Below are 72,089 nucleotides of genomic sequence, written 5' to 3'. Positions count from 1 at the left end.
AACGTTAAGGTAGTATTTATAGATAGTCTAGAAACTGTGATTCTTAGCATTTCTGTCCCATTTTCTTCCACTCTGCTACTATCACTGCAGAAGCTAAAAGAGACCTCCCTAGGACTGAGGAACATTTTGTAATTTTCTTTGTTTCATGGGTTGTCATGGTCAAAGATTTCATCACTAACTAACCAGCCCGCTGGGTATGAGGTCTTATACCTGATTAGGCCGCCATTTGGAAAGCTGACAGAGCATGCCGTAGGAACTTTACTCAGAACCTGCCAATGCTGGAGCTTAGCCCTCAAGAAACCAAGGCACTGTGGAAGGAGGGAGGAAGGAAGGAAGGAAGGAAGGAAGGAAGGAAGGAAGGAAGGAAGGAAGGAAGAAAGGAAGGAAGAAGGAAGGAAGGAAGGAAGGAGATGAGTTAGGAGAGAAGAAAGGAAATGAACATTTATTAACTGCCTACTATGTATCAGGCACTGTGCTAAGTGCTTTATAAATATTGTTTCATTTGATCCTTAAATAGAGGTGGATAGAAATTAAGTGACTTGCGCAGGATCACACAACTAGTAAGTGTCTGAGGCCAGTTTTGAACTGGGTTTTTCCTGGCTCCAGGCCTTGTTAAAATCCCAGCTCTACTTCTTATTACCTACAGAACTTTGGACAAACCACATCACCTCTCTAGGATTTAATTTCACCATTTATAAAATGAAGGGTTTGAACTATATAAAGGCTATACTTTCCTTGAGCTCTAAATCTTAATACTGGTCCATAGGCCCTAATTATGCCTTTTGGGCTCCAGCAGAATAAATCTATGTTTCTTCTATGTAAGACTAGACGTGTGATTTCGCTATCTATAGAGAACTCCAGCAAACATTTTTTTTACTCACCATAAATCCAATTAAGACCATATTCCGGACCATAATCCAATAAAAACAGTAAACAGTTCAGGAAACACAAACAGAAGCCACAGACCTAAATAGGACAACAATAAAATCCTAAATTATGTGTGAGTCAAAGGAGATAAAAACAACGAATAATTATGTGAAAGAAAATTATAACAATGAAACAACATGCTAAAATATTGGGGATATGGCTAAAGCAGTTCTTAGGGGGAAATTATATCCACTAAAAACATCATATATTAACAAAATAGAAAAGGAGATTAATGCACTGTACATACACACCTTTAAAAAATTAGAAAGCCAACTAATCAACAAACTTAAAATAAGCACAAAAGGGGAGATACTAAAAATTAGAAGAGAAATGTGTAAAGAAATGGAAACCTTCCTCTCTTCCCCTCTCCTCAAACCCTCCCAACTATAGAAATGGTGTACAGAACTCTAGGTGAGAAAGGTCCCTCTTCCAATGCAGCTCAACCTACCTGGCAATATATTGTCTTACAGAGTTCCCTGGGTCACTGAGAGCTGAAGTGCCTTGTCCAGAATCACAAAGGCAGATGTTGACTCCAGATCTTCTTGACTTCAAGGCAGACTCTATTTACTTATTATATTATTTTGTCTCTTATCACAGTCCTTCAAATCTTGAGGAATGGGGGATAAGATAAGCCTTGTTAAAGTTCTCCAGGATAAACATCCCAGTTCCTTCAACAGATTCTCACATGATGCCTCTCACATTTTCACTTCATCTTCAGTCCTACCATTCAGGCAGCCTTCCTATAGATGTGTTCCTACTTGCCAAAGTCCTCCCTAACATGTGCTGCCCAGAACTGAAAATGATGCACTAGGTGTGATCTGACCAGAGAGTGCAATGATCACCTCCTTTATTTGTGTGACATTCATAGAAATACTACATCTAAGCCACTGTTTCCCCAGGATCTTCCCAATCAAATCAAGAAATAATAAAAATTGCCCAAATAATAATTAAAGCTGACTTTGCTGTAGTATTTTAATATTTGCAAAGGGATTTACATACATTGAAACATTATTTTTATTTGAACATTCACTGTGTGCCTGAAGCTATCCCAGGTATTACCTAACTTACATTCTCATATTTTCTTGATTACTAATTTCAGAATATTATATGAAGGGGGAGGTTTAAACAAATTAATGAATTTTTAAAGCCTATTAATATCTCAGGATACATGAACTGGGCTGTTCAATCACTTGTAAAGTTTTACAATATAGAAAACACTCCAGGAAAGCCATAGGGAATGTGAATGCTGCCTGGGATGGGGGTGGAAGTGAACAGGCAGGTTGTTTTGAGACAGTAGAAGAGTTTTCCAACTGAAGGGTCTTACCAGGGAACATATTAGACTTGCTTTTCCTGAGAAAAGCTAGAAAGTGTGAGCTTCTGAGAAGCTCTTGAATCAGGGCCTCTGGTGGCGCCCAAAGTTTCAGGCTTATTGGATTCACCCATGCCCTCTGCAGAACCTGAAATGGTAGCAGACTTAAATGAAAATTATATCACCTAGGGCTACAATCCCCTAGCCAGGGGAAGAGTACTATTAGCTTGGGAGCCTGGAGTTCCAGGTGCAAGTCCCACTTCTGATATGAAGCAGTGTGACCTTGATCAAGTCATTTATCTTCTTGAGCATCAGTCCCCCAATCTATAAAAATGGAGATAATACTTGCTCAACCTAGACCAGGAGTTTGTTATAAAGAAAATGCTTCATATCTTACAACTAATGGTTAAAATTGTTATTATTATTATTCACCATTTGGGGTTTTTTCCTCATTTACAAAATGGGTGGGGGGGCTGGACTAGATATTGGAGGCAATATAGTGTAGTTAGAAGAACATCAGCTTAGAGGCAAAAGACCGTGGGTGAATCACTTCACCTCTTCCTCTGTAAAAGTAGGGGATTAGATTAATTGATAATTAAAGCCCCTTCTAACTTGAGCTCTTATCACTTCTGAGGTAACTTCCAGCTCTGACATTCTATGATCCTGTGACTAGATAAGTGGCACGTGATTGACCAATCAATCACAATTCACCTCTTGGGGACCCCTGACCTACAGGGTTTCCAGACATCATGACAATGATTCTGCCTTCTGTTGACAACCCCTTCCCGTGTCCCATTATTAGAATGTAATCTCCTTCAAGGCAGGGGCTGTTTCCTTTTTGTTTTTCTGACCTTAGCACCTTAGAAGAAGGACAGCACAATGTAGGTACTTAACAAATGTTTGTCGATTGATTATTTGGTGTTGTAGAAGTGACCCTGGGATCTTGACGGTTATATTAGGCTCTGGCAGTCCCACACAGTAGAAAGGACTTTTAGTCCTGTTAGGAGACTATGTTCCTGTCTCCCAAGGACCAACTTAGAGAACTGCAGAGGATCTCATCATGAGGGTTGATCCAGGTTTTGACCATGGAAGTTCATAAAAACCATTTACTAATATGAAGATGGAATGTGAGCAGCATTATTAAAAGCTGCACCATCACCTATGAAATCGGGATTATTTTTCAGCATGATTCCATCTCACCTGTTGGGATCATTTCTTTCCTGAGCTAAATTGTAATTGCCAAGCAGAGTAAGCTTATATTTTCCTATCATTTTGTTTGGGCCTCAAGGCCTCTGGATTTGATCGATGTAGATGATTTGGGAATACTCATTGGGTACGACCTGCGGTTGGTTCTTAGCCATCAACTCCACTGGGCTAGGAAGGTTCCTCAGTTAAACTAGAATTTTTTAGTATTGCCCATAGATGTCAACCATCAGCTGGACCTCAGAATTTTTTGCTATATGGAGTTTTTTTTTAATACCAGTCTTTGTTATAGCCAAATTTGGCTCTAGCTAAAGCAATCTCTGGCCAGGACAAAAGTGCCAGGTGATGGGACTAGTTGAGGGAAAGGAATTTTAGCTAATGTTTGAAACCCTTTGAAGGGTTGTCATTTTTTATTAAAACTAGAATAGAAAATGCTGATTTAAAATTTTTAAAAATAGTTCTTGTCACAAAATGCGTAAAGACCCTGAGTTGTACATGGCAAAGTACATCAGACTCCACCCGTATCAGAACATCTTGCTCTTGAGGTCTACTGGTTGATGCAAATGATAAGTCTGAGAATTTTAATTTCAGATACCAGCGTCACTCCACCGGCACCCCTCACCAGTCACCAAATGTACTGGCAAAAGCCCAAGCCTGGGAGCCGGGAGACCTGGGTTCTAGTCCTGAATCTGCCACAAAAATCCCATGTGACTTTGTCCAAATCATTTGCCTTTGCTGGTACTCAGTCTCCTCACCTACACAAAGTGAAGGCAATGGATGAAACTCTCTGTAAGGTGCCCTCTAAGTCTAGAATTCAACAGCCTGGTGTAGTGACTCTTTGGGGGCTACAGAGTGGGATTCGAAAGAAAACCCTCTGTAAATTCTCTTTTTCCCCAAGGCCTGGGAAAGTTGAGCTGTATCTTTCTGAGACATTTCAGAAGCCAATCGATGGGCTCGTTCCACACCCACCCGGAAGGAAGCTGCAGTGACGGACTGTGAAGTGGGGCTAGGATTGCTTGCAGGGCAGGGTTTTTTGTATACCCCAACTTTATGTACAACAAGCTGTCATTATCCTGCTGCCCTTTGCCTCTCATACCTGGTCAGTGACTTCCCTGAACCTTATCAAGGTCACGGGTAATCTCTGAGTCCCAAATTTTGCTTTAAGGAACGAAGAAGAATGTTGTCCTTGTAAAGCATAATCCATTGGACTTAAGACTTGAACTTCCATCTATTTTCCCAAGATCAAGTGAGACTGGACTCAACACATCGGAGAGGTAGGAAAGTAAGGGACTTTTTCAGATCCTCATATAATTCCAGGGCCAGATTAAGATTTTTGGCACTCCTGCTTCCTAGGGTCTTTAGTGGGTACCTTCTGTGGTAGATGGGTGATCAGAATTTATTGAATGATTTTATTTCACTTTAACAAAAATATAAGTGTGACATTATGACATGTTAATGATAAAAGCTAGCTTTTATATGGTGCTTTAAGGTATACAAAGCACTTTACATATATCTCACTTTTGCCTCACAACAACCCTGAGAAGTTGGTGCTATTATCTCCATTTTAGAGATGAAGAAACTGAGGCTAAGAGAGGGTAAGTGAATTATCCAGGGTCACACAGCTAGTAAGTGTCTGAGGCAGAATTTTAACTCAGGTCTTCCTGACTCCAAGTCTAGCACTCTACTATGTCTCCTAGCTCTTTTATTAGTGAACACTGTGATATATTAGTCACTCACACATTTAATGATGATTTCAGAGTCCAAGACCTACTGTGCCTATAGGATAATATAGCCCCAGTGAGACCCCTTTCCATCTCAGATGTTCCCTTGTCTTTGCAGACCTGACTCTGCCTCTGGCATGACGTACAGGGTGTCCCTAAAGTCTGGACACATAGGCAAAAATTTTCAATGACATTTTATTTATTTAATTGGAATATTAACAGACCTTAGCCCCCTTGACTTCTTTTTCTGGAATACACTAAAGGAGAAGGTATACTCAATGAAAATCACAGATGCAACACACTTGATTGAACACATAAAGAGTGAATATGCTAAAATTGGTGGCAATGTGGAGTTATTGCATCGAGTTCATGTGAATCTTGCAAAGCACATCAACCTTTGCATCACAAATGATGGAAATCATATTCAAGATGTTATTTGTTAATATTCCAATTAAATAAAATGTTGAAAATTTCATTCATTTCTTGAAAATATGCGTTTTTGCCTATGTGTCTAGATTTTAGGAATACCCTGTAGAACTCATGCACAACAATCCAGAATTCTCTTCTCTGTCCTCTGACGCCCTTTGCCTGTCACATCTGATTCCCTGAATCTTATGAGGGTCAAAGATAATCTTTAAGCCCCAAATTTGGCCTTGAGTAATGAAGTATGTTGTCCTTGTACTGCACTAATTAAGCTCTGGGTAGATATACCCCTTATTCTTGAAAATGATGGGAAATGCTATGTTTCAGCATTATTCAGGATATGTTTAGTTTTTTGAAACTTGCCTGTGACCCTGATGCTGCTATCTGGATGTACCTTCCATACTTCAGCCGATGTTTTTAGCTTCTTTGTAGTGCCTAAGTATCAAGTCCACTGGAATACAAAGATGAAGAAGCCTTCAGCATAAGAAATATGCAGCCAAATAGTCATGATGGCACTAAGATGGTGTAAAGACTTGGAATCCATCCTACTGGTCCCAGATAGAATGATTCTAGTCTCTCACACATAGTCTTCTAATACCAAGGACATCAGAATGGCAGCTAATTTGAGTCTGTTAGAGCAAGAGACAGAAGAAACTTCAGGGGTTCCTGGTCTGACTATCTCAGATACCCAGGGAAATATGCAAAATTTGAATAGACCTAGCATGCCCCAAATTCTTGTGTCCCAAATACAGGACTGTATATCTAGTAAGTAGAAATTCAATCCATCCATCCCTATCCCCAAAAGGATGGTTTAAAACCTGGTGGGCCTCTGGTGTTCCCTTATTCCTAGCTCAGAGCAGTACCAGGTGGTCTATACCATTCCAAACAATGGAGTCCATTCCAAGGCTATCATATACATGTGCTATCATAATAGTTCCTCATTTGCTCTTTAGATGCCTCAGGAGATTGGCACAGGTAAGTGCTAAGGGAGAAATACTATTCTGACTTTTAAGCAGTTATGCTGGACTGTTTCTAGACCAGACTTAGGTGATCAGTTATTCCAGCCCTTGGAGTATTCTAGTCTGGAGATGGTTTATGTTTAAAAAGTGCTTTACTATTCCAAATTATTTCATATTATCTCTTTTGAGTCTCACAAGCATCCTTCAAGGTAGGGGAAAAGAGTATTATCTCCACCCATGCACCTTCAATTTTCCAGCTGAGAAAAATGAGGTATAGGCAGGGAAAGTGACTGGCCCAAGGAAATACAAATAAGAAGTGATACAGACAACATTTGAATCCCGGTTTCCTAACTCCTAATTTAGGCTCTTTGGAAATGACCTCTAGGATTAAGACAGTAATAACTGCTTCCTAGATTTGTTCATCATCTAAATATTGGGCCTCAAAATTCCTTAAAAGGAAATGATGGTTCCCCAATTGATAAATGTCAAAGGATATGAACAGGCAGTTTTCAGAAGAAGAAATTAAAACTATCTATAGTCATATAAAAAATGCTTTAAATCACTATTTATTAGAGAGATGCAAATCAAAACAACTGTGAGGTACCACATCACACCTATCAGATTGGCTAGCATGACAAAATAGGAAAATAATAAGAGTTGGAGAGTTTGTGGGAAAGTTGGAACACTAATTCATTGTTGGTGGAGCTGTTAGCTGATCCAGCCACTCCGGAGAGCAATTTGGAGCTATGCTCAAAGGGCTATGAAAATGTGCATACCCCAAAGATATCATAAAAATGGGAATAGGACCTACATGTACAAAAATATTTATAGCAGCTCTTTTTGTGGTGGCCAAGAACTGAAAATCGAGGGGATGCCCATCAATAGGGGAATGGCTGAACAAGTTGTGGTATATGAATGTAACAGAATACTACTATGTTATAAGAAATGATGAACAGGCATACTTCAGTAAAACGTGGAAAGACTTATATAAACTGATGCTGAGTGAAGTAAGAGAACCAGGAGAACATTATGAACAGTAATAGCCACAGTGTGCAAGGACTGATTTTGATAGACTTAGCCCTTCTCAGCAATGCAAGGGCCTAAAACATTTCCAAAGGACTCATGATGGAAAATGCCATCCACATCCAGAGAAGTGGAGTCAGAATGCAGAGCAAAGCAGACTCTTTTCTCTTTTGTTTTGTTTTCTTTCTCATGGTTTCTCCCATTCATTATAATTCTTCTATGCAACAGGACTAATGTGAAAATGTGTTTAATAGGAATGTATGTATAGAGCTGATTGCATGCCGTCTTGGGGAGGGACGGGGGGAGGGAAGGGGAGAAAATTTAAAACTAATGGAAGTGAATGTTGAAAATTAAAAATAAATTAATATTAAAAAAACAAAAAAGGAAATGATGGATATACTTGATTTATATATGAGGGGGAAATCTGCAAATGTTGAGTTTTCTGGACTGACGTAGTCATTAGTCCTAGATCATCCAAATATAAACAACCTCTTCCTGTGTCCCTACAAACATACAAAATGAGTACAAATAAATTTCTAACCTCTGTCCCCTCAGCAAAAGTTCAAAGGAGCAAGATTTATATCTGTATTTATAGCTATATAATTGTCCCAGAAATGTCAGGGGTCTGTTATCATTTTCTTTTTCTGTCTTTGCCATTTTAAAAACTTGGTGTGGTTCAAAAGGCAAAGTAGAGTTAATGTTTTCCGCCCAAATTTCCATCTGGGTTCCTCGAACTTAATATAGGTCACTAAATATCTCAGAATCTATCTTTCCTTTTATGAACTCTGCCTGTAGGAAGCATAAAATAATCAATAGATAGATAGTCTGAAAGATCTCATGAGTGATGGCATATTTAGGGGGAATAAATTCAAGGCCCATTCAGGAGTTTTATTTGCAAAGCAAGGAGGTGATATTCATGATGATATTGCCACATATTCCCCACAATTGTATGCAGAAGAATATGCACATATAATGAATGCATCACACAGTGCAAAGAAATGTCAGTTAATCCAGATGCAGATGAATCACAGTCAAATCTAAAAGAATGATTTATTAGCTATTCACATGAAAACACACAAAAGGTGATACACAGTTATGCATTTTTAGCTGCTTATAGGCTTAGAGAATTGCATTCATAAGAGATGTTAGCTCTCCAGAATCAATGGCTCAGTGGGGTAAGGATTAGGAGTATTGTGCAGTGGAAAAGATGCTGGGTGATCTTATTACTGGGCATATACATCCAAGGAGGTCAAAGACTTCATATACACACACATGCACACACACACACATATATATACATATGTATGTATGTATAGGAATATATACACATACATACATGCATACACACACATATATCACATATAGCAAAATGTCTATAGCATCAGAGCAGCAAATTAGTGGAAACAAAGTAGATACCAATTGATTCACTAATGGCTAAATGGCATAATGGAATGTAAAGGAATATTATGTGCCATAAGAAACAATAGATATGAGGAATTCAGGAAAACATCAAAGGCTCATAAAAACTAATGTGGAGTGAAATAATATGTGCCATAATATAATAACAATACACACATATATAATAGTATATGAAATGAATACAGTAATATAAATTAGAAGAATGCTAAAAGGAAGTTGAAGGCTGAGTAACTATAATAACCACTTTTGATCTTAGAGAAAAGGTGATAAAATTCACCTCCTTCCTTTCAGTGGAGAGGCAGAGGACTTGGGGTAGAGAATATTGCAAACATTTTCTGATGAAGTCGCTATGTTGCTTAATTTTGCATAATTTTTTCTTTGTTACAAGGGTGCATTCAATATGAATATGAAGTGGGGGTGGAGCAGTAGCTGAAATTACAGTTAAACTCTGATGAGAATGAGGATTCAGAGAAAAAGGTGAAGTAATCTAGTCAATTGCATGTCCAAATATAGGCCAGGAGATACAGGTTGTAATCCCAACTCCTATACCTCTTAATTTAAAACAACAACAACAAAAATGACCACCTAATTCAGTCACAACACCTCAGTTTTCCCATTGGTGAAATAAATATAACAATGTCTACCTTAAGAATGCATCAAAGAGTTCAGTTGGTACAGTAGAGAGATCATCGGTTCTGGAATCAGGGAACTTAAGTTCAAATTCTTCCTCTGATAATTAGATTACTACCTGTGTAACCTTATACAAGTCAATTAAACTTCCTGAGCTTTTGTTTACTCATCTGCAAGATGAATAGAACAAGATGGCCTTTGAGGTACTTTCTAGCTCTGGACCTATGGTTCATGTGGACCTGTGGTTCACATAGCTAGGAAATATCTTGAAGCCATATTTGGAGTCAGGTCTTCCTAACTACAGTTGTAGAGATGCTATCCACTAGCCATTCAGTTGCCAAGGTAATAATATTTGTTTAGAATGTCTGCTCACTGAAAAGTCCGACAGAAGATAGTAAAAATTATGAGCAGTATCATCTTATAAAACACCAAAAATATATAGGGGAAAAAACAAGTTTATAGAAAAGTTGGTGGATGAAACTGGGAGCAAGACAGCAAAGAGATAAAAATGGAAAAGATTTTCCTAGATTTTTATAGAACTCATGGTCCTATTTGTGAATGGCATCATGTTTATAGCATCACAGAGCCTCCTAAATGAGATCTATTGTCACTTAAGGGTTTGGCCACAAAAAACCCCAAGGAAATGAAGAATCCTTATTATCAGGATGATGATGTCTAGTTACACGAATATCCCATAGAGCTGGTCTATCAGAGCATAGATCTAAGACAAACATTGCTAATGGTCAATGAACTGAGCTCAGAACTAAATAGGAGGAAGAAAGGAGACTAAATAATATTTGTGAAATTGTTCTGGATATCCAGTGACCCCAAACATCTTCTTGAAACAAACAAAAATAGTTTTTTAACACTAATATACTTTTTATGATATAATATAGCTGCAAATCATAGACTATCATGATTTCCTTGGAACCAAAATTATAGGTTACTCAAAGAGCAGTATGGAGATCCTTTGTAGACATAAATAAGCTATACTACTACTGACAGACTAAATGCAAAAAAAAAGTTGTAAAAAAGATAACAGCAAAGAGATGTATGACCAGAAAAGGAGGTGGGTTGTTTATGAAATAAAAACAAGCATTAATATTTGATATTTGGAATACCACCATCATGAGACCATTATCTCTCCCAAGACCCTGAAACAAAGAGCCCCAGAAATAGCAGTGTCCCCCAGATCACTGGCCAGTACAACTTCTAAAACCATCTTCCAGGGAGATACAGCCTCACAACTGGTAATTTTCAGAGAAAGAAATCCAAGTTATACATAGTCATAACTTGGGGAGGGGGGGAAGGAATGCTCCAAGTCGTTAGTAATCAGAGAAGCATAAATTAAAGCAACTGAGTTTCTGTCTCATGCTCATCAAATTAACAGTTGACCAAAAAAAAAAAAAAGGAAAACGACAAATGTAGGTAGGGCACATTAATGTATTGTTGATGGAGCTGTGAAATGATCCAACCGTTCTGGGAAGGAATTTTCAGTTATGCCTAAAAAGTTACTAAACTGTTTTTATCTTTTGACCAGTGATCTTAGACCCAAAGAAAGAGGAAAAACACCCATACGCACGAAACATTGACGTCTCTTTTTGTAGTAGCACAGGACTATAAACTAAGGGATTGTGTATGAATTGGGTAATGGCTGAACAAATTATGGTTTATAAATGTAATGAATACCATCATGTTACACGCATTGATGAAACAGGTAGTTTTAGAGAAACCTAAGAAGACTTGTATAAAGTGATGTAGAGTGAAATAAACAGAACCAGGAAAAGTTTCTACAATAGCAACAACCTCGTAAAGACAAACATCTCTGAGGCACTTTAGAATTCTGATCAATGCAATGACCAATCACCATTCCGTAAGACCAATGGTAAAGAGTGCCTCCTACTGCCTGGCAGAGAGGTGACTATTATTGAGTCATGGTGCAAAATGAGATCTGTGTTGTAGGACGTGGTCAATGCGGTGATTTGTTTTCTTGACTATTCATGTTTTTCACAAGGGTTTTTTTTTTCTTTTTTTCTCCCAATGAGGTGGGGAGGGAGAAGAAAATAAATGCTTATTAACTGAATAGAATACATGGTATATTTATGAAAAGAAGGAAAAAGACAAAAAGGGACCAGGCAGGTAGTCTCCCGATGATCTATATCATCAAATTTATACTTGGCATAGTTCAGTGGGGTCAAATTCAAATAGAAACAAGGCCACTAACTATACATAAGGATCCCTGTGGGCTGCATAGTGACTTAGTTTTAAAATGTAATGTTATCTATGTTTCATTGCATTTTTTATTTATTCCATTAAATATTTCCCAATTAATTTTTAAAAAAATGTTGTTGATGTTTTATTTTTCTTACATCACCATAGTATCCCCAATTTCCTTCCCCTCCCTTCTCCCTAAGAGCCATTCCAATTACATTTTAATCTGATTTGGCCTCAGGGGTATCGTGGAGGCACACAACTCATGGGTTGGGTGTTTGATACCTCTGGCATAAGTTAGATAGAGCACTTTGATTCAAACCTCATTATAAAATTTAATGACTACTTGCAGAGTGGACTGAGAATTTGAAAGAATGGAATTGGTTCAGTTCAGTTCCATAGGCAGTGATTATGCATGGGCAGTATGCAGGGAGGGTCCTATGGTGGGCACAAAGAGAAATGGAGCTCACAGTCTAGCAGAGAGTGAGGCATTCTTACAGCTCTTTAGCTGTTTGGGCAAATTCTCACCTGCATCAACAGCAAGGAATCTAGTCTGAATGGTAGGAGACATAAAGTACATAGTGTAGAGGAAAAGAGATATCCTTGCAGGTTCATTAGCTAGGTAATGACCAAGTTTTCTGACCTTATTGATGATATCTCTTCAATTCAAACCTTCATTTGACTATACATTATTCCTGGGGCTACGTACCAAACTTAAATACCTCTGCCAAGTAGCCTTGGCCCTAGGAATAGACTTGGAATAGTCGTGAGGAAGGCCACTTGCCTAATTTAACAAATTCAACATGTTTTCTCCCTTGATTTTAGCTGAGCTTGAATTTTCTCAATGCAACATAATTCTTTAAGGAACAAAATTCACTAATTTGCTGTGCGAATCTCAAACTCAGTTTCCTCCTCTATAAAAAGAGGTATCATAGATTAGATCTAAAAGTGACATTGGAGGCCATCTAAGGGAGAACCTTTATTTTACATATGAGAACACTGAAATCTAGAGCCCACCATCACACAGTTAATAAGTGCCAGAGGCAGACTTGGACCCAACGTCCTCCTGCTTCTAAACCAGTGACCTTCCCACTCTATCATGCAGTTTCTACTAAAGAGTTTGAACTCAATGAACTCTAAGGTTCCTACCAGCTCAAAAACTCCACCACAGGGACAGATTTCAAAATTCACACAGTGCTTACGTGCCTAATGGTGCGTCTGAGGAACAACCCACTAATGCTTTGGTTACTGTGTTTTCATGCAACCAAGCGTAATGTTTTCCAACGGGGCCCCAAGCTACTGATTGACTTTTCTGTTGTTGTCTGAGAGAACAGGAACCTCCGAAATTTAAGAGTAGTCTTGGCATGTGGTCAGTAATCTTTCACTGTCTTTGCTGTATCCTTCACAATGGATAGGGTAGAACCATGAGCAGCAGGTAAAAATGGAAAAATGCAAGTTTAGTCTTGATGTTAAAAATAGACAATTGGACAATTGAGAGTTATTCAAAAGAAAATGGGCTGCTTCAAGTGGTGGGAGGTTCCCCCTCATTGGAGGTCTCCAGGCAGAAGCTAGATAACCACTGGTGAGGTATGTAATCATAGGGATTCTTTTAGGGATATTAGTTAGACTAGATAACCACTGAGGTGTCTTGTAACCCTGAACAGTCTGTGATTCTGCAGGCAGTCCAAAAAGTAGTGCTTCTCTAACCACAGGTCCCCAAGGTGCTCTGCAGTATAGTGGAGAATATTTCAAGCATTGAGGCCCATTCGGCTTCACATTTTAGAGTAAACAACATATACATTCCCCATTATTCCTGGTTCTTATCCATTCAAAGCTTGCCATTAAACAAAGAGAATAAGAACAGAGCAAGAAATTACGTTTACAAAATAAACAAAATTAGGGTTCATAAAATTGTGCCTTTATCATACCATATCTTCTCCCATTCTTTGTGGAAAATATAAGACGGATCAGAATTTCTTTTCTCTAAGCACAGAACCAGGTGGGAATGGGATGAGGGGTAGGGAAGGATCGTATGATCATAGGATGCAGGATCATGGATTTGGGGGGTCATCAAATAGATCCTCATAGATTATAGAGCTGTGAATAGATTACGAGTCACCAAATCTAACATCTCCATTTTATAAATGAGGAAACTGAGACTCAGATATATTAAGTGACTTGTCAAGGGCCACAGAGCTAATAAGTATCTGAGAAGGGTATAATCAAAGGACCTCATTTTATAAATGTAGTTTTTAAAAAGTTTAATGACACTTTTTGGTTTTTATATCATAGTCATTTGTGAGTTTACCACCACCCTTGCCCCTTAGTCTGCCAAAGCCACCATATCTGACAGCATATATGGGATTCTACACCTGAGTCCCTTAACTCTCCAAGGAAGGACAGAAGGAATGTACATTTTTAATGTTAAAACTTCTGTTCTCTATGGTCCTTGGCACTTTGTTTTGGTTTATAATCCGAGTCTCTTCTGATACAATTAAGGCCAGTGGGCCGTAGAGTAGGGACTGTAATTTCTAAATCTTATCTAAGACACACGAAGGCCTAAGCGTTCCTAGTGACTCTGACAAGGTCTGACCCAACTTCTTCCTCCATTTCAGAAGGTAAAACTAAGGTTTGCTTCCTTTCTTAGCCCAGAGCCAGCTTCCTCACCTAACTCTCAGGTAACATGAAATTGTAAAAAGGATGTTTGCCTTGGAGTTTGGAAACAAAGGTTCTAGTCTCAGTTCTGCCATATTGGTAGTATGTCCCTGGGTAAATAAATCATTTAACCTTTTTAAAATCTTGCGTTAAATGAGAGAGTTGAACGAGATTTTTCCCTAAGCCCTCTTCTAATACTAATATTCTTTGAATCTTGAAACCTGATTTTCTCTTAGGGCCCTACTCATAAATAACTCCCTCCCTCCCTTTCAAACATCTCTCCAGTACTCACTTCTACCTGTTTTCTCTGTCACCATTCTTCATTTTACACCATGTAGTTGTTGCCTTCAGAGGCATTTTTTGGTTCTTAGTACTAGAAAGAATGAGAATGGGAGGCTGGAACTGAAGGGAACTGACCAGGGATTTCTAGCCAATCTAAGGAGAGATTGTTCAAATTATGATTCTTCCTCCTGTCCACTTCATCTATACTACACACACACACACACACACACACACACACACACACATACACACACACAAACACTGTTCTAGTGTTTTCTTTCCAGTGGGTCTTGTTGAATTTACTATCAAAATGAGAGGTTTTACCTACGGGATAAGAATGAGAGCCATGTGAAAAATTGCTCTCTTTTCCTATCCGTAGAATGGCCACCCTGTTTCCTTATTTCTGCCTATTGAAATTGTGCCCATCATTCAAGCTTTATCACCTCCTTGAAGTCTTCTCTCAACCCCCACCCCCTCCAGAGATCTGACCTGGAGAACCACAGAACAGAATAATCCTTAGCTATAGGCCAAGATAGACATCTGTGAATACGTCCTTTGAATGTCACCCTTTCTTCCTTAGATTTGTCAAAGCACTTGGAATATGCAATCTTGTATCAGAATGATACGTATCTCAGTTGTGTCTCCCTGCTAAATTGTAAAGTACTTGAGAACAGGATGCTGCTGGGCAGTTCTGCTCTAGGACAGGGAGCTCAGCCCCTTCTACCAAGATGGGCATCTCTAGGCTGGCACCGACTGTAGCTCTGTCATCACTTGTTTCTCCTCTACTAGTGCACCTCATGTTCTAGCTCTGAACCAGCTCTGAACCTTAACCCTGGGCCCAACAGAGAAACCTGTGGGTCCCCCACCCCGTTCATTATGCAAGGAGAGAAAGGTCCACAGTTGTTCTTGCTTCCCATCCTCACTGGGCCTTCTCTGCCTACATTCATGACACATTTTCTAACTACAGGCTCCACTCCCTGCCATAACTGCACTGGCCCATGTGGTGATACATCTGCCCTATCCCTACTGCCTGGCACCCCTAAAAACTCTAATGAACATGCTAGTACCATCATTCTTCATTCCCTGAGGCTATGGGGATAACCTCAAAGGACTGGGAACATCCAGGAGGAAACTCCAGTGGACTCTCTAAGGCATCTTTGGCACCCCTTTCCATTTCTGTCCTCTATTCTCCCAACTAAATTGGCACGGGTCATTGCTATTTTACAGCTCCCATTTTACAGATAAGTGATGAAGGTATAATCTCCCCCAGAGGGTTGGAGTGATGATCAAGTGAGATAATGTAAAGAAACTTGTAAACCACAAAGTATTATAGAAATATCAGTTGCTAAAAAGGGATACAGAGCTTCAAGAAGCATACTGGTTGGTGACTTATGTGTTTCCTAGTAGCTGCACCTTTCCCTGCTTCTCATCCCAAATACCTTTTTTCTGGCTCTTCATCTAGTACCTGGACTAATGCTGATCCTACTACTCCCAGTGAAGGCTAGGATGGGGGCTCAAAATAGCTGTCTCTCATATTCTCCATTACATCATGCTAAGCAGATGCTAATTATGGTCTGGAAGTTAAGGGTAGAAGAGCTGCTGTGTGTGTCGTGGGGGTTGGGAGCTGGTGGGCTAGGGTTTATGATTGAGGAGGATGCTATAGAGACAACAACTAAGTTATCAAAGCCAAAAGTATTGGATTTGGGTTATTTGAGTTACTAACTGGTATATTGGACAAGTCATTCGCCTGTCTGAGTTCCAGTTCAGTCATCTGTCGGATAGAGATAATTATATTGTACTCCCTGCTCCCACAAGACAGTCATGAGGATCAGTCAGTCAACGAGCATTTATTAAGCACTGCTATGTTTCAGGCACCATACTAAATGCTAGAGATACAAATGAAGGCCAAAAAGAACTGTCCCTGCCCTCAAAGGAGCTCATTTTTTAATGGGGAAGGCAACATGTAAAAAAACTACGTGCAAACAACTACTACTATTGTGTACGTACAGGATACATATCTCCAAGGAGAGTGGGGAGCAGAAGCAGAGAATACACTGAGAGAAGTGTAAGAAGACTATAAAGGCAGGAAGGGGTCAGGTTGTAGTTTTAAATGATGAAGGGAAGATTTTATATTTTATCTTGCAAGTATTAGGGAGAAACCGGAGTTTATTGAATAAGGAAAGGGTGATGTGGTCAGACATGCTCTTCAGGAAAATCACTGGCAGCCAAGTAGGAGATGGAGTAAAGTGGGGCTGCTTGGGGCAGGGAGGCTAACCAGAAGGCTACTGCAGTAGTCTAGATAGGAAGTGATGAAAACCTATACGAGACTGATGGTTATGTGAGTGGAATGAAGGAGAAATAAATTGAAGTCTCTATGAAGAGAGAAACAATAAGATTTTTTTGTTCTTAGGTATTTTATTTTATTTTAAAATTTTTTATTTTTAGTTTACAACACTCAGTTCCACAAGTTTTTGAGTTCCAAATTTTCTCCCTCTCCCCGCCACAAGACAGCATGGAATCCAATCTATGTTCTACATATACCTTAGCATGAAACTTATTTACGCAATAGTCAAGTTGTAAAGAAGAATTATGACCAATGTAATGAATCATGAGAAAGAAGAAACAAAACCAAAAGAGAAGAGGAAAAAAAAAATAGAGAGCAAATAGTTTGCCTCAATCTGCATTCAGACTCTGTAATTCTTTCTCCGGATGTAGATAGATTTTTCCATCATAAGACCTTTGGAGCTATCTTTGAACCTTGTATTGCTAAGAAGAGCCAAGTCTGTCAAAGTTAGTCATCACAGAAGCAATATGTCTGTGGTTGTGTACAATGTTCTCCTGGTTCTGCTCTGTTCACTCAGCATCATATCATGTAGGTCTTTCTAGGTTATTATGAAGTCCATATCTTCCCCATTTCTCATAGCACAATAATATTCCATTACATTCATATACCACAACTTGTTTAGTCATTCCCCAATTTAAGGGCATCCACTTGATTTCCAATTCTTTGCTACCACAAAAAGAGTTGCTATAAATATTTTTGTACATACGGGTCCCCTTCCCATTTGTGTGATCTCTTTGGGAGCCAGCCCTAGAAGTGGTATTGCTGGGTCAAAGGGTAACAGTAAGATTTTACAATGAATTGGATATAGGGGATGAGTGGGAATGAGGAGTTGATGATGACACTGAGGTTTCAAGCGTGGGTAACTGGAAGCATGATTTTACATACACACATATCACACATATATATAACACATATATTTACATATATATGTATATACAGCACATAAATACATATATACAGTATGTGTATATGCACATATACACACACAGATATATACATATATATGTATGTATACATATCTGCATTATATATACGTATATGTATATACGGGTATAAAATCCTCTCTCTGTCTCTCAATACATATTCTATATTAATTATAAGACATAATATAATTATAATTACTTATATAATATATTAATATATATCAAGAAAGATTGAAAGTAAAAGAAAAGATAATTAGACACATGGGAGCTGATGAATTTACCAAATGAAACAGAAAAGAGAATAGGATAGAGGACAGAGCCTTGGGGAACACCCACTGTGAGTGGGACCAAATGAGTTAATGCATTTTGATGCATATAAAATGTGATTATTACTGTGAGAAGTTATTATTAACTTCTGGATACAGCCGTGGTTAAAACTATGAAAATTTTAAAAATTTGGGAGGCAACCTTGTTGCTGTTTTTTCCATCTATTTTTATGCTTCCTGGTCCCACCCAGTCTGAAACTGATAAAGTATAAAGAAGCAGGGTAGCTAGAGCTGGTATGACTGCTCAGTAACTGCTTTTTTTTTTTCCATCATGAGACATACTCAGTAAAAAAAAAAAAATTCTGTATGAAGCAAAGGGGCGTCATTCATTCCACAGCCATTTTTAAACTGCCTATTATACGCAGTGCACTACGCTTATACAAAAAAGACAAAATCCATGCCTTTACTGAGCTCCAGTCATCAGCATGTTGATGATGACCATGGTATTAGAATGTAAGTTTCTTTAGAGTTAAGAACTGTCTCATTCTTTGCATTTGTATCTTCATTACCTAGGACACATAGGCATGCCTAGGACACATAGTAAGTGTTGGATAAATACTTTTTGGTCTGATTGATTTTTCATATTTTATTCTGAATTTAAATTTTAAAATACATTTCTATATACACAGAAGGATACAAAAAGGATTCTATATGAAACCATGAATCTCTATTTCATCCCACTTACTAATAGACATTGTTGGTGTATTAGTCAGTAGTATTGATGGCAGCAACGTGGATGAGGAAGACAGTGACCTACATTCTAAGGACCTGCCTAATCAAGTGACTCCTCTCACCAATCCTGGCTATCTCTGCTGAGAATTCCTTATGAGTGAAACAGACTTCGACTGACCCTTCTGAACTTCACTAAGGTTCAGGGAATCTGAATTATCACCTTGATGGCAGCACTTAATGAACACAGGGCTGGGAATGATGAGTGTTCAATCCTGGTTCTAGTGTCTATTTCACTCATAGTTCCCCGTGGCCCTAGGCACATCCCTCATCTTATCTTTATGCTATCCTGCTTCCCAGAAACTTGATCCCACTCTCTCTGCCAATCAGAATTCTCATCATCATCTTTGAGGTCTTCTTCATGACCTGGTTGGGGGCAGGGGTGGGGTGGGGCAGTGAGGGTGGATTCCCTGACTATTCCAGCCTTTAATTATTACTTTCTTAGAATTTCAATATCACTTACAGACAAGAACAATAAAATACATTATCTATGCCATACAACATGACAATATTAGGTCTTTAATTCATTGTCTATGCAATTAAACAATCCCACTGTAAGTACTAGCGGATAGAGTGCTGGGCCTGGAGTCAGGAAGACTCATCTTCCTGAGTTCACATCCGGCCTCAGATACTTAGTAGCTGTGTGACCCTGAGCCAGTCACTTAACCCTGTTTGCCTCAGTTTCCTCATCTGTAAAATGAGCTAGAGAAGGAAATGGAGAGTCAGACACAACTGAAAACAATTGAACAGAGATAGATATTATTTATTTTAGGGGCAGCTAGGTGTCACTCACCTCCTTTTAAGGGCTGGAAGCCTGGTATAGTCATAATACCAATAACACTTGTCTGTACGACTTTTTGGTTACAAAGCACCTTCCTACACCAACTCTGTGAGGTGAGCAGTACCAAGCAGTGTTATCCTCATTCTAAGATGTGGATGATATGCAAAGATGCCACATAATGCGTCCTAGGTCACATCACTACTTTGTGGCAGAGCACTGAACCTGGTGTTTTAAAAAGCCTAGATTCTCCCGGCTTATTAGCCCTAGTTATGGAGTGTGCTTCAATGGAAAGAACAAAGAACTTGAAGTGAGAAAGTCAAGTCCCAATTAATCACCTATGTGCCCGTGGGCAAGTCACCTAATTTCTCTAGACCTCACTTTCTTGATCTGTAAAATGAAAGGATTAGACTAGATCTGGGCTTCCTTCTGGCTCCAAACATATGAGCTAAGGGACTATGAACCGGGAATTCAGGACAGGAGGCAGAGGGTGAAGGGGAAATGGATAATGAAGAAATGCCTCTTGGCGGGTTCTGCTATTTGGCTGTTTCTCTAAAGTTCTGTACCCAAGCCTTCCTATTATTGAAGAACATGCCCACTTCAGAACTCTTGGCCTGTGAAATGGAATGGGCTGCTTTTGTGAGGAAGTGAGTCTCCTGTTCACCAGAGGCAGACAAGCATAAGTTTAAAGAATGCTGGTCCTGGAGCTAGAAGAGACCTGGGTTTGAATTCTGCCTCTGACACATACTAGCTGAATAACCTTGAACAAGTCATTTAATGCATCAGTTTTCTCATCTGAAAAATGGCGATAATAGTAGCACCTACCTCCTAAGGTTGTTGTGAAAATGAAATGTGCTTTGAAAAACCTTGAAGCCTTATAGAAATGAGGGATAATAGTCACATGAAGAGATTATGGGTGGTGGTGGTACACTAGTGGTGAAAGTAGTTAGTGGTGGTGGTGGTGGTGGTGGTGGTGGTAGTATTTACAAATGTAAGAAATATAAACTTTCAGACATTATATTCCTCTTCCCACAGTATTATGCTCAATTAGTGCTTTCTGACTAACTCTTTGTGTCTCCATTACCCAATCTGTGAAGTAAGGAAAATAATCCTTGGCCTTTTGATCTAACTTCAAGGTCGTGGTTTGAGAATAGATGAGATTATATTGACATTTATTCCAAGGTTTTCAAAGAGTAAACATATGTTCAAAGGGATTTGCTACCGACCATATTATTCTGTCCAGTATACACAATCATCCTATTCTTAAATGAACATGTGTAATCCTGGTGAAGTGTGCTTCGACCACCCTTACCCTGAAAAAAAGAGCATACTGAAAAGCATGAATAACAGAAGTGATTCCAAAATAAACGAGCTTAGGCTGAACTTTGTGGTTCATAGGATAAGAGATTTAGAAGAGTAAGAATCTTTGCTAGATATCAGATCCAACCTTCTCAATTCACAGAAGAGGAAATTGACGTCCAGAGATAGTGGCTTGTCCACTGTCTCATAGCCATTAGTGGAAGGGTCAGGAACTAAAACCCTGTTCTCCTGACTCCCAGTTCAGTATTAAATACTCTTCCCATAAATTATGGAGTCTCCTTCCAAAGGAGACTTTTTATATTTATATTTATATTCTCATATTTTATATTGGAAAGCATTTGGTCAATCTCAGAAACAATGTGACTCTGTGGTTTCCAAGTAAATTCCTGATTCTTCTTTCTAGCTTTTCTGTCACATCAGACAAGTCATTTTCCTTCTGTGGACTTCAGTTCTCCCTGCCCTTGAAAGAGATGGAGCCAGGATTTGAGTCTTGGCCTACAGAATCCCTCCCAGCTCAGTGATACATCTTAAATGGATAATCTTTGGGGGAGGTTAGTACATGTGGACAGAAATACTGAGCACCCACCCCAGTGGACTAACATTCTTGTTATCTGCCCTTCTACTGTAATAGGATGGGAGTAGTGAGCAGCAGAAAACTGGCTAAGGAGAAAGGAAAGAATTGGTGGAGTTTTGAGAAGGAGCCTCAGATCGCCTTCCCAAACAAGCCTCCTCCACCTCTGCCTCCATTGGTGAGTGAGCTACTTATCTCCTGACTTCCAAGCTGAAGGCAGAGTCTGAGAGATGGAGGAAGAGAAGCTATCTCCAACCCTGTGGTGATACTCACTGAAATTTCTTAGTACGACCAAGGATCTTTCTCCCTCCTTTTAGGGGTATCCCCAGGAGCAGTTATATTTATATGTGAATGTACACATGTATGTATATATAGGATGTATAGATATTTGTGGGTCTTTGGAAGCAATGTGTGGAAACAATGGCAGATATATAGGTATATATGGAGAAAGTTTAGATATATGCATGCATATACACATATACTTATATATTTGTGGATCTTTAGAAGCATAGTATGGAAGAAATGGCAAAAATGTATGTATATATATGCATATACACATAGTTGCCATTACATATATATTATGTATACATCCATATATATATTTTATATATATACCTACCATTACTTCCATACTATGCCTTCAAAAATCCATAAATATATGTGTATATATACATATGCATACATACACATATGTATGTCTCTATATACATGCGTACATGCATATGTATCTGCCATTACTTCCATACTGTGCTTCCAAAGATCTGTGATTGCTTTGGTGTGATTTCTCTCTCTATTGATGCAGAGCAAAAACCTTCTGTGCCTTAATAGACAGTCCACATGAATTTCTGTGGCCAAAAAATTCACCTGCTGTTGTAGTAGAGAATCTCCTCACATTGAGCTAGGATGGTCTTCAGTTGACAGACATGAAAGATGTCACCCATTCCTTACTTAAAGCCTTTTTAGCTTAGTAGGAACTGCTAGAGCCTGTGAATAGAAGACCCTTGACAATCCCAGGATCATCTCCATATGACCCTGAGGATTAATGGGTGACATCAGGGCAGGAGATGCAATATAAATGGCAACTATTTATTCTCATTGTTTGCTATTTCATGTCTCTCATTTCCACTTTTGTAGTTTCATAGATCTAGGGCTGGAAGGGTTGTCTAGTCTAGCCTGCTTGTTTTAGAAAGCTCAGGCTCAGGTAGGCTAAATGATTTGCCCAAGGTCCCAGAAGTGAATAAGAGTTAGAGGCAAAATTTGAATCCTGGTCCTCTGACTACAGAGTTGATTTCTTTCTACTGTACTACTGTTGGTGTCATTTATCTCTGTGAAGTGTGTTTCTTATTCCCAGGATGTAACTGAGGCATAGAGAAAATCTAACTCATAGTCATTGGACTTTACTTGCTGTTCCTCACGAAAACAAAGCAAAATGAAATTCTATCTCCAACCTCCACGCCTTTGTATTGGCTGTGTTCCAAGTCTAGAATGTTCTCCCTCCCTCACCTTTACTACCTCTTAGATTCTGTGGCTTCCTGCAAGACCCAGCTCCAAATCTAGCTTCTGCAGGAAGCTGATTTTCCCAGTAGCTGGTGCCCTCCCCTATCAGATCACTGTCCATCTACTCTGTATATATCTTGTATGTACCATGTACATGTTCTTTTATCCATTAGAATGTGAGATCCTTGAGGGGATGGAACTGTTTTTGCCTTGTTTGTATCCTCAGTGCTTAACACAGTGTCTGAAACATGGTAAGTGCCTAATAAATGCTTGCTCAAGCTGCTGAACAGTGAATTAACTGTTGGGTTTTGTGTTTCTGTCAAAGGTTGTTTTCAATCACGTTACTACGCCAACCCCTGTTCTAAGTCCTGATCAAGGTAAGAATCTTGGTTTTGGTAGCGTGGTTGCTGTGTTGCCCTGCTGTTTTTTGGTTGTTTTTTTTTTTTTTTGGCAGTCAGCACAGAGGAAGATATCAACCTGAGTCTCAGTACTTGATTTGACCCAAATCCCCCACATTTCCTAAGGTTCCTTTCGTGACCAAGGCACAAATTCTCATTGTGGGATTTCTCATTTATTTTAAGAAGAGACAATATTCTAAGGCCAAGGAAAATCAGTTCTCCAGGACTTTCTGGGCCTCATAGGGGAAGGTCAGAGTGGGTATTCCAGCTCCGACAGTGGGAAATTTGTATTCCGAAAAGGTTTGGTTTCTCCAGAAGAGGGCAGCACACAACAGGCTGAGAGTACATTAGGGAAAAACATCCATCATCAGGTGCCAAAAGGCATGGAGTTGACCAAATTTGTGCCAGTCCAAATCAGAGACTGGTATAAGTCAGGTGCAGAAAATTCCTAATAGGTCAGGTAGAATAGGTAGCACAGGACACAAAAGAAGGTGGAAGTTTTAGGCGAACTAGGAAGTTCAATGGACAGAGAGCCTTTGGACACAGCAAGGCCAATTCTGAAGCAGGGTACAAAGAAGGGGGCAAGAGGAGGCCATACCAGGGAGGAACTCAGCTGATGTGTCTCAGGGGTAGGAAAGGCAGCAAGCCATTTGGTAACTTCCTGTTTGTATTTTTTGCTTTCTTGGGCGGGGGGCGGGGGGGGGGAGAGTTAGTGGGGAGGAGGGGAGGGAGGCCAGGCCTAAGAATAGCCTAAGAATATAGGCTAGAATAGGCTAAGAATATAGGCTAGATTCTTAGCTTTTTTTCTGTTGAAAGAATGCAAGTTATTTCATCAACTTGTAAATTCAGCACCCTGGGAAAAGCTCTCATCACCCCAGTCTAGTTGCAGACTCTTTGCATCTTTATCACAACTCTGAAGGAGTTCTCCTGAAGCCTAATCCTGACCATGACTCTGCTTATAAGCCCCCTTTTCTGATTTTTCCCTTATCAGTTGGCTCACTCTCTCTTCCTGCCGTAGCACCAGAAACCCTAGAGAGATGCCATTTTTTCTTCTTTATTGCAGAGGAGCACTATGTGGTTGCCTTGTGGGATTATGAAGCTGTGAATGATCGGGACCTGAAGGTGGTGAGGGGAGAGAAGCTGCAAATCTTGATGAAGTATGTTTCCCAGAAAGCCATTCTACACAGGGAGTCTCCTACTGGCCTACCCTACCTTTGCAGGGGGTGAGGGGTGGGGGATACTCCTCCAATGTTGTCCAAATCTTCCATCATTTGTCCTCCAGAGTCTTGCTGGGGGATTGGTTTTCATTCACTCGTTTCTACCTCCTGTAGTTTGAATTTTCTCCTTGTTCCACATCCACTTTTTTTTGGAATTTTTAAAAATTTTAAACTTAAATACAAAATGAGAAAAGAAAAAAAAACCGTTGCCATGCACATCACAGACCATAAGAGAAGATTCAATATAAAACAATAAATTTCCATTTCAAGAAAACCTATATAATAAATACTACACAAAGCTGCCCAGCTTTTCTTTGCCTTCTTGTTGGTTTTCTTTTGCTCCCTGCTGTGTTTTTTACTTTTTTTCCTTTCCCTCCCCTACCCGACCCTAAAGAACGACACAACTAAGTGGATAAATATACATATACTTAGATATCTATAGACTTAAAAATATATGCACCTATACACTCATACACATATATATGTGCTCATACACATATTCACACCTACACACACACACGCATATATGACAATACTATGCTTATTTCTACCTGTCATCTGTTTCTCTGAAGGTGAATAGCATCTTCCTTCATAAGTCCAAGTCTTTCCATGCTTTTCTATATCAACCAGCTCAACATTTCCTACACCACAGCACTATTCCAACCCAATTGCATCCTATCTAAGAGACTGTCTATATAGGTTTTCCCCCAATTTTCTGCATTCCTTCTATTTTTGGCTACATAGGTTTTATTTATATAAAAATTTTAAGATAATCAAAATTATCTTTTTTACGCTTCAGCAATGCTCTCCCTTATAACATGGTTTAATGTCTGATACTGCTACTTCCTTTACATCCTTTTTCCTGGTATCTTTGAAGCTCCTGACTTTTTGTTCGTCCAAATGAGCTTTGTTAGTATTTTTTCTCCCCATCCACTTTAGGTAAGAATAAACAGCCTGGATGTTATAGAGGCAACATCCATGTTATCTTAAGGTCAGCTCCAGAGTGCTTAATCATTTTCCACTGTACTACGTTCCATATACCACAGGACTCACTTAGCCTGGCATGCTTATGAAAATTAAGCTGAGAGGGGAAGACCCTCAGGGTTGCTGTTGCCAGCATATATATGTGGCATGAACTCCTGAGACAGCTCTCCCCCATTCCCCATGGTTTTGCTCTAATTATCTGGAATCAGGCCAGAAGTTTCTGACTCACATATATTCATGAATGATTTCACAAAAATGTGTCACAAACACGTCTGGTTTGTACAAAATCTCTTTTTTTTTAAAAAACAATTTGACCTAAAAATTAAAAGTAAAGTTGTAAAGGATTGCATGTTTTATCATATGTCAATAAATTTAATTTAAAAAAATAAAAGAATCTGAACTTTTGCTCATTTATCCTTTTCAAATTTTGCTTTTACTTTTTACCAATGCAAAAGTCAACCTCTATAGTAAAAAATAGGACTCAAGATTTAGAACTAGAAGGAACCTCAGAGATCATCTGGTACAACCCCAGCATTATATAAATGAGGAAACTGGGGCAAGGAGTGGTCCAGTGACCCACCCCAGATCATACACATAGTGAGGGGCAGGGTGAGCGTTCAAACCCAGATTTTGTGGTTCAGTCATGTCTGACTCTTCATGACCCCATTTGGGGTTTTCTTGGCAAAATACTAGAATGGTTTGCCATTTCCTTCTCCAGCTCACTTCACAGATGTGTTTGCTCTTGAAGAGGACCATGACATCAGGGAAATGATGACATGACTTGTAGTTGACTTTGATTTGAGGGAGGGAGGGCTGTGCAAAGTCACCAGCCACACTTTCTCCTCCAGAGCCATCTGGGTCCAGTGACCAGATATTCATTAGGATGACTGGAGATGACCCAGGATGCAATGGGAGACCCTGGCCCTTTTAGGCTAAGGCCTTTTCATGTACTCACTTAGAGTGAGGTAATGCCCATTCAGTGAATAAGCCTCTTTAAGATATGAGTCAAGGGATGGTCCCTCTAATTAGAAAAAAAAATTAAGCTGAGAGGGGAAGACCCTCAGGGTTGCTGTTGCCAAGAGAAACAGTTACCATTGACATTCGCTCTAAGCCAGGAGGGCCCAAAATACAGCCATTAAGTGGAGCTTGGGCAGGGTCCTATTGTGGCCCAATCTATGAGCTTCAGAGTGAACTGCATTTAAGGTTTTGTGAAGGAAGGAAGGAAGGAAGAAAGAAAGGAAGGAAGGAAGGAAGGAAGGAAGGAAGGAAGGAAGGAAGGAAGGATGTAAGTAAGAAAGAAAGAAAGAAAGAAAGAAAGAAAGAAAGAAAGAAAGAAAAAGGAAGAAAGAAGAAAAGGAGGAGAGGAGGAAAGGAGGAGAGGAGGAAGAGGAAAGAAAGAAAGAAAGAAATCTTGAGGTTTACTGGCTAGATTTCTTTCTTTCCTTCTTTCCTCATTAACAGGTGAAGAGACAAGTACCAAACATACATGTAATTGTCAGGATGTCCCCCCCCTTCCCCCAGTAAATCAGAAATAATAGGAATATACAAAGTCAGCTCATGATTCTGTCATTTCTCTTCTATCTATTTCTCACTGTCTCTTAGGGTTGAGATTATGTTCGTGAAGTGCTTTGAGCTCCGTCATAGGAAAGCCCTGAATGTAGGACTTTTATTATATTTGTGTTTTTCCTTTTTCTCCTCTCAGAAATGGAGACTGGTGGATGGCCAAATCACTTGTCACTGGAAGGGAAGGCTATGTCCCTAGCAACTTTGTTGCTCGAGTAGAGACTCTGGAAATTGAAAAGTAGGTGCACTTTAATACTAATACTAGCACAGTCTGACATTTGTGGGGTGGCAGGGGTGCTAGATGGAAGAAGTGGGAGTTATTGCTTGACCATTTGGATTTTGGATCTTTTTTTTACCATCTTGATTGCAACAATGATTCACTGCGACCTTCAACAAGTCACCTCACTCTGCCCAGCCATAGGGAATGAGAATTGTCTCTGCCCTTCCTGAAAAGGATAGATCTTGTGAAATTCAGGACCTAACTTAGGGTGTGAGGCTATAGCATGGACTGTCTTGTCATAGTAAAGCTTCCCTGGAACTTCATAAGGGAGTTCTTATTGGAATAGTCATTTCCATGGAATTCGAACTCTTATCCCTACCTAGAAAAGCAGTAGAAAAGTCATGTATGACTCTTTGTGGTGCTATTTGGGCTTTTTTAGCAAAGATACCAGAGTGGTTTGCTATTTCCTTCTCCAGATCATTTTGCAGATGAAGAAATGAGGCAAAGAGGGTTAAGTGGCTTGCTCAAGGGTTACACAGCTAGTTACACAAATCTGAACTCAGGTCTTCCTCCCTCCAGGCCCAGCACTCTATCCCCTGCACCATCTAGCTGCCCTTAGAGTACTAGGATGTAATAGATAGAGGAACAGATTTAAACTTAGGAAGACCTGAGTTCAAGCTGGGGCCCTAGTTTCCTCTTGTCAGCCTTTTCTAGTTCAAAATACTACTGGATTGGTGTGGTATACACTAGAATGTTCAGGTGGCATATGTGCAGATGTGGGAGAAGTTGGATCAACAACCAGCATATATTAAGTACTCACTTGTTCCAATTACAGTACTAAATACCAATGTTGGCAGAACTTTAAATCTAGGCAATAAAGGTTTAGTTTAATTCAATTCAATGATGATTTACTGAATGCCTGACATGTGATGTAGTAGATAGAGTTGTGGCTTGGCATCCAGAAGATCTGTGTTCAAGTCTGTCTACTGGCTATGTCATCCTGGGCAAACACTTAACCTCTTGTCCCAGGCAACTCAAGGAGCTTACAATCTACTAGGAGTGTTAGTATACATATCTGTGCCCTGCCAACATATATAGCGACACACACACACACACACACACACACACACACACACACGCAGAGCTCAGAGGGCAGGCATATAGCTCTGGCCCAACACATTCCCTGTCTTCATGTGCCTTTAAGTTGGCAAAGTTCCTGTACATGGAATGTCCATCTCAAATCAAGCTGTGACTATGTTTTAGCTAATTTCAAGGACTGATATTATCCTAGGAGGCAGGAAAGTATTACACAGACTCATGAGCGGTAGGGTTTTATGGGGTTTTTCCTCCTTTGCCTATGGATATATAGGACATGGCCCTGGAGGATTGTGCTACCATTTGATGGTGCCTCTCCTCCCCCCCCTTCTCTTTCTCTTCCAGGTGGTTCTTCAAAACGATCAGCCGGAGAGATGCTGAAAGGGCACTCCTGGCTCCTGTCAACAGGGCTGGTGCATTCCTTATTAGAGAGAGTGAAACAAACAAAGGTAAGGACACAGCAGCCCTTCTGAGCAAGGCTGGGCAAAGAGCATGGCACTGGAAGCCAAGAGGCCTGCAGAGGCCGGGGCATGGCTCAGTCCTTAACTCTGTGAGAGCTTGTTCAAATCACTTCTCTGTTTCCTTCTCTGAAAGAGAGGGAAGCTGAACTAGGTGATGTTAAGATCCCTCCCAGATTTGGCACTCCATGATCCTGGATGTCATTTGTCAACCTGGAGGCACATGAAACCAGGGAATGGGTTGGGCCAGAGTAAAAGCCATGTGTCAGTCAGCCCTCTAAAATTATCTTTCCCTTCTCTGTGTGTGTGTGTACCTATATATATTGGCAGAACATATATAATACGTACTTGTTTGCATATTGACATTCTTATTGGATTGTAAACTCCTTGACGTCAGAGACCATGTTTTTGCCTTTTTCTGTGCCCCCAGTACTTAGCACTGCGCACGATACATGGTGGGCACTTAACAAATGCTTCTTGACTGACACAAGCATTTCCTGAATACAGATGGGGCCACTGCATTCCCTTCTCCCTCTAGTGGAAGAGGAGGACTCTGGTTGGTAAGGGAAGAGGGGAGAGGGAGTGTGAATGTGGTTAAGAGTGAGACTAGTGGTGAGGGCTCCGATTAGGAGAGCCTGGGATGGAGACGACGGGGAGAAAGTCGAAGACCTGCTTCTAGCCAGCAGCCTGGCTGTGATGATGTCTTGAGTAGCAGACACTGAAGTCTAAACATATTCCTCACACCCATGCCTGGGCTGTCAACAATACCTGGAGCAACCCTTTAAAAGTAGGAGACTGCTCACTATCAGAGGAAGCCCTGGGTTCAAATCCCAGCTCTGCCACCAGTTGTGGGACTCCAGGCAAGGCATCTGTTCTCTCTGGGCCTCTGTCAAAAGAGGAAAGTTAGACCAGATGATCTTGAATGTCCCTTCCATATCTAAATCTATAATCCTTCTAGGATAAGGGCTCAGAAGATATGGATATCAGCACTTGGTGATTTGTCAGACAGGAAAATCTTGCTAGGGTCTTGAGCTGAATTTTGGGGAATTGACAGAACTGGGGAAACTCTAGGCAGAGCTCAGGTAGGCAGGGGAAATATTTGGAAAACTCCACTATTTTGAGGGGGAGAGGCAAGGCAATTGGGGTTAAGTGACTTGCCCAGGATCACATAGCTAGTAAGTGTCAAGTGTCTGAGGCTGGATCTGAACTCAGGTCCTCCTGACTGCAGAACTGGTGCTCTAACCACTGTGGCATCTAACTGCCACTCCCCCTACCACCCAAGTAATTTAAAAGAAACCCAAATCCCATTTCATTTGCCTAGATATTTAATTTCCTTCAGTTGATGACTTATTTCTCTCATATGTTTGTTTGTTATTAATTCTCTAGGTGCCTTTTCCCTGTCTGTGAAGGACACCACCTCTGCTGGGGATGTGATCAAACACTATAAGATCCGGTCCTTAGATGAAGGAGGATATTATATTTCTCCCAGGATTACCTTCCCTTCGCTACAAGATTTGGTCCAACATTATTCTAGTAAGAGCTGGGTATTGAATTTGGTTCTAGGGAAATCACTTGTGCTTATGTAGAAGGATATATTAAATAAGATTGGGTTTTTTAATTGGTGGCTGTGAGCCCTGTGCTACGATCGAGGAGAATTGGATCCTAGTCCCAGTTCTGGTGCTCACTAGCTCTCCCTTTCTCTGGGCTCAGCTGCATGTATTCTGCTCATTGGGTACAAGTCTGTGAGAAACAAATCATCTAAATCCAAGCAACTCTTAGAGAAAGAGAACCAAAAAAGTCAACTTTCCCCCTCCCACCACATCCCCATTAACTGAAAATTTGTCCCAACCATTCTTACTTAACAACTGTATAGCAATCATGAAACGAAAACGAGAATCCGCAGTCAACATTTTAAAGAGATACAAAGTTTAGCTTAGAGGTTTTTTTCATTTATTTAAAGAGAAAAATAACTCTAAATATCAGCATGACGTGAAGAATAATTTTCCTGTTATGTCAATGATGGCCCAAGGCAGAGCAAGAGATACTGCTCTTGCTTAGATTAATCAAAGGATATTCCCCCTACAAGTGTGGTTACCACACGATCCATTTTCCTGGAGTTTAAGAGTTTCCCATTTGCAACCAGTTGGGCCTTCAATAGGGATGAAACAAAGGATTTTAGCCTAGCACAGTCTCCTTGGAATGTGATTAAGTACTGACAAGGTTTATTTCATTCTGCTAATTCCCAAAGGACTTCAGACAAACATAATATTATTTATTAATATTTCCCTTAAAGAAAGAATTGGGCTAGGAAGGAAGCCCTTAGTGTGCTTTCACGGTTGTATCATATTATCTGGGACATGATGGATTTGGATTTGATGATCTCTGAGATACATCCTACCTCTGACATTGTATAGTTCTATAGTTCGTGACATTAATGATATAGCATTAATAGGAACATAGGCATTACCCAATTTGACATTGTACTTAAGCAATACTTAGACGCTTGGATAGATTTATAATCTCTTCTATTCTGGTACATGTACATCATAGATTCACCATAGATTCATCATCATAGATTCTCCATCCCCATTTTTCTCCTTGTTTTCCCATAGAGGATCTATCCATTGTGGTGGAAGTCGTCCTTGAAGACAGGGATTCTTAACTTTTTGTGCTGTTGACCCCCTTGACAAAACAAGATCCTAATATGATTAACCATATAAGACCTCTTCTCAGAATATTTTAAATGCATAAGACTACAAAAGAAACAATTGTATTGAAATACGACTATCAAAAAACAAGTTCATGGACAATGATAAAGAATTCCTGTTCTTTTCATATTTTGTGGGCACCAGTGCAAAACTAGGGTTGCCCATCTGCCCATCTCTCACTATTACTGCCCAATTGGCCCACCTCCTCCGCCATCATTACATTTCACCATGGATATCCTTTACACCACTTCTTGCTTACAAAGCATTACTGATAATACGCTGAGTGCTTCCTGGCACCCACTATGCACACTGCCTTTTACAATTCCTCTGTGATCATATGACAGTTATTTCACAATAGCATCATCAATACGTTGTAACCGAATCTGAGTTATATTTAGGGTTATGCTGTGGTAAATGTTTAACAGGTGGCTCTTTAGAAGAAAAAAGTGTATGCAGGACATTTAATCTACATTACTACCCTTATTCTCCATCACTTTCTTAAGTCTAAACAATCAACAAAGCAATAACTCAAGCTTTGATTTGATGCATTTGTGGATTTGAGGCTCACACAGAACATTTAACAATCAGCTTTTGTGAGCCAATTAGAGCTGACTCCAGCATACCCCTGCAAAGTCCCCCTATAGAGACGATTAGGCTGGTTATTCTATTATAACGTTGTCTCCATAGAAGTGTCCATTTCTATGGAAATTACCAATTCACCAAAGTGTTTCCCCATGGCAATTAGTGACATTAGGTGGCCATGCCTTCACCAATCCCAAGCCTGCCACCTACAGGCTCATTGTATGACAGCTTTAAAAGGAGCAAAATTTAATCTAAATACATTTGAAGAGTACAGATGAATGCACACTTTATGCTGGTCTAATGCAGAGTGGCATAGTAGACAGAAGGCCAGTCTTGGAGTCAGAATGACCTTGGTATAAGTCCAGTCTCTAGAATATACTGGCTATAGGGCACGTCATCAGCCTCTCAGTGCCTTGGGCAACTATCTAAGTTGAGGTTGCAGTCTATCTATCTGCTTATCTGCCTTAGTAGAGGGTGATTTCCTCACCAGAAAGCTTTCTACATTCATAAAATTGCAAGGAAAAAAGTATATGTTAAGCACCTACTATAGGAAAAACAAGATGTTAGCTTCTTTATTCAAATAAAGCAGAAATAGCAGAAGAAGGGAGAAGAGAACATAGCAAATAGTTCTCCCCATCCTCTCATTTCTGTATCTTTTGGGAATGTTAATGAGCAAAGATTAGCAATACCAGGTTGGGGGGCAGGGGCGGAGACTAGGATGTTCCAAATAGAAGAGAACAGCACGGTTCCTTTGCTGCCCCCGTAATGACCCATCCACATCTTTTTGTCACCATAACGCAGAGAAAAGGGACGGTTTATGCCAGAAGCTGACTTTGCCCTGTGTGATTCTGGATCCTCAGACCCACTGGGCCCAGGACGAATGGGAAGTGCCCCGGCAGTCACTGAAACTGGTGAGGAAACTTGGTGCTGGACAGTTTGGAGAAGTCTGGATGGGTAAGTACACGCTGCTCAGGGTCTCCTGGGAGTACAGTATGGGGAGGGGGAAATGAAGCAGAGACAAGGAAGAAGGGGACTCTCTGGGGGGCCATCCCCTGCACATGCTGTTATACGTGCTTTCTTTGGGGCCTCAAAACAATACTGAGGCAAGTAGAGTAGCATTTAGATTATAAGCTCCTTGAGGGCAGGGGCTGTCTTTGCTTCCTTTCACACACCCAGAATAGTGCCTGGCACGCAGCAGATGCTTAATAAATGTTTATTGATTGATTGACTTCTTATCTCCATCCAATGAAGAGGAAGCTGAGATACAGAGGAAAGTGATGTGACTATAGGAACATAGCAAGGCTAACTAGAGGATCCTGATCCCTAGTCTGGTACTTTGTCCCTTACGTTATCTGAAGGCATTCCTTCTGAACCTTTCTGGATGATTCCTATGCTGGTACTTTCTCCCTTGAATTATTTGGAGACCTTCTTCCTGAACCTTTTTGGATGGGTGCTTGAGGAGAGGCACTTTGTGACTTTGTAAACCCAGTGCCTCTGTATGTGCTTGGAAGCTTAAATTTGCCCTCTTCCCAACTTCTATCTGTTGCCTTTCGTTCTGTCAACTGAGACCAAATGAAATAGGCTTAATCCCTCTTCCACATGACAAACTTTCAAGTAATTAACTTTCTGAATCTCAATTTATTCATATGTAAAATGGGGATAGTTAGTGACAGAGTTAGGATTAGAAACCAAGTCTTTTGATTCCTATCCAAATGCTGTTTCCCCCTACCTCATGTTGCCTCATGGTGAAAGGGACTTGCTTCCAAGTAGAAAATCTGTATCCTTAACAGACTCCTTGATCCTCCCCTTGGCACAGGTTATTATAAAAACAACATAAAGGTGGCCATCAAGACCCTGAAGGAGGGCAGCATGTCTCCTGAGGCCTTCCTTGCTGAGGCCAATATGATGAAAACCCTCCAGCATGACAAACTGGTCCGTCTCTATGCAGTGGTTACCCAGGAACCCATCTATATTGTCACAGAGTACATGGCCAAAGGTGACAAGACTTAGACCCTGTGATTGAGGCTGGGGGTGGGAAAGGGCTGGAGGTGATATAGATATGGAGGATGCAGGCTGGTAAGAGTTTAGAGTCAATGGACTTCACTGAGTATTGATTGAGTGCTTGCTAGGCAGGTCTCTAAGAAGCAAAGCCTAAACAATGAGCTAAAGCAAGCAGTCAATCTATGGCCTCTCTGGCAGGTGAAAGGGGCAGGAAGACAAGGAGTAAGTGCTGTCTATGAAGGCTGCTCTCCCCATGAGTTTAGGAAGACAAACTTTATAGCCCATTGGTCCTCATGGGGGAAGAGGAGATAGAAGAGAGAGAAGAAAAGAGAAGAAAGGGATGGAAGGGGAGAAAAGGAGGAGAAAGAAAATGAGGGCAGGGAAAGGGAGGAAAAAGAGAGAATGAGAGGAGGTGGGGCCAGGAGTGGAAAGAATAGAAGAAGAAAGGGGATGAAAAAAGAAGGGAGAAAGAGTAAGACAAAGAGAAAATGAGGGAAGAGCAGAAGAGAAGAATGGAGAGGAGCAGGAAAAGGAGAGAAAGGGAAAGGGGGAAAAACATGGAAGAAGAGCAGATAAGAGTGGAGGGAAGGAGAGAAGAGGGGAGAGAAAAGTAGAGATGAAGATGGAGGGAAAGAAGGGATAAGGGAGTAGGAAATGGGAAAAGAAAAGAAAGGAGAAGGAAGGAGAGAGATGGGGAGAGAAAAGATGAAATAAAGAAGCAAGACTGGGAGGAAAGGGAAAAGGAAAGATGGGATAGGGGAGAGGAGATGAGAAGAAAGAGGAAGGGAGGAGAGAAGGGTAGGACAGATGGGAGAAGGAAGGAGAGAAGAGGAGAGAGGACCATTCTTGTCTCCATTGTACCTGTGCTCCAGGGATGCTGCTCTCCCCACTATTCATGAGACATCAACATGCCATGAATTCTATTCTAAAGCACCAGGTCCTTAGAATGGAATGCTTCAGATTAGGTGAACTCGAGCAAGAAAAGAAGACTAACAAAGAGACTTATTTTAAAACCTATTTCATGCAGCCAGCCTGCTTCTAAACAAATCTTAAGAGCAAGAAACAATTCTTTGGGCATACAACATACTGCCAGGGCATGTTAGATATGTTGGGAGACTATACTGATTATCACTTAACAAATTATTCTCTCTTTGCCCTGAATGATCTGGAAGAGTTTATTTGGCTGGTTTACTTTCAGGAGCAGCTTGCTTTGGGAGAATCTAGTTGAGAAAAGTTGACAAGAGCAGGTGCCAGATCATTTTTTTCTGAAACAATGCTTTAATTTCTTTCTTATTAGGGTGCTTATTGGATTTCCTAAAGACAGAAGAAGGTTGTAAGCTGCCGTTATCAAGACTGATTGACATAATGGCCCAGGTTTGTGAGCCAGGGATAACCAGTAATAATAACAATGATCCCATCTGTCATTTGCTCAATGCTTACCATTCTCAGAATACTTTAACACAAATCTTCTTGTTTTAAAATAATAATTTTAATTATTTTTTTCCAATTACATGTAAAGACAATTTTTGATATTCATTTTTTTAAAAATTTGAGTTCCAAATTTTTCTCCTTCCCTTTCCTCCCCCTCTCTAAAATAGAAAGCAATTTGATATAGGTCATATAACATCCTCTCATTTGATCTTGACCACAGAGAGGATAAATAATGCTTTACTAAGGACCCATGATTAGATACAGTGATGAATCCATTATGTTACATGGCCACTCAGTACAGACAAAATCTGAGAGGTCAAAGATTGATATGGATTCAGTAGAATAGTCATTGGACCAGTTATCTTGAGAGAATTGTACCAATCAACAAGAGTAGCAGTACTGGCCTTGTTTTCTTGGAGTAGAATGCTGATGGGTATTAATCAATCTGCCAATAAGCCTTTATTAATAGTCTACTATGTACCAGGAGCTGTTCTAGGTACTAAGGATACAAAAACAAAAAGAAAATAATTTCTACCTTCAAGGAGCTTACATTTTGCTAGAGGGTTCACCTATAATCAAATAGGCAGACAGACATGGTAAATACACAGTGAATTGATGAGAGGCCAGATAGTAACATCTAAAGAAACCATAAAAAGTGGAACCTGAACTGAATCTTTGGGAGATTTATGTGTTCCCTGAAGTAGAGGTCAGGAAGGAGACAATTCCAGGCAGGGCCAGAGGAAGGAAATGGAATTTTACATACAAGAAGAAACAGCACCTGAGGGTGAGTAAGACCAGCTCATTCCTCATGCAGGACATTCCTGTCTTCATGACTTTGTGTTAACTGTCTCTTATATTTGGAATAGATCTCTTAGAATCCATTGTTTCCTTCAAAATTGCTCAAATACCACTTCTTACATAAACCCTTTCTTGCTCCCTCCAATTTCTAGTGTCCCACATCATTACCTTGTATTTTTCTTGAATACATTTTGTGTACACCTATTTCTGTACATGCTATCTCCTTCCTAAGGTATCTCCTTGAAATCGGAGACTATATCATTTTTATCTCTCTATCTCCATCTTTTAGCATGTGCCTAACACATTGTAGGCATTCAATGAGTACTTACTGATTGATACAATAACGTCAGTCAGTTTGGAAGGATCAGCTGGAGTCAGATCAAGAAGAGATTTAAATGCCCAACAGAAGAGATTCTATTTTAATCTGAAGGCAATGGGGAGCCATAGCATCCTCTTGATCAGAAGAGCAACATGGTTGTAACTATGCACTAAACATATAGGGTTAAAGAGCTTCCATGTAAGGTAATTCTTTTTCATTGGGTCTAATTAAGCAGTCATTCTCTCCACCAGTGTCTCATAAGGCACCTACAACCCTTTTATTCTGTGTGACTACTGTCCTTGTGCTCCTCTAACCCTCCAAAGGAAGGTTGGTCCACCCAACATGCTATAGATGTACATGGATACCTTTCTAACATACAAGCTATCCATCTATTATCCTTCTACTCCCTACCTTCTTTGCCCACCTCTTTTCCCAGTATTCTTCTACCTTCTTCACCCACCTCTTTTCCCAGTATCCTTCTACCTTCTTCACCCACCTCTTTTCCCAGTGTCCTTCTACCTTCTTCACCCCCCTCTTTTCCCAGTATCCTTCTACTTTCTTCGCCCACCTTTTTTCCCAGTTGTAAATCTTTCTGATAACATCTTTAGTCATTGTCTACAAGGAAGTTCTTCACTGGTAATATGGCTCCCTCAGATCTCACCTTCCATGCACCTCTCCATAAGATAGATGCTGTGGCTACTAGGCCTCCAATTTCCCTGGTATAGAGAGCTCCCAGGGAAAAAACTCCTTCTACCAAAACAGGTCAGCAAACTGTTCTGTAATTTGTAGTCTCAGAGACTGCCTGGGGAACTGAAAGGCTATGTTACTTTCCCAGAGTTACACAACCAGCATGTGTCAAATGCAAACCTGGCTCTTTCTGTACCAGGGTCAGATGTATCCATTGTGCCACTATCTTATGACAGTTCTTAAAATGAAAAAGTTATTCAATTTCTATGAACTCCAATGGTGATTCAGTGTTCGGGACTCTTAAAACATTTGGGCAGGAATGAATTCCAACAGCCATGAAGCATTCAGACTCCATCCTCAGACAGGAAATAAGCCAGCTTTAAATATCTATATACAATTTGAAGAGATCGAGCCCACTTTGCCCTGGACATTGCAATACCAAAACTCATGGAGGTAGAACTTGATGTTCTTTGGAGTCTTATTCAGAATTTACCCATCCCAGGTAGGGGAAGAGAGTCAGATTAGGAGAGGAAAATTTATTCCATTGGGATTACTAAATGGGAACTCAAAGAAAGCTTGACAAACTAAAATCCCCTTCCTGTGACTGTCAGGAAAACACATTTGACAGCCATGAAGTGTGGGTGTTTGGTTTGTGGTCAGCCTGTGATACACACAAAAACACAGCCACTCATCCATTTATGGAAGCCCTCTTTCATCTCCCCCCACCCCCAACTTACCACATGACCCACACCCCCACGTTCATGGCATGGAATATTATCTTTTATTAGTATCAGGACAGGAACTGACGTCATGCCTTCTCTATTTTCCACTGAAGTGAGCACAGAGCAGAGAGTGGAGTTAGAGCTGATAAAACTAATTTCAGAAAATTAATGCTAGGATCAAGCTTGTCCAAACCACACTCTCTTGGAAAATTATAGGGCTACCTAGAGGCAAAAAGCATGAAAATGCACCCACATTCAAGACCAGGATATGGTTGTGTAGTCAATGTTGTGTTTGTCCTTGGTTTTTGAAGAGGACCATGACATCAGGGAAATGGTGCCATGATTTGTAGTTGACTTTGATTTGAGTGAGGGAGGGCTGTGCAAGGCCACCAGCCTCACTTTCTCCTCCAGAGCCATCTGGTGACTGGAGATGACCTAGGATGCAGTAGGAGACCCTGGCCCTTTTAGGCTAAGGCCTTTTCATGTACTCACTTAGTACTCTTTAAGAAGTGAGTCAAGGGATTAATTTCTAATTAATTAGAAAAAAGAAAAAAATCAAGATAGTCAACATAGTTGTTGAATGAATGGATAAAATGATTGGACAGGAAACAAATTTTTAAAAATCCAACAAACTTATTGAATGAAGGTAATCTGTACTAGTGGTCACGACCAAAGATTCTAATCCTGGCTTATTGGTGCAACAGGTTTGGTGGTAAAATGACTCACTGACTTTTTGCCTCCCTCACTTTCTCTAATAAGTAATTTCCTATGTGAAATAGAAAATAGAAGATTCTGAGAGTTGAAAAGGACTCCCAAGGTCATCCAATGCAAGCTAGACCACAAGATTAAAAGATAATATCAGAGCAGGGACACAATTTAGAGATTTTTAACCACCTGCATAATATTGAACAAGTAACTTCCTCCCTCTGAACCTCAGTTTTCTTATCAGTAGAACAGTGGGACTGGACTAAATTATCTCCCAGATGACCATCACTATCACAAAGTCACCACCTAATAGTCAGATTCAATGGTTTTTTGCACTGCCCTCATCCTTTTCAACTTCTCCATAGCATTTGACACCATTGACCTTCATCTCTTTGAAACTCTTTCCTTCACTCATTTCTGTGGAATTATACTCTCCTCCTACCTCTATGACTACTCATTTGAAAATTTCTTTCGTTAATTTCTCTGGATCATCCTACTCATCAAATTTAAGCTTTCCCTAAAGCTCTGCCCTCAAGATATGAGCTTCAGAGTTTGGACAAACACAAACTGTGAGTAGTCCAAGTCGCCTGAATGGAGACCCAACTAGTTGGGTAACTCAGCTCATCCTCTCCCTCTCCTTCTCTTCTCTAAAGGAAGGTAAATTTTGATGGCCAGAAGCTGCCCTCTTAACTTGGGGTTCACTGGCTTGATTTTTCTTTCTTTCTTTCTTCTTTCCTTCCTTCCTTCTTTTCTTTTCTTTTCTTTCTTTCCTTCCTTCTTTTCTTTTCTTTTCTTTTCTTTTCTTTCTTTTCTTTCTCTTCCTTCCTTCCTTTCTTCTTTCTTTCTTTCCTTCTCTCTCTCTCTCTCTCTCTCTGTCTCTCTCTCCCTACCTCCCTCCCTCTCTCTCCTTCCATCTTTCCCTCCCTCCCTCCCCCTTCTTTATCCCTCTCTTTCTTGTGTTCTTTCCCTCTTTCTTTCTCTCCCTCCCTCTCTCTTTCTCTCTCCCCACTTAGTTGCTTCTTCCCAACACTACTGTCAATAAGTACAACCCCTACTGACAACAGCTGGTAATTACCCTTATGTATAAAGACAAACTGAAAATTATAAACAAAAAAAAGTAAATGAATACCATTCTCCTCCAGCAAAAGGAAAAGTTTTCAGCCTATCATTAAGGCTTAAGGTGTGGGAGAGGAGGAGCAGGAAGGGGATGTGGGAGCATCAACAGCACAGGTTCTTTTCTATCATCTCCATTCCTCTTACCTGGATCCTAGAGTCCCCTTTCTTTGTGGTGGCTGCCTCTACCTGTGGTTCTAATCTCTGATTTCCTTCCTATAATTTCCCTTTCTCCAGCTCCTGAAAGGAGAAAAAAAAAGCTTTAAAATATTTTATGTCAAAGGAGTAACCCTTAATTTTAAAATTAATTTTAGATTGACCTTAATTTTTCAAAAGGTCATAACGAGCAACTGATTTTAACTTGCCCATAGTATTATTTCAGGTCTAGAGGAATCATTTTAAAGGAGATAAAAACTAAAAGTGCTTAAGTTTTTATTAATTGTGAACTGACATAGTTTATATTAAAAATGGAAATAGAAACTCTTCTAAATAGTACTTCTGAACTATAGGCAACTCTTAATTTAGATAAAAACTTTTTGTAGCATAACCAAGTTTCTAAGTCAGCTATCTGAAACTTAGGACATGTTTTTCTATAAAAATAGTAGTTGGCGAACAATAGTTGCTCTGGTAGCTAGAATAAAAACACACCCCAAACACACTGAAGGCAAGCAGTTAGATGGGCAGAGAGACCTCAGATATTGGGAAAGTGCCCTCTGGTGAAATGAGTCCCCAGATTGTAAAGGATTGAAGAGTAAAATGGGTAGTGGAGACAAAGGAACAGTAGAAAAATCAAATGCTTTTCCAAGAATTTGGACAGTGAAAGAGAAGAATATATGAAAAATGAGAAACAAGTAGCTTCAAGGGATTCACCTCTGCACTCTAAATGTTTCTCTATCTTTGCCTTCCTTCTGTCTCAGAGCTGGGAATGGAAGAGAAATATTTCTCCTCCTTGTTAAGGTTGACTCCTCCACCTGTGTCCATCATTCCTGTCCCATCCAGCAGCCAACCCCTCTTCCCCATATATCTTTACACTCTCATCCACTGGTTCATTCCTTTTTGCCTAAAAATATAGTCAGTGCTTCCCAGTCTTTAAAAAAAAAGGCCCTGTCTTTGACTTTCCTATTCCACTCAGCTACCATCTTACTTCTCTCTTCTCTTTCACTGCCCAAATTCTTGAAAAAGCACTTGATGCCTCATCGACCAATTTTAACCAAGTGTGACGCATGTTTGATGACTGAGGAAACAAAGGTTCAAACTTCTGAGCATATCAATTTATTAAGCAATGCATGCCAATTGCATAACAAATCAAGGCTAGGCTTCTTCAGCTTTGGCACTGGACTCCAAATACAAGGGAAGACAATTTCTTATGCATTTATAGTTAACCAAACAAGACCAATTAATTAAAAGAAAACAATCAGGATGCAAAATTAGGCAATCGGATTTCTAATTGGAGGAAAGATTAGGGACTTTCCAAGTTGGGAGGGGGAGAGCAAACAAGTACAATTCTTCGAAATCAGGAAAAGAGGTGTCCCACTACTCCCCCCAATTGTCTGTATTCAATCAAAGGAACATGGCAACAATGAGTGTTTAACCAGTACAGCTCCGGTTTTCAGATAAGACATATGGATTGCTTGAGGTTTCTAATTATGACAAAACTCTGCATCAATCTTCGGATCTGACTAGGTTTCTGGTCAGCACAACCTAGTCCCTTAGTTAAGAATCAGTTAGCAGCAGTTAGCGTTGGTCCAGTTTCTCAGCCACACAGGGCTATGTTCAAGCACAATACAATTTTCTCACAATTCCCATAATTGGATAAAGTTTTCACACAAGACAGGAATTGGACTAGACTCATAACTGAATAGAAAAGGAGCTGAGCTAGATCCAGAATTGAGTCACAAGATGGAGTCAGCATGACTCACTCAATTCATATACTAGGAAGCCAGGAGGGATTCCAGGCATAGGGAACTTCCAGGGAAAATGCCCAGCATCTTGAGATAGAGTTAGTAGACCAACCTTTATCAAACACCTAATATGTACCCGGTACTGGAATGTTGGCTTTTTTTTACAACAACAAGGAAGGAGGCCAGTGTCACTGGATTGCAGAGTACATGCTGGAGGGAGAACAGTGGGATATAAGGAAGAGGAAGGTATAAGAAGACTGGAAAGTTAGGATGGGACCAGGTCACAGAGAGCTACAGAGGATTTTTTTAAATCATATCTATGCCTTAGAAAAATTATTTGACCAATGAACAGCGGATCACTGGAGTGGGGGGAGACATGAGACAAGGAGACCAACTCACAGACTGTTACAGTAGTCCAGGTGTGAGATGATGAGGAACTGTACCAGGATGGTGGCCATGTCAGAGGAGAGAAGAAGGTGATTATAAGAATGTTACAAAGGCAAAAACAGACAAGATTTGGCAACAGATTGGATGTGGGGGTGAAAGATAGTAAGGAGTTAAGTATGACATGTGAGTGGTAAGTCCAGGTGACTGGGAGGATGATGGTGTTCTCAGTACTATTCAGGAAGTTGCTATGAGGTCACTCCTAAAATGAGTGTTTTTAAGTAGGGTGCTGCTCAAATTCCCATTCCCTTTCCCCCCCTACATCAAATTTTCCAGAGGCCTATCGAGGATGAGTCATGTATCAAACTATGATAAAGGTCTTTAGCAAACCATTCCCTGGAAGTTGGCTGGTATTTAAATCCCACAATACACCTAGCAGAGAAGTTACTACAGAATTGGTATTACATAGTGGTAACAGTGTGGCACTTAGAGTCAGGAGGACCTGGGTTAGAATCTTGCCTCAGACCTTTGGCAGGTCATTTAATGTCTCTGTGTCTCAGTTTCCACATCTATAAAAAGGAGGGAATGACAGCACTAGTTTCACAGGGTTATTGAAGGGTTCAAATGAGAAAATAAATGCAAAAGCATTTTGTAAACCCTAAAGAGCTGTATAGATGTTAGCCATTTATTAAAATGAGGTAGTAAAATCCAAAGAGAGTCCTCCCTCCATCTCTGAGAGCTTTACAGAAACCCTGATCATTCTTTTTGCCAGGCCTTTCATTGCTGCTGGAGCAATTATTTTGTGTCAAGAAGGTAGTGAGCTATAAGAAAACATACTGTGAACACTGAGTGTGTGTATGCGTGTGTGTGTGTGTGTGTGTGTGTGTGTGTGTGTGTGTGTGTTGCAGGGAGATAGGGAAGGCAAGAAACAGAGAAGGAGACAGACAGAGATAAAGAGGCAGAATAAGACAAAAGCAGATGGAGAAAGAGAAAAGGAGAGAGAGAGAGGGACAGATAGAAGGACAGTCAGAGACAGAGACAGAAAGAGACCAAGACAAAGACAGAAAAGGAAAGAGAGAGTAGCAGAGACACGCAGAGAGAGACCAAGAGAGAAACAGAGAAAAAGAGAAAGACAGAGAGAATGAGAGAGAAAGAGAGACAGAGACAGAGACAATAAAGACAGAGAGGGAAAGAGAGAGACAGACAGAGAGAGAGAGAGAGTCAGAAAGAGCTCAGGCTCCTACCTATGGAAAGGAATGAAGTTGGAAAGTTGCTGCTAGGTTCTCTTGCAGGTGAGATTCAGAGCCAAGGGATGCTCTGATCCACTGGGGTATGTGGCAGGGGGAGGGAGGGAGCTAGAGCTAACAGTGTTCCATCTTGTCCTCTTAGATTGCAGAAGGGATGGCCTATATTGAGCAAAGAAATTCCATCCACCGAGACTTGAGGGCAGCCAACGTGCTGGTGTCCGAGAGTCTGTGCTGCAAAATTGCGGACTTTGGCTTGGCCAGGATTGTAGATAGTGAATATACAGCCCATGAAGGTGAGTTGAGTTAATTTCTCCATAGGCTTCAATGTACAAGGAAGATGTGCAAAACAACCTTGTGGATAACTCGAAGCTTCCTCTGCCTGCTGTCTCTTCCCTATGCTTCCTATACATACCCACTTTCATTTCTCTAGGACACTGCATGACAGAAGACAAAGATTACTCTGTCCTGGCCTCAGTTGTTATGTATCTAGCAGTAGTGGGGCAGGGTGGTAAGTAGGCTTGTTCAGCCACACCTTTTTGCCTCACCCTCACCCTCCTACTGACTCATTGCTTAGATAGACTTCCCAGTATGAATACATAGGCAGCTAGGTGGCAAAGGGGATAGAGTACATGTCGCTGAGTCAGGAAGACCTGATTTCAAATCCAGCCTCAGATACCTACTAGGTGTGAACCCCTGGGAAAGTCACTTAACCTCTATTTACCTCAGTTTCCTCACCTGTAAAATGAGCTGGAGAAGGAAATGGCAAGCCACTCCCATATCTTTGCTGAGAAAACCCCAAAAGGAATCACAAAGAGTCAGATACAACTAAACAAAAGTGTAAATCCTCTATTGCTTTGAGAAGTCATGTCAAAGGATCTGAAGTTCTCTGTCAATCAATCAATCAATAAGCTTTTAATTGTCCTTAAAAAAAAACAAACAACTCCAAACCTCCAGCCAGAAACAATTCTCTGGAAAACCATCTCAGTGTTAGATCTCCTTCCTTGATTGTGTCCTCTCAGTGGCATTCCCAATAAGTACACCCAGACTAGCAAACGCTGTTAATAAACACAAAATAAATGTTTTTTTTAAGTCAAATTCACTAGCAACCAAGCAACTGATCTAACATTCCTCACACCCTGGCTCCCACAACCTCAGTCCCAGAGTTCTGGTCCCTTTCTTTGTGGCAGCTGCCTCTGACCATGCTTCCATAACTTAGCAGTGTGTGATTTGTCAGGGCTTCATCATAGCCAGGTCTGTGAGTTGTCTACAGGTCTTGTCAGGAGCTGCTTCTCTCTTGGTCTAATTTTAGCCTGTACTGACTGACCTGACTTTTAAAGGTCACCCAGGGAATTGTGGTCAAATCATTGCTCCTCCTGTCAGGTTTCTCCCTTTGCAGTTCACTCAAAGTACTTGTCCTGCCTCATAAGGGATTACCTGGCATGGCCACATTTGTACAAAGTTCTCTATAATTAGGTCCTGGACTTTCAAGGACCAACTCCTTTATACTTTTTCCTCAGACATTTACTCTCCCCAGAAAGTCAACCAAGCAATTAGGGCAGCTAGGTGGCACAGTGGATGGAGCACCAAGCTTGGTATCAGGAAGACTCATCTTTATGCATTCAAATCTAGCCTCAGACACTTACTAGCTGTGTGACCCTGGGCAAGTCACTTAATCCTGTTTGACTCAGTTTCCTCATCTGTAAAATGAATAGAGAAGAAAATGGAAAATCACTTCAATATTTTTGCCAAGAAAACCTCAAATGGAGTCACAAACAGTTGGACACAATTAAAAATGACAGCTTCAAAAGGTTAGAGAGGAGCTGGAGCAGTGGCAGAAGGCAGCCTCAGAGTATGGGAAGGAAACTGTCAGTCTGCAATCCAGTTTTCAGCTCTGGTGTCAGCAATGTGAAGACCACCAGAAAGAGGAATCCTCAAGGTTGCAAGAGGAACTAGAGAAGTTGAGGAAAGACTGGAGTATATTAGAAGCAGAATGCCATTCTCTAAGAAAAGGAAAATATTTCTCTTTCATCAGAACTTCAGCGACAAGAGAAAGAATTGCATAGCTCTCAGAAGCAGAGCTTAGAACTTACCAGTGATCTGAGCATCCTTGAAATAACCAAAAAGAGCTAGAGAATCAGGTGGGATCCTTGAAGGAGCAGCATCTTTGGGATTGAGCAAGTTGGAAGACCCTTCTCAATAAAGCTGAAAATGAAGCAAATATGAAAGGACACAGACTCAACTCTCAAAACTGAAGTTTGAAAGGACTGAGCAGGAAAAACAATCCATCACCAATGATCTCAGACAATGTCAAGACAACCTGAAGCAGCTACAAGAAAAAGGAAACGACCCGTCCATATTCCAACCCAGACGTCCCAGACATTTTCATTGGCCTATTCCTGGCTTTCCTGTTTTGGTGTTACAGTCCATTGTGGTAGAGAAAGAGACGCTGACTGGCCTTGGATGCCCATGTTGCCAGCCCTGGTAGATGTGACAGCCATAATGTTGTATGTACCAGTCCTAACCAGAGCTTCACCATGAGAACTTTGGTGGTTCCACACTCTGCCCTCCTCTTAGAAGCTGGCAGGGAGAACAGATCCATTTTCTTTCTTTTTACCTCTTAATACAGCAAAAATGCAAGAAAAGAACAGTTGGGTCATTCCTTTAAATTGTATAAAATGTATCTGTCTCTAAAGAGGGAATAAAATTGTGACTTTATTAGACTGTAAGCAATAATTTACTTGCAATTTTTCATGTAATTTTTTAATTAGTATGTTGAGATTCTAAATATTATGGTGGCCTAAAGTAGGCTTCTTGGTACCAAATTATTTATAACATTTAGGTTTATGGATATTTGACTCCAGATGCTGATTGCCAGATAATTCATTTTCTGATTGGACACCTACTCAAACCAAACCACTGATAAATGCATGGGAAAAGAGGCACTGTGTGCTCAGTGCCTATCATTTTGAAATAAATACATGCACATATATTTTTTTACATATTGACACCATTTTTACTTTCTATAAACCACTGAGCTATTGGGAACAAGACTTAGAAGACAACTACTACTTGATTAGATTTTTCAAGGAAAAGACACATTTGGAAAAGTTTCTATTTCAGCAGTGATTCGAGAAATACACATGCTTTTGTATAACCTTAATGTGACTTGAAGATGTGGATGGCATCAACCTTGAAAAACTTTGTAAGAGTGTGTATATTTTCTTGAGTGAATTGAAGTATTTCTGGGAGCAAAAAGTTAATCATTTTACAACTGCAGCAACAGTAAACCCAACTATTCAGTTGGAATGTAATTTATTCAATTTTGTGCATTCAAAGTAGAGAGACCATTTCTTTACTTTCTCGTCTATAACATTTTAGGAAGCATGACTTTTTTTCTCCTCACTTATTCTTCCAAACATTGCTTTAAAGAAGGAAAATGTGTCTTCTTTAGATAAACTTTTTTTGACTTAACTTTGTTATGAGAGTTTGAAGTGCATCAATAGCTAATTGATCTCCTGGACGGGGTGAATTTCTGTAAACCCAAGGAATCTTATGGTTAGGGATGCAAATGGTTTTTTCGTTTTTGTTTTTGTCATTTTTAAAAACTGAGTAGTTTTATTCATGAGAAGCACTTCTTCAGTTGGAATCTTATCAGTTAAACACCCAAGTGAAAAAGTGAGCTACAGTTTTTTGTAGTTTAGCAGTTATGTCAGTAAAGTTTACTGAAATCTCTATAATGTACTGAAGTATTAATGGAGTGAAGGTTTTTTAGAAAACGGAGATGAGGAAAATCTCAATGAATTAGCTTGGATTCTCCATGGCAATCTACAGATCTCGCCAAATACTTCAACAGCAGTTTAGTATATAATTTGCCTTGTGAGGTTTTGGGGGCCATTGTTTATATGTTAAAGGTTATATTTTAAGCTATTGGGGATTTGCTGTTGAGAGAACCATTAGATTTATGGAAGAATTAGTCCACAAATGACTTGTAGAAAATATCATCTTGTTCATTTCAACATTTTTCTGTTGCAAGAAGCTCTTCCCCCACAGAATGCTCATATGCCAGTGGCTCTGTATCTCTTGTATATAGGTCATTGCAAATATTGTTCTGAAATGCTTAACTTCAGAATTAGATTTTTAAAGTAAATAATTGTTTTAAATCTCTTTTGTAAAGATGTAAAGTACAACAGAATTTCTGGAATACAGATTAAACTATTTGCACCAAAAAAAAAGAAAGAAAGAAAAAAAGAAAAATGACTGAACTGGGTATATTTGTCCACAGTCCCAAATTCTATATTGCTCTTTAGTGATTTCAGCTCCAAATTACATGCAGGTCATGCATATCCAAGAAAGCATATATAATCAACAAAATAAAGCAATGGAATAATAACATCATAATAACAGATTATACATAGACAACAGCTTATATTATATGCCAATAGATATGAAGTTACAGTAAAATTGTGTGTAGCTAACAGGCAAATATATCTGTGGCATACAAATATGCAGTAATTACCAAGCGTAACAATGAACATATGTAATTATATATAAAGCACATATATATTAGTACTGTCATTTGGCTAAATTTGTAACCACTTCTTCAGTTTCCCCTGTAACATAATAGGTCAGTCTGGTTATGAGTAGATTAGGCCCTGGTCTTCTTCTGAGACCTGCTGACCTATCTATCTCTATAATTGAACTATAGTTATTCCTTCCATATCAAGGGGGTTAGGGGCGTGGTGCCCTTGAGATCTGGAAAATCTGCATAAAATTTTTTGACCCTCCCTTTGTACCAAAGAAGAAGTCGGAATTTTTTCTTTTTCTTTTATAGTGTGTTTATAGCACCTTACTGTAAAATTTGGGTTGATATTATACAATACTATACATATATTTTATCTATTTCTGAATTTCCAAACTTTTTCTGTATCATCTGCTGGGCTTCGCATGTCATCTGTGGCTTCCACAAAACTCCCCTAAAATTCCTATTTAGTTTCTTATGCCAACCTGTGATATATGGAAACCTGCAATGGGGAAAGTCGAGATGTGGAAGGGATAACTGTAACTGATGGTATAGGTTGATCATAGTGATCTTCAGTACTGTAGTCCTATATCCCTAGATGAGCCCAGGGGGTGAGGTGCCCTAACTGTTGAGTTACTACATTGTATGGTATCTCTTTTTCCCTAAGTGTCTCTATAACTAAAGATCTAGGCAAGAAAGACATGACCTCTGAGCCTAGACCTCTCCCTAATTTGTACTAGATGTTCTATAATAGTAGACTAACTCTTCTTCACTTGAAATGTATGTTTCTGAGTTGTTTTCTGGTTGACAGTCTGTGCATAACTAGCAGTCTCTTTTGTTTAGATTCTGAGGAGGTTACTGTTCATTAGGGAATCCAACTAAGTACCTAATAGACAATAAGTGGTTCTCATGAATTGTTCCCCAGCAATCTCTGGGGATATTCTATAAGTAAAAAGCAAAGTCCTTTATTGAAGGACATTTTTGTACTAAGAATCCTAACAGACTATTCATCTTTTATTTGTGTTTTTCATTTTTATATACACAAACATGCTTGTACTTTTTGACAGTAAGAAATTTAGTTTAGAGTAATTCCTGATGAAAAATGTCCAAACTATGAGATAAAGCCCCCATCTTCATATCCAGCACCAAAAATGTCACAGCTTAGAGAAACTGGTTGCCACATGGAATACAGGGTAACTTTCTATCAACCTGTTAACTTGTATGACCCAGGAACAGCAACATTTCTTAGCTAAAATCTTTCTTCTTGTTTAGGGTTTTGACAATTTGGGAATCATATCATTATTTGTGTCTGTCAGTATTTTTCTAAGAAGTTGTAGCTAGATAATAAACTTCTTTGAGTTTCTCAGCTGGGAGAATGTATTGGTTGTGAATGTCCACAATCTCTTCACCTTCATGGATTCCAAAGCACATCAGTAGGTACAAGTAGTCCTTGAATGAACATCCACAGACATAGTATAAAACCTGTGGGGTCATTTCTGGTTCGTTGGTTATTCATATGTAACATTCATCATGCAAAGGTTTCATAATTACAGCAAGATTTGCTCTTGTTAGCACTAATTGCTTCCTCATACTGTCTTTGGGATCAGTGCCAGTTGGGTACAATACTTTATTGCACAACTCCAACTTCTAACGTTGCCTCGGTAGCAGGGTTCCTTCAGGGGACTGGAAACTGAGTGCTTTAAGGAAGATAGGGAATAAGCATGTATCAAGTTCCTATTATGTGCCAGGCACTGTATTAAGTGCTTTACAAATATTATCTCATTTGGACAACCCCAGAAAGTAGATGCTATTGTTATCCCCATTGGACAGATGTTGAAACTGAGGCACACAATGGTTAAGTGACTTGCCTAGGGTCACACATCTAGGAAACGTGTTAGGTCTTCCTGGCTCCAGGTCCAGCATTCTATCGACCACGCCACTGAGCTGCAGCATCACTGGCTTGTATCACTTCTCATAGTCACTTAATTGCTGTCTTCTCTCCCTTCTTTTCTGCTCAGTCTTAAGTCTGTATTCTGGCTCCCAACCTCATCATCCAACGGAAATTGCTCTCTCCAAAGTTACCAGTGATCTCTTAATCACCAAAACTAATGATCTTTTCTCAATCCTCGCCCTTCTTCACCTCCTTGAAGCTTTGGGTCTTGTTGATCACCTTTTTCTCCTTGATATTCTCTTCTCTCTAGGTTTCATAGTGCTCCTCTCCCATGGTTCTCCTCCTACTTATCTGACCACTCCTTCTCAGACACCTTTGCTGGATCCTCCTCCAGGTTATTCCCACTAACCATAGATTTCTCTGAAGTTGATCCTTGGACCAATTGTCTTCCTCTTCTATACTATGGATTCAATTATTATGTCTATGCTGATGATTCCCAGATCTACTCATCTAGCCCTAATCTTTTCCCTAACCACCAGTGTCACATCTCCACCTGCCTATTAGAATTGCATAGACACCTCAAATTCAATATGTCCTAAATTGAACTCATTAAGCTCTCCCCACCCCCACGCCCCTTAACTAATACTGTTAAGGAACCACCATTCTTCCAGTCACTCAGGCTCACAACTTCAGTATCTACCTTGACCACACACACACACACACTTTATCCAATCAGTTTGTCCTTTATACTTTGGTATTCCTGAACTACTTCAAAGCCTTCTGGTTGGTCTCCCTCCCTTAAGCCTCTCCCTACTCTAGTGCTTCTTCCACTCAAGCTATCAATCAATCATCTTAAAGTTCAGGTCTGACTATGTCACCCCTCTCTCCTTATCACCTCCAGGATCAAATATAAAATCCTCTGTATGGCATTCAAAGCCCTTCATAACCCAGACTCCACTGACTTTTTTAGCCCTCTTACACCTCTCTCCCCTCCACATATTCTGAGACTCAGTGACATTGGTCTCCTTACTCCAGGCATTTTCCCTGGCTGTCATCCCATGCCTGGAATTCTCCCTCTGGCTTCCTTTAAGCCCCAACAAAATTCCTGCTTTCTACAAGAAGCCTTCCTCCATCCCCCTTAAATGCTACTGCCTTTCCTCTGTTGATTATTTCTAATTTAACAGATAAACAAATAGATAGATAAGCAGATAGGTCAATCTTGTACATAGTAGTTTACATGTTGGGGCAGTTAGGTGGCACAGTGGATAGAGCACTGGGCCTAGAGTTAGGAAGAACTGAGCTCAAATCCTGTCTCAGACACTTTCTAGCTGTGTGACCCTGGGCAAGTCACTTAACCCTGTTTGCCTCAGTTTACTCATCTGTAAAATGAACTGGGAAAGGATATGGCAAACCACTCTAGTATCTTTGCCAAGAAAATCCCAAATGGGGTCATGAAGAGTTGGACACAACGAAAACAACTGAACAACAGCAAAAGTTTACAATTTGCTTGAAAACAAGGACTCTGTTTTTGTTTTAATTTGTTTTGTTGCCTTTTTTGTATAACTAGTACTTAGCACAGTACCTGGAATATACTAGGTGCTGAATAAATGCTTGTTGGGTAATTGGCAGTCAACCATAGACAACTGAGGCAAAGAAGGTTGATTCAACGCAATAAACTGGCTCTGGAATCAGAACTGTGTTCAATCCTTGCCTCTAGTGCTTACTACTTGTGTGACCTTGGATAAGATTACTTAACCTCCCTGGGTCTCAATTTCTTCACCTTTAAAATAAGAAGTTTGGACTTATTGGTTGCTAAGGTCCATTCTAGCCCTAAAACTACAATACTATAAGCATATGTTAAGTGCCCTTGTTGGCTGAGCACTGCCAAGAATGTGGGCTACACTTCTTAAAAGAAATACCCAGGTTGACACTCATACCCTTTGATCTAGCAATACCACTACTAGATCTGTATCCCAAAAGAGATAAAAAACAAAAAGGAAAAGGAGCTATATGTACAAAAGAACTATAGCAGCTCTTTTCTGGGGGTAAAGAACTAGAAATTGAAAGGATGCCCATCAATTGGAGAATGGCTGAACAAGTTGTGGTACGTAATTACGATGGAATACTATTGTACTGTAAGAAATTATGAGCAGGATACTCTCAGAAAAACCTGGAAAGACTTGCATGGGTTGATACAAAGTGAAATGTACTGGGTATAAAGTAACAGCAATGTTGTAAGATCAGCTGTGAATGACTTAGCTATTCTCAACCATACAATGATCCATGACAACTCTGAAGGACTTAGGATGAAAAATGCTATCCATCCCCAGAGAAAGAACTGATGGTGTCTGAATACAGATTGCAGCATACTTTTCTTTTTACTTTCTTTATGTTTCTTGAGTTCTTTTTGTCTATGTTTTCTTTCACAATATGACCATTATGGATATGTTTTGCATGACTACACATGGAATTGCTTACCTTCTCAATAAGGGAAGGTGGGAGGGAGGAAGGGGGAGAATTTGGAACTAAAGTTTTAACAACAGATATTAAAAATTATTTTCACATGCAACTGGGGAAAAATTAAATACGAAATAAATACAAAAAAGGAAGAAATATCCAAGTTCAGCCTGTTCAAAAATTTGCTTCATGGGGCCTGTGTGCTTTTTTCTCTCTCATCTCCCACAGGTGCCAAGTTCCCCATCAAGTGGACAGCCCCAGAAGCCATTAATTTTGGAGTGTTCTCCATCAAATCAGATGTTTGGTCCTTTGGAGTTCTCCTGACGGAAATTGTTACCTATGGACGGATTCCTTACCCAGGTACTCAGTTTAGCCCAGCAGCACAGGCAGCACAGGCTTCCCTCTCTCCTTGCTAGAGTTTTGCTCTTTAGAAGCTTCAGATAGCTAACCATGTCTTCCATTTTTTAATCTAACCAGACAAGTATTTTGAAGGAAAAAATCATGGCTCCTTCATACCAACTGTATCTCAGTTGAAAAATCCCTGACAATGTCATTAGATCAGGGACAAGGTTAGTTACAATAAAGATAAACTGGATTCACCTTGTCATTTGATAAAGATCCAAAGCAGGATAAGAATTAACTCATCCTTGGCAATATAGAAAACCCCTTACATTTACAACCTTTTACCCTACACATCCCAGTGACTCCAAAATCTTGTAAGTTATCATCCTAACTCCAGTCCCCATCCCCCATGACCTGAGTCCTTATTCCTATTCCCCTCAATCCTTCTTTCCCAAAGTCCCAATCAAATGGTACCTACGCCTTCCATTGTGCCCTCTGGAATGCCTATTCCATAGACAACAAATTTACCTCCCTCTTAAATCTTTTCGTCTCCCATTCCTTCCATTTTCTGGCAATTATTGAGACATGGCTCCCCTTGATGACACAGCTTCTCTGGCCACCATTTCCTGTACTGGATGCACTTTCACTCGTTCCCCTTGGTTTACTGGTTGAAGTGGGGGGTTGGGGTTGGAATACCCATTACCACTGCCAGGTTCTACCTCTACCTCCGTCACTCAGTAAGCTCTCTTCCTTTAAGGTCCACACCTTCTATTCAATCAAAATCCTGGTAGCTGTCACCTACAGACCTCCAGCACATGTTCTTCCTCACTGTGTTCAGAACCTGATTTACAATCTTTCTCTTTTCCCCAACCACTGACTTCTTTCTAGGGAACTTCAATATACATATTGACACTCCCTTAAAACTCTAATCATTTAGCTCCTTCCCATGACCTACTCTCCATTACACCTCAGCCACACACAAATGTTCATATTCTTGACCTTGCCGTCACCCACAAATGCACCATCTACATATTCACAAACTCTAATCATAATTTATTGGCTTTCCACCTCTCCTTCTGTTTTCCCATGCCAACCCCTACTCTTTATCCATGATGTGATATATATATATAAAATCCCTCAATCCCTCAGTTCTCTTCCCCTGCACTAGCCACTTTCTCCCCTTTTCTCCATCTCAACCCCCCAGTAAATCAGTTCTTATCTACACTATCTACTTCTCTTGAGTCTCTGGCCCCTTATCATATCACTGATTTCTCCCTACTAATCCTCAGGTTCACTCCCACCATCCACTGCCTTCACTCCCACATATATACTGCTGAACAATCGTGGAGAAAATCATGCAGCCATTCTGACTGAGTCCACTCCAAATTTATGTTATACAGCCTCAAATGTGCCCTCATGGCCACTAAGCAGTCCTTGTACACCTTCCTTATCCCCACTCTTCACAGCAATCTTTCCAAACTTTTTCATCTCTTCTGGAACCTCTCATGGGTCCTCCTTCCCCCTGAAAATCTTGCTTATTTTTACAGAAAAAGGAGGCCATTTACCAAAAACTCCCTCTTCTCCCCTCTTCCTTATCTCATATCACTCAGATGCCTTCTGCACTATCTGCTCTTTCACCCCTGTCTCAAACAAAGAAGTGGCCCTACTCCTTGTCAAGGCAAATATCTCTACCTGAACAAGCAATCCCATTCTATCCCAACTCCTCTAAGAGACAACTTTTTTTGTCATCCCCATTCTATCATTTGTCTTCAATGTCTCCCTGTCTTATTAGCTCCTTTCCATACTGCCTACAAACATGTCAACGGCTCCCCCATCTTCAAAAAAGTCTCACTTAATCCTCCCATCCCCACTATCATCCTACTTCTCTTTTGCCCTTTGTGTCTAAACTCCTTGAGAAAGCCATCTACAACAAGAGCCTCCACTTCTCCTCTAACTCTCTCCTTAACCCCCTACAATCTGGCTTCTGACCTCATCGTTCCACTGAAACTACCCTCTCTCTAAAGTTACTAATGATCTCCTAATTGACCCAAAAAAATGGTCTTTTGTCAATCTTATTTCTTTTTGACCACTCTACCATCTATGATTCTGTTGATCATCCTCCTTTCTTTGGTACACTCTTCTCTTTAGGTTTTTGGAACACTACCCTCTCTTGATTCTGCTGGAGACACCTGAATGTTCTTCCCCCTCATCTCCACCTCTTACCTGGCTTCCTTTAAGTCTCAACTGAAATCCCACCTTCTACAAGGAAGCTCTCTCCAATTCCTCATTACTCTCTAGTGCTTTCCCTCCATTAACTGTTTACTATTCATCCTCTGTATAGCTTGTACACATTTTTGCCATCTCTTCCATTAGACTGTGAGCTTCTTGAGGTCAGGGACTGTTTTTTTTTTTTTGTTTGGGGTATTTTGTTTTTTGTTTTTGCTTTTCTTTATATCCCCAGCAATTAGTCCAGTGCCTGGCACATAAATGCTTATTGACTGACCAACTCATTTCCAATAACAGGTCATCTGTACTTTTGGCCACAGTCATTATAGATGGACAGCATTTCTCTGTGCTCTTGTTCTAAGCAGAAATTCTGAAACTTTTTGATCTCAAGATCCCTTTGTACTTTTAAAATTATTGAAAACCCCAAAGAGCTTTTGTTTATGAGGATGTCTGTCTATATTTACCATATTAGAAATTAAAACAGAGGTATTATTATAAAAATAGTTTTCACTTTGTGGACCTTCGGAGAGGTCTTAGGGCCCCCCAAACTTCCCACCCCCCATAGTTCCCAGACCGCATTTTGAAAACCACTCCTCTCGTTTGTTAGCAAAGCCTGCAGTTTGTCTCTTAGCCACTAGATGGCAATATTTCATTACCGTCAAAGCCCTTTGGAGCTGAAAACCAGACTTTTACCTGGAACTTGATGGATGGCAATGAAGAGTTAATTCAGATCAGATGAAGGGAACAAAGACAAAGCAGCAGATTTAGTTGTTGTTTGTTTGCTCTTGGTATCCCAAGTTCCAACACATAAATGCAGACCTAGTTCTGCCACTTGCTACCGATATGACCTTGGATTTGATGTCTCTAGACTGTTTCCTCATTTGAAAAATGAGGGGCTTGGACTCTGAGGTCCCTTCCCGCTCTAGATCTAGGATCACTCTAACCTTTTGTTTGTTGATTTTAAGCAGAAGGAACCAACTGATCATTTCAATACCCCATCCTAGTGAAGACATTTCTATCACCTCCTTCAGGATGCTTTTCAATGACTTGGTAGTTTTCTTTGACACTGTCCTAAATTAAACAGGCTAGATAGATGTGAGTAAAATAAGATATGACTCTTACCATCCAAGGGCAGATACTTTAGTTGGGAATATAAGAAATACACATGAAATAATTAATGAGCAATATAAAACAGTATGTAATTGAGTGCTGATTTGCATGATAGGAAGGCAAGGGACAGTAGTGGAAAGAACATTGGATTAGAAGTCAAAGATCTAAGTTCTAATTCCAGAGCTAAGTCTGCTATGATTCTGACTTAGTAGCTGCAAGTCACTTCAATTGGTGCCCCAGGGTTTGAGAAACTCATTCAGTCTTTTCTCTCTTTCCACAACATCTCTCCTATCACCTCCAATCCTATCCTCTAAAGGCATGACCAACCCGGAAGTCATTCGGAATCTGGAACGAGGTTATCGAATGCCTTGCCCTGAAATGTGCCCAGCCGAGCTCTATAGTATCATCAGCAAATGTTGGCGCAACAGGCCAGAGGAGAGGCCCACCTTCGAATATTTACAGTCTGTGCTTGAGGACTTCTACACAGCCACGGAGCAACAGTATGAACTACAGCCCTAGAAGATGGCACTGCTCTCCCCCTCAATCCTGGCCTTTTAGCAGAGCTTGAAGAGGTTCTTCAGCTGAGTCCCACAGACTTCTCTTGACAGCCTCCTAAAGCCTACATAATTCCTGTCTTCTTGACTCACAAGGATAGAGGGACTAGGATCAAAATATTTATAGAGAGGAAATTGTTTCTCAGATGAATAGCTTTGCCCGACAGGGGAGGTAAGTGAAAGAAGATGCCAGCCTAAATGGTAGTTACTGAGCCTAAATCAAGGCCTCACTATAATAAAGTCATCATTAAAGGAAGAGCTGCCAATTCCAAGGCCCTGATAGCACCAGATAGGCAGCAAGCTGTCTCTGTTGTCCTGGAAAGAACCCAGGCAGAACTGAGATTCTCTGGGCTTTCATATGAGTCTTGGTTTGACCTTGACCTCAAGAACTTTGGAATATCTTGTCCAACAAATACCATTTCTTCATAATTGCAATATGATCTTTTTTTAAAAAAAATGTAATATATGTTACTTTTTTATATTCTGTAATATATGAGAAAATAAAAGGAGAATATAGAGTTGAATCTTGTGAACTGGATTGTTTTCCATAATTGGAAACCCAAAGGCAGCATAGTATTATAGTGGAAGAACCAATGACTAAGAGTCATCCAAGAGACCCAGATTCAAATCTTGCCTGCCATTTACTACTTAGATGATCTTAGGAAAGTCGCTTTCCTTTTCTGGGCCTGTTTCCTTTACTGAAAAAAGAAGTAGCCAGACATGATCTTGCCTTACGTTTTTTTTCTGTCCCTAAAAACCTATGGTTATATGAAATGGATTATTTTTCAATCAAATTCCTTGAAAGCGAGGACTATACCTTATTTATCTTTGTATCTCAACCTGCAACATACACTGGATACATTGTAAATATTTAATTATTTTCTGTACTTAGCAAAGTGCCTGACAAATAGTTGGCTCTGAATTAATGCTTATTGAATGAATGCATAATGAATGAATAAATGAATGCATCCTCCAGTTGGGATCCTTTCCCTTTTACCCCCTACATGTCTTTCATGTTGTTTTCAGCAGCTTAAGTAGAACAGCAGGTGGCGATCTTGACTCAAGAATCCTCAGCAGAGGCTCTTCTCATGTTCTAAGGCTAGAAACACAAAATGTCAGAGCTACGGGCTCCGGATATTAATAGGACACCATCTAGACATTGGAGACTCTCTAGCCTAGAGGTTCTTAACCTTTATTGTGTGTGTCACAGACCCCCTTTGGTGCTCTGGTGAAGCCTATGGACTGCTTCTCAGAATAATGTTTTTAAATGCATTGCATAAAATACAGAGGATTGCAAAGGAAAACAAATACATTGAAATATATTTATCCATGACAAATATGGAAATGTTTTGTACGGCTTCACATGTATGATTGATATCATGTTATTTGCCTTCTCAATGGGTGGGGGAGGGGCTGGACGGAGGGATAGAATTTAGAGTTCAAAATTTTTTTTAAATTACTGTTAAAAATAAGGGTGGGGGCAGCTAGGTGGAGCAGTGAGTAGAGCACCGGCCTTGGAGTCAGGAGGACCTGAGTTCAAATCCCGCCTCAGACACTTGACACACTAGCTGTGTGATCTTGGGCAAGTCACTTAACCCCAATTGCCCTGCCTTCCTCCCTTCAAAAAAAAAGGGTGATTTTTTTTTAAAGAAAAGAAATATAGTTGTATATATGTATTTTGTATACATACACACACATACACACAACCTGGCAACACTTGCCATTCTTTCTTCCTGCACTCAGAAAAGTACATCTATGCCCATTCTGCTCTGTCAATGATCCTACCCACACCCACCCCCACACACAAGATTATCAGATAAGTAAATCGAGGCCCAGAGACCCAAGAGTGACTTGACTAAGTAGCACAGTCAAAATTCAGACCCGAATACTAGACTTTTCCAACTACCACTGCTTTTCACCATAATAGTCACATCTAGATTGGCTGAGAAGTTTGGTCTCATCATCTAGGAAGAGGATCAGGGAGTCATAATGTAGTCATAAAGGTTAGAAAATCCAGCAGAGTCAGGCTAGGCCTACCCTCCCCTTGTTTCTACCTCCCCAGGTGTCACCAGTTCTATGGGGGTATACACACTTGTATCTATGACCCAGGAAAAGTTTTGATTAACTTAAAAGACTGTTTGGATCAACACCTTTCCTAGATGCTTAGTCTGAACAGGGTTGGTTCAGGGGCATCCCCATAGGTAAAGTTAGCCTTCAGTTCTGTGAAGCCCAGCACCATGTTAGGAAATGTCTTCATTCCCTTCTCTTCTCAATTGCCTCTTTAATCAGCCCTTCGAGGTTGAACAGAAAGACCCTGGACAACAATAAGATGCTTGTCTGGAGCTCTCAGTCTTATGAGCCTTTTTCTCCACGAGCTACCCTGTCAGATATCAGAACCTGGTGGAGAAAAATGATGCGATATGGTGTGATAGGCCTCAACAGCTGAGTTCAATTTCCAGCTTTGACATTGGCAAATCACTTCACTTATCCTGACCCTCAGTTTCCTCCATCCGTAAAATGGGCATAAATAATACTTGTACTACAAGCCTTACAGGTGTATGAAGAAAGTGCTTTGTTAAAACTTGCATAGTGCGGATACTCACTGGGCTTGAAGTTAAGTATTCTGAGTTCAAATCCTAATTCTGGGTTCAATTTCTGGCCTCTGAATTTATAAAATGACCTGGGAGACCTAGTTTCTTTACCTGTAAAATGAAATGTTTGCTCGACCTCACAAGATTGCTATGAGACATATGCTCTGTAAAATTATAGAAACACATTTTTGTAATTATTATTACAGAAAAAGCTCAAGAAAAAGCTGTGGAGCTAAGATGATCTGGTTTAAAATCCCACCTCTGACACATACTGGCTGTGGGACCCCCTAGGCAAAGTTACTGAACCCCTCAGTGCTATATGGTGACAATCTGCATCTGTACAGGGTATTTCCTTATTGGAAGTTACCTATACTAAGAAAATCACAGGACCAGTCCCTATCTTTGGCAATAGTGGGTTTGGAAAAGTGGGAGAAGGCCTTTCCTTCTCCCAAGGTCTATTGCTGAAAAAACTACTAGGGACATATAGCCTCCGTTTTGAAACTAAGGCAATCATTTTGCCCATCATTCCCATAATTTCCATTCTTTAGAGAAAGGATTACAATTGATGGGAAAGACAGTGCAGAGGCAAGAGGATAAGAAATTGTTGCTGACCAAAAAAAAGACCTAATCAGACAGTCCAGATAGGATTGCCAGTAGGAAGAGAATTACTGGGGGGCGGGAAGAAGGGAGGAGGACAAACTGATTTCCTTAGGGTGGTGGTGGTCATGGGGTGCAGGAAATTATTCCTTCCTTCCTATCCTTCCTGCTAATAGTCCCCTGGGGTGAGGAAGGGCAAGAGGAAGCTGGGGGGAGGGGGAGGGAAGTTCTTGGTGGGATCTGTTAGGGGTTAGGGATAGGCCTGGGGAGAGGGACGGGCCAAAGACACACTTCCCCCAACCTATTATTGTCCCCATTGAGCCAGCCTAGGTGGTTAAACAAAGGTCATGTCTGCCTACTACAGCACACACCATTGACAAAACAGTGGTTTCTGTGTACACTTGAAAGTTTGCAAAGCACACCCAGGTTGTCATTTTAGCCTCATGACAACTCTGTGATGTAGGCACTACAGCGTGAGGAAACCTGATGTCACGGTCCTCTTCGAAAACGAAGGACAAACACAATCTGTGAGTAGGCCAAGCTTCCTGAATGGGGATCCAGACAGTTGGGTAACTCAGCTTGTCCTCTCCCTCTCCTTCTCCTCTCCAAAGGAAGGTAAACTTTGATGGCCCGAAGCTCCCCAGTTAACTTGGGGTTTCCTGGCTAGATTTCTTTCTTTCTTTCTTTCTTTCTTTCTTTCTTTCTTTCTTTCTTTCTTTCATTCTTTCCTTCTTTCTTAGTGAATGTCAATGGTAACTGTTTCTCTTTGGAACAGCAACCCTGAGGGTCTACCCCTCCCAGTTTGATTTTTTTTCTTTTTTCTAATTAAAGGGTCCATCCCTTGACTCACTTCTTAAAGAGGCCTATTCACTGAATGGACATTGCCTCACTCAAAGTGAGAACCTGAAAAGGCCTTAGCCTAAAAGGGCCAGGGTCTCCCAACGTATCCTAGCCCATCTCCAGCCATCCGGATGAATACTTGGTCCTTGGACCCAGATGGCTCCGGAGGAGAAAGAGAGCTTGGTGACCTTGCACAGCCCTCCCTCACTCAAATCAAAGTCGACTTCAAGTCAGGTCATCATGTTCCTGAAGTCATGGTTCTCTTTGAAAATGAAGGACAGACACAACAGGGTGGGATTAGAGAAGTTAAGTGATTTGCCCAAGGCCAAACACATAGTGTCTGTCAGAAGAGGGATTTGAACCCGGCATCCCCTGGCTCCAAGAACAGTGCTCTCTGTATTACATCATATGTTATAAGGAGCATGGAGGTTTTTAATCAGTGGAAGAGAACTATTTTAGCCCATGAAGCATGTAGGTTTTAGAAATTATCCTGAAGGGATCCCAGCTTCTAAGTCCCAGCTGAATAAAAGGAGACACAAGCCTACACATGGAGATATCCCCAAAGCACAAAACATCCTTCTTCGTGCAAGACAGATATTCTCAGCTCATACATGAGTGGGGCATCCATCTGAGAAGGAACAGACTCTTCCAAAAGTTCTTAACCTTTTTTATGTCATGATGCTCTTTGGCAGTCTGGTGAAGCCTAGGGATCCCTTCTCAAAATTATGTGTTTTTTTTTAAATAAAATATTTTGGGTTACATATGAAATAAAAGATGTGAAAATAAAGATGAATTTTTTTTCACAACCAAGTTCATTGACCCCACAAAATCTAACCTCAGGATCCCAAGTTAAGAATATTCAATTTAGAGGCAAGTAAGAATTGGGATCAGATTTCTTTCAGACCTTGGATCATAACGAATAACCCTTTAAACAGCCTCTGTTTCTTGAAAAGTTAAAATTATGGGGCAGAAATGGGAAACAAAGAGAAAAAGCAATGGAATTGGAAAGAGCATTAGATCTGAAATCAGAAGACCTGTTTGGATCTTCTGTTTCCTAATTTATTATAGGATTATAGAGGTAGTGTTGTGAGGGACCTTAAAGGCTATGTATTCTAACCCCCTCACTGCAACAGATGAAGAAACTGCCAGAGCATTTTAGTGATCTGTTTCTGGTCATCTAGAAGTAGGATTTGAACCTAGGTCATCCAGTGGTTATTTTCTCCCCACCATATTATGCTACCTGTCCCTTCCACATCTAGCCCCTGAATTTCCTCATCTGTAAAAGGAGAGGTTCAACTAGATGATTTCAAAGAATCTTCCAAGCATAAATTCTGGGAAGGAATTCAGACCTGCCTTTGGCCAAAATTCACCTGATTCCTAATCAACGTGATCTAGTTCTATGAAATCCACCCTCTGTTTGCATGATGCATTGGTCATATGTACTGATGGCCTGCAGAGCCCATGCAGCCCAGAAAAGCTGTAGGAGAATGCTGGGGCATTTGACATTTCCCATCAGTGATGTTGTCCTATCCTAAGTTTAGGAGGGAGAAACTGTCACTCCTGTATGGCCCACCTAGGATCTAAAGACTAGGTCTTTAGCCAGAAAAAAAGGTGAGACAGAGACACTTAGGACAATGAGCAGAATCCACAGCAGACAGCAGTGTCCAGGGCACAGAATCTCCCACTTGTTAGGGGCCTCAACAGCTATGCAGTTCAACCAATATCCACTCCAAAAAGAACCCTCACTATAGCATCCCTAACAAGTGGTCAATAGGCTTTTGCCTGCAGTCCTCCCAAGATGGTTAATACACTTTGGATAGTTCAAATTGTTAAGCCTAAATCATCTCTTTATATCTTACTCCAAGGTCTTGGCCTCTGGAGCCAAGCAGAAAAAGTCCAATTATTCTTCCATATGATAAGCCTTGAAATATTTGAAAATAATTATCATATCCGCAATGAGTCTTCTGTTCTCCACGTGAAACATCCCCTATCCCTTCTTCTGGCTCTTATATGTCATGAACTCAAGGCCCTTCATCATCCTGGTTGCCCATTTGTAAGTGCTACTATCCTGTCCTGTGAGACAGTAGCCTCAAAATGTTGCCTGGGGTCACTAGTTGGACTCCAGGGGCCTCTGAGTGGTCTTCCAAGTAGTCTTACGGAGTATTTATTTTGTTGAACAATAGGATGGAGAGAAGTGAGGTTTCCAAGTTTTGAAAATATCTTTACTAATCTGTTAAACATGGACTACTAACCAGACCAGATGATGTGTAAGGGCCCTTCCAGGAGGGAAGAGTTAATTTCCTTTGCTCTATGATCTCTATTACCCTACAGAGACTAGCTTGTTCTCATCCTCATTCCCAACCCACTCTCCCTCTAAACGGGATTTCTGTGTCTGTCTGGATGGAACTTGTAATTTTAGGGCAATAACAACCTATTTTATATGCAGAATGACTCACAAGGATTCTCCTCTTCTTTTCAGCAGCTCCAAAAAGAGGACATCAGGACCCTATCAGCCTTATCTTAGGAGGGAGGAAATAATTGTATGCAATTTCTCTGTCTGTCTCTCTGTTTCCCTCTCTCTGTTTCTCTCTCTCTCTCTCTCTCTCTCTCTCTGTTTCTCTCTCTCTCTCCTCTCTCTGTCTCTCTGTGTCTCTGTGTCTCTGTCTCTTTTGTCTCTATCTCTCTGTCTCTCTCTGCCTCTGTCTCTCTCTGTCTCTTTTTCTCTCTCTCCACATCCACACCTACCCACACCTGCCTGCACAACCACATACCCATATGTACTATTGCACAATACCAAGAAGCTCATTAATTAATTAATATTAGCTTACCATTAACTAATATTAACGATAATATCTTAATCAAACCCCACCATGAAATCACAAAGACCCTGCTTTAACAAGCCATCTTGTTTTGGGATCAGACAGTTTAGTAAGTCATCCAGCTCTCTTTCTCCAACACATAATCTTGCATGGTTCTAGCTTGTGTGTGATAGAGACAGACAGAGAAGCTTTGAGTGCACTGTGCCAATAATAGTCAATTAGCTCAAATCGTGGTAGACAGCAAACAGTGTGCTCTGATTGAATGTAGGTTAGTGATGTAGTCTTCTGGGTCATCCACTGACGCATATGTTTTTGTTCAGATGTGTGATTTCATTGGTGTTGGGGATTTCCTCTCCTGATGCCAATCCGCACTTACTTTACACCTTATGATCTTAAAAGGGTTGCCTGGGGGCACTGAGAGGTTTCGAAAGTTTCCATATCTAGCATCTATCAGAGGCAGGCCATGCATTCAGGTCTTCTTGGCTCCAAGGCCAGCTCTCTATCCACGATGCCACGCTGTGCCACACATACCCATCAAGAAATTAGGGGAATGCAATCAGCTTCACTTAAGATTGTTCTCAAAGGCTGAGGCTCTACTGTTGTTAAATGTTCAAGTGAAGTTCACCAAAGACCAATCCCCAGGCTTTTCCTATTTGCATATGTTGTTCTTAATTATTCAGCTGGCAGATTCAGGAGCATTCTTTTTATATTGGTTGGTGATGCCATGTAGGGCTAGGAGTGCCTTGGAAAATTGCATTAAATTTTAAAATATCTTGAGAAATGAAAGAGTTGAGGAGAAATCTAAGTACAGCAGTGACCAGGCACAGTGTCTAGCACATCTTGGTACTTAATAAGTGCTTGCTGACTGACCAATTGACTAATCAATTCATTCAGGGAAATTCTCGCAGGAAAGTTGAACAAATGTTACAGATAGAAAATGGAGCAGGAATGGTTTGTGGACATCTATTGGGAAATAAAACCCTTTGGAGATCATAATGGTGCCCAGATTAATGAGCACCATATTTCCTAAAGTCAGAATGATGCTGGGGATAGATAATCATAGCTAAATATGGATTCTACAACTTTTCCCTACTTGCTTTGGTGGCGGGGGTGGGGGGGGGGAGGGATGCTATTGGTCACTTTAATGGCAGAACTGTCCAAGAAAGGAAAACAATATCTTTTTTGTTTTTTGTGAGGCAAGGGGATTAAGTGACTTGCCCAGGGTCACAAAGTGTCAAGTGTCTGAGGCCAGATGTGAACTCCAATCCTCCTGACTCTAGGGCCAGTGCTTCATCCACTACACCACCTAGCTGCCTCTAACAATACTCCTTGATAGGAAATTAAGAGCCTTTTTCCAATTTTTGGTTGTTAGTTGGATCCAATTTTTCCAGATATCTGTGAGCTTGGCATCTGGTTTATGGATTATCCAAAATGTCTGGGCTCTTCCCTCTTCCTATTTCCTCTCTTCGACCACTCATAGTCCTAAAAAAGTAACATTGTTGCCTGAATAGCAATTTTGAGAGATCTCTGGGAGTGCTTCGGTTGGGAGTGAAGGGGGAAAAGATGTTGAAACTATGAAATAAGAGGTCCTAGGGATTAATGACTTGTGGATTTCAGTCACCTTGGCCCACCCAGGCCCCCACAGCCACAGACAATTAAGAGTTAACCATACTTGACAAGCCTCTAGCCTCCTTCACTGGGCTATGGTGAAGGTCTGAAAGGGAATGTTTGTAAAGCTTATGAAGAAGACCAGACTAGTTGTCCAAAGCCCAGGGCAGCCCAGCGGTTTCCTGGGGAGAGAAGGAGGGGGCACTTGAGGAACAGAAACAGGACAGAAACCCCTGCCCCCTGCAGCTCCAATCTTTTGCTTGGCTCCTTGGGTTACTTGGCCTGTTTAGGAAGCAGAGACTGACAGGGATCTGATGGGAGCCAGCCCCCCAATGAAGACTGAAAGCAGATTACTGAAAACAAACGAGGTGGAAAAGGGTTTCTTTACTATGAGGTGACTGAGAGTCAATGAGGAGAATAGGATTCTTTAACTGAAGTGTCTGTCTGTCTGTCTGTCTGGGCCTCATCCCTCAGGCTTGCAATGATTGGGTGTCTTGAACTGGACCCAGGGAGAACTGCAGGTCAATTCAAAAGCTTCCTGCATGAGCAGAGAGCAGTGCCAGGTAGCCAAATGAACCTGGCACCACATGGGGACAGTGTAGCTCTGAGTTTCTGCTGGCAAGCTCATCGGGCACAGCAGGGTTCTCAGCCCCCCAGCCCTGGCCTCTGCTTCTTCCCTCCCAGCTCCAAGGTCACTCTTCTCCCAGTTAAAATTAGTATCATGCTCATTGCTCTGGACTGTGGACTGCTGATTTCTCATAATCCTCCCAGCTCCTGGCCTTGCAGAGGGAGACATGGGCTTGAAACTGTGCACTGTGATCCCTGGAGAGGACAAGGAATGAACTGTATTCTGTCAGCTAGTGCTGGTGGTGGTACTGGTGTAGTGAAGTATGTATGTGTGTGTGTGTGTGTGTGCGTGTGTGTGTGTGTGTGTGTGTGTGTGTGTGTGTAATATGTGTTGACACCATCAAGTCATGGGATCTGGGGAGATACAAAATCAATATATTGCAATTATGAGTGACTATATTGCTTTTATTTCTTTACTTAATTCAATCCAGATAAAATCCAAAGGGTTTTCCTCTAACCCTATACACAGCATATTTATGGAGGAGGAGGTAACTGACATTTCCCCATTTTACTGAAGGGACAATTGAGCATCTAGCATCTGGAGTTATACTTACTAATTACTCAAGTGTGTTCGATTTGGAGTGAGAAGACCTGGGTTCAAATCCTGCCTCTATGATCTTGAGCAAGTTACTTAGCCTCTGGGTTTCAGTTTCCCCCTCTTCTGTAAAATGAAGGAGTTGGACTGGAGAGGTTGCTCTAAGTCTGGTTGCCCAGACCTCTGAGTTCCCTTCCACCCTCAAATCTAGAATATGATGCTATGAATGAAATGAAAGGTCAGCCAAAGGGGAAGTGTTACTGCCAGGCCTCTTAGTCGGTGTCTCAAGATCCAGTTAAAACTAATCACTTTTTCTGGGCTTGGTTCACCATGATTTGGCCTCCCAGGATTAGGACAGAATGAAACGTAATGGATTTAGACCACAATAGGAAAGAGTTAGGTGATTCTTCGGGAAGTATGTCATTCTCCGGAGGGTAGTTCAAGACTTCTAAGCAAGAAGATTCTAGCCTTTTCAGCTTTCCCTTGTTTAAGAGTTCAGGCACAATCCTTTCCAAAGTTCCGAGAGTGAACGAGATGACCTCTGGGTCCTTTCCTAGCTTTGGGAGTCTATGAGGCTATTGATATTTGGGCTAAGTTTCCCCTCTCTTAATTCCATCCCATTTCCTCTCCTGATAGCTTCTTCTTCCAGGTAACCTCATCCTTCTCCCTCTGTGGGCTCTTGCCATGGAGATATATGTAGGCCGTTATCAGTTAACTCCTTTAGTGGAATTGCACTGCCTGAATGCCTTTAATCTTTCCTGTTCCCATGCTGCTCTCTAGACCGTCCATCACTCTGCTTATCAACACTGTATACAAGTGTTTGTGGGGCGTAAACACCAGGGAGGGAAGAGAGGGGTGTGGGAGGTCAGCAGCACATCAAGCAGGGAGAGCAGGATAATGGGAAGATCCCTGGTGCACCCTAGGGGACCAGCTCCCAAGCACAGCACAGAATACAGAGTGGGGGAAGGACCTTGAACCTCTGTCCTTCCAGGGGCTCCTCAGGTGTGAGGATATCTCCAGGTAAGCCTCCTGCAGGGCTTTCTCTCCACCTAGTGGAAAGCACAGATCCTGGTGAACCCACTAGTTTGATGCATGAGAAATCTAGGTTCACTCTTTTCAAAACTGGCTAGGATTTGGAGAAGAGGGCCTCCTAGTTCAGGGGTACGGTTTGGGCCCCAATATGGCCTCTCTCTTACATTGATTGTGCTCCACAAACATTTTACTCCTCTTCCTGGGGTAATTCAAAGGATTATCTCAGTGCATTTAGGGAACATATAAGAAAATGTCACTAATTCAAACCCCCCATGAATGGCTATAAAATCTTCATCAAAAGGTTCTGAGGTTTTCTTTGGCAATTCCTCTTTTTTTTTTAAGGATTTTCTAAACAAGTTAATGGTGTAAACAAGATTTCAAGATTTGTTCTTAAGAGAACAAACTGTTACCAAATGTTTCTAAAACATCATTTGCATATAATTGATATTCTCATTAAAAACAAGTTTTTACATGTTCATTATGGTTCCCTAGAAACATTTTGTCAGTCTAGTTTGCTTAGCTTTTGTACTTTAAAGTCATAAAACTCTATTCCTTTAAAAATACTTTACTTTTTGCTCTAAATTTATTACTAATGACCTCTCTTCTAAACACCAAAGTCTGAATTAGCAAGATATTCAAATCAATAAACATTTATTAAGTGCTTATTTTGTTCCAGTAGTACAAAGGCCATTGGAAGGGCACCTGATGATCGTCAGCAGGCTCCAGCACCTTACCTTGTAAATGAGAAGATACCTCAAACACATCAAGGTCATAAGGCGGTACACTGGAAAGAAGGCCGGGTTTAGATATGTAGGCTCAGAAAGCTGGATGAATCTTCAGAGGCATTCTAGTCAAACCCTTTTTGTTCTACAAATGAAAAAACTGAGACCCCCCAGAGGTTAAGTAACTTCCCCAAAGTCACATGTTGTTATTTAGCTGTTTTCAGTTAGGTCCTACTCCATGGCCCCTTTTGGGGTTTTCTTGTCAAAGATACTGGAGCTGTTCGCCATTTCCTTCTCCAGCTCATTTTACAGATGAGGAAACTGAGGCAAACAAGGTTAACTGACTTGCCCGGGGATACACAGCTAGTAAGTGTCCGAGGCCAGATTTGAACTCAGAAAGATGAGTCTCCCTGACTCCAGGTCTGGTACCCTATCTACTGTGACACCTACTGGCCCCACTACATGCTAGACACTATGCTGAGTGCTTTATAATTATGGATTTGTCAACTCAGATTGAGAAGTTTCCTCCTGTGATGTAACTTGCAACTCCTCATGCTTGCCTATCTTGTGGGACTCTTGTTCACGTCCTCTTGCCACAGTGGAGCCAACCAATGCACCAGTTGTTATTCAGTTGTTTCAGTCATGTCTGACTCTCTGGGATCCTGTTTGAGGTTTTCTTGGCAAAAATACTTGAGTGCTTTGCCATTTCCTTCTCATTTTACAGATGAGGAAACTGAGGCAAACAAGGTTAAGTGACTTGTCCAGGGTCATACAGCTAGTAAATTGCTGAGGCCAGATTTGAACTAAGGTCTTCCTGACTCCAGGACCTATTATTCACTGTGTCACCTAGCTGTACCCCAAAGTCAAATGGGTCACGAATATTAGATGAGTTTTGAACTCAGATCCTCTGATTTCAGAGCCAAGGCTCTTTCCTCATTGCCTCACTGCCTTGACCAAACTGCAATGGAATACCTATTTTACAACTTACTACCTATGTAACCTTGGGCAACTAGCTTAGCCTCTCTAGATGTCTCTAGAACTCTCTAGTTCTCAGTGTCCTTGTGTATGGAATTTCTTATTTAGACTAGATGGCCTTCAAATTCCCATCCAGCTCTGACTCTATCTATGATCCTATGTGGGACCAGAAAAGGAGGTGGGAAGATGAGATAGGGAGAAAGAAAGAGAGTCACAAAACATGACAAAAGCCATCTAAACAGGCTTCTGGCACAGCAGGTAGATCTGGATACCTTTATGCTTCTTGGGAAGGCCTGGATGGTTTGCTATCTGTACCAGTGAAAGGAGGACCTAGGTCCATGAGATCACAGGTCTTCCAACATACTAAATTATACATACTAGTCACTGTGCTCTGTTCTGGGAGTAGAGAGATGACAAATGACCATGCCTGCCCTCTTGGAGCTTATGATCTAAGAATAAGGAAATGAAAGTTATGATACATCAGAGATTGTGTGGTGTAGTGGATGTAGTCCTAGACTTGGTTCCAGAAAGACCTGTGTTCAAACCTCACTTCTATCACTACCTGGTGACCCTTAGCCTCTCTGGGCCTCAGTTCCCTTATCAGTAAAAGGAAGGGATTGGTCTTGAGGGTTTCTAAGATCACTTCCAGCTCTGAATCTATGGTTCTATGATCCTGAAGTAGAGCAAAAAAGGGTCAAAGGAGAGAGCCAGATAAAAGGTTGCTAAAGATACCTAAAGGTACCTACAGGTAGGTAGGCAGCTTGGTGGATTCTGGACGTGGAGTCAGGAAGTCAGGAAGACCCAAGTTCAAATACAGCCTCAGGTACCTATTAGCTGTGTGAACCCTGGGCAAGTCACTTAACTTCTGCTTCCTTATCTGTAAAATAAGGAAAATAGCACCTCCTTCCAAGGGATATTATGAGGTAATAATTGAAAAGCAATTAGCAAACCTTAATAAAGCACTATGTAAATTGTTGTTGTTCATCAGTCATCAACCCCCTTTGGGGGTTTTCTTGTCAAAGTGGTTTGCCATTTCCTTCTCCAACTCATTTTACAGATGAGAAAACTGAGGCAAACAGGGTTAAGTGACTTGCCTAGGGTCACACAGCTAGTAAGGGTCTGAGGCCAGGAAGATGAGTGTTCCTGACTCCAGACCCAGCACTATCCAATGCACCACCCAGCTGCCCCACTATGTTATTGTTGTTACCCATGAAGATCAGGAAAGACTTCCCTGAAGAAATGTCTTGACTAAGACTACAAAGAAAATGATTTCTACTGGCAGAGCTGTAGAGGGAAGGCACCTCAGGCAGGAGTACACGGAGTACAGAAAGGACAGAATAACTTTGGTTGGACTCTCCTAATGGCAGGCTCAATTTCACTATAAGGGGTAGTTGGGTAGAAGAGTGGACAAATAAAAGTGCTGGGCTTGGAATCAGGAAGACCTAAGTTCAAATATTTCCTTAGGCACTTATTAGCTGTGTCACCCTGGGCAAGTCACTGGGTCTCTCTGGGCCTCAGCTTCTTCATCTATAAAATTAAGGAGTTGAATTCAGTGACCTTTTTAGGTCCCTTCCATATCAATAAGTCCAAAAATATCAGAAACGTTCTCCAGAAGAAGTAGTTCTTGCGTGGTTGGATGATTGTTAGAGGCATGAAGCCATTAGGTCAACGGGAAAGTAGAGGAGAATTTAATCTTGTTTCTGGCTCTGGCTGTTTTTGGTTCTAGCTTCGAGCTTTCGTTTGCTCATATGTAACATGAGAAAGAATAAAAATAAAACCATTTTTGAAAGATAGAGCCTACAGCAAATTGCTTTATTGTCAGTCTTCTGATAGGCCCATTTTATTAATGGAACACAGTGAGATCATATGATGGAAAGCAAACCCTTGCCATCTGAGATTCAAATGCACATGCATTACCTTCCCAGGTTTTTTTTAATTTTGTTCAAAAAGTCATGTTTCCTGAAGCTGACTTTAAGGCAGAAGTACTTTCTTTCCAGATGGACTTTCACATTTCCAACATCTTTGGAAATTATTTGCAGGATCTGGAAGAACCTGACTTCCAGAAAGTTTCAGACTTCCTTGTTCTCCCAGTCATCATGGAATGACCTTGGTACTTTTTTGCCTTCAGAATCTTCCAACAATTGTTTGCTTTGGTTTGGTTTTGTGAGGGGACTAGGAAAAGATAGTTGGAAACACAGATAAGACTTAAGTGACTTATGGCCACTAAGAGTAGGGATAGGCAAGCTCTATGAGCACCAAGCAATGGCCCTGGGGACTCTTGGTGAGTCCAAGTCATGGCAAAGACTCTGGCCTCATTGCTGTTCCTCTCACAAGACACTCCTTGGCATTTTTCCTGACTATCCCCCTTGCCTAGAATACTCTTCCTCCTCATTTCCATCTCCTGGCTTCCCTGACTTCCTGCAGATCCCAGCTAAAGTCCCACCTTCTGCAAGAAGCCTTTCTCCTTCCCTTTTAATGCTCGTGCCTTCCTTCTGTTGATTATCTCCAATTTATCCTATTTCTTGTTTGTAAATTGCCGTTTGTATTGTTGTCTCCCTCCTTAGACTATGAGTTCCTTGAAAGCAAGGGTTATTTTTCCTTTTTTTAAAAAAAAAATTCCTAGCATTTAGCCCAGTGCCTGGCACATAGTAGGTGCTTAATAAATGCTTATTGGCTGACTGATGGGGAAAAGGGGGAACAAAAGGAAAAGATGAAAGAAAATGTCGTATACAGTAGGATTGCCACCAGCAATGCATATACACATATAGAATTCTGGTGTCATGAGCATGCACCAGGAATTGGGGCAAAAGTACAAGGAACTAATTGTGTGTACTTAGGAGCAGTTAAATAAATGGTCCTTA

At 40.7% G+C, this 72,089-nt stretch overlaps 1 protein-coding gene and 1 pseudogene across 1 annotated transcript; both read left to right on the top strand.

Annotated features, from left to right (window-relative positions):
• Positions 1-21,814: 21,814 nt before the first annotated feature.
• Positions 21,815-57,227, top strand: BLK (BLK proto-oncogene, Src family tyrosine kinase). Its single transcript, XM_036750382.1, has 12 exons — positions 21,815-21,931; positions 23,576-23,627; positions 24,712-24,805; positions 27,552-27,650; positions 29,073-29,176; positions 30,572-30,718; positions 33,277-33,429; positions 34,292-34,471; positions 35,774-35,850; positions 43,926-44,076; positions 52,879-53,010; positions 56,645-57,227. Exons 1-12 carry the CDS (start codon positions 21,815-21,817, stop codon positions 56,845-56,847), a joined length of 1,509 nt encoding a protein of 502 aa, XP_036606277.1. The 3' UTR covers positions 56,848-57,227.
• Positions 45,223-46,321, top strand: LOC118841256 (annotated as a pseudogene).
• Positions 57,228-72,089: the final 14,862 nt, after the last annotated feature.

The sequence above is a fragment of the Trichosurus vulpecula genome, chromosome 3, assembly GCF_011100635.1.
Source record: "Trichosurus vulpecula isolate mTriVul1 chromosome 3, mTriVul1.pri, whole genome shotgun sequence".
In the NCBI taxonomy this organism is placed as follows: domain Eukaryota; kingdom Metazoa; phylum Chordata; class Mammalia; order Diprotodontia; family Phalangeridae; genus Trichosurus; species Trichosurus vulpecula.
Note: the sequence above shows the minus strand (reverse complement) of the source record. Positions and strands in the feature narration are given on the sequence as shown.

What these genes read in the sequence shown, in the direction of transcription:
- BLK (XM_036750382.1), top strand. Translation starts at nt 21,815, where the DNA reads ATGGGAGTAGTGAGCAGCAGAAAACTGGCTAAGGAGAAAGGAAAGAAT. An exon ending in CACAGAGTACATGGCCAAAG is followed by an intron (nt 34,472 to 35,773) that starts GTGACAAGACTT and finishes CTTTCTTATTAG; the next exon opens with GGTGCTTATTGGATTTCCTA. An exon ending in TGAATATACAGCCCATGAAG is followed by an intron (nt 44,077 to 52,878) that starts GTGAGTTGAGTT and finishes CATCTCCCACAG; the next exon opens with GTGCCAAGTTCCCCATCAAG.